This window comes from Salarias fasciatus, chromosome 18, assembly GCF_902148845.1.
Source record: "Salarias fasciatus chromosome 18, fSalaFa1.1, whole genome shotgun sequence".
Taxonomy (NCBI): Eukaryota; Metazoa; Chordata; class Actinopteri; order Blenniiformes; family Blenniidae; genus Salarias; species Salarias fasciatus.
This window is the reverse complement of record NC_043762.1, coordinates 6,018,519-6,089,976: the sequence shown is the minus strand read 5'-3', so window position 1 is coordinate 6,089,976 and position 71,458 is coordinate 6,018,519. Positions and strand designations below refer to the sequence as shown.

The 71,458-nt window shown below is 46.9% G+C and overlaps 2 protein-coding genes across 2 annotated transcripts in view; one reads left to right on the top strand and one right to left on the bottom strand.

Moving 5' to 3' along the window:
* esyt2a (extended synaptotagmin-like protein 2a) overlaps positions 1–23,831 on the bottom strand; it is a 30,129-nt gene extending 6,298 nt beyond the window's left edge. The window contains exons 1-16 of the mRNA XM_030115053.1: positions 23,682–23,831; positions 22,483–22,865; positions 16,695–16,736; positions 14,852–14,986; positions 14,513–14,589; positions 14,342–14,414; positions 11,980–12,069; positions 8,907–8,962; positions 5,562–5,682; positions 5,302–5,478; positions 4,886–4,968; positions 4,358–4,406; positions 4,074–4,163; positions 3,885–3,980; positions 2,139–2,201; positions 1,043–1,117 (exon numbers count right to left, since the gene is read on the bottom strand). Of these exons, the coding sequence (XP_029970913.1) occupies positions 1,043–1,117; positions 2,139–2,201; positions 3,885–3,980; positions 4,074–4,163; positions 4,358–4,406; positions 4,886–4,968; positions 5,302–5,478; positions 5,562–5,682; positions 8,907–8,962; positions 11,980–12,069; positions 14,342–14,414; positions 14,513–14,589; positions 14,852–14,986; positions 16,695–16,736; positions 22,483–22,845 (1,590 nt within the window). The 5' untranslated portion in view covers positions 22,846–22,865; positions 23,682–23,831. The remainder of the gene's footprint in view (positions 1–1,042; positions 1,118–2,138; positions 2,202–3,884; positions 3,981–4,073; positions 4,164–4,357; positions 4,407–4,885; positions 4,969–5,301; positions 5,479–5,561; positions 5,683–8,906; positions 8,963–11,979; positions 12,070–14,341; positions 14,415–14,512; positions 14,590–14,851; positions 14,987–16,694; positions 16,737–22,482; positions 22,866–23,681) is intronic.
* A 6,749-nt stretch (positions 23,832–30,580) lies between these two features.
* On the top strand, positions 30,581–65,697 carry vipr2 (vasoactive intestinal peptide receptor 2). The gene is made up of 13 exons (XM_030115024.1): positions 30,581–30,637; positions 47,417–47,522; positions 51,419–51,532; positions 52,801–52,892; positions 55,244–55,341; positions 58,427–58,559; positions 61,275–61,425; positions 61,999–62,059; positions 62,373–62,442; positions 63,383–63,474; positions 64,246–64,375; positions 64,454–64,495; positions 65,527–65,697. Exons 1-13 carry the CDS (start codon positions 30,587–30,589, stop codon positions 65,695–65,697), a joined length of 1,311 nt encoding a protein of 436 aa, XP_029970884.1. The 5' UTR covers positions 30,581–30,586.
* Positions 65,698–71,458: the final 5,761 nt, after the last annotated feature.

Sequence of the window (71,458 nt, the reverse complement as noted above, 5' to 3'; positions counted from 1 at the left end):
CGTTCACGTCACACGGAGAAGACGGCTCCCCTGAGCCCCCCTCCTGCAGGCCCTCGGCAATCAGCGTTGCTGCTTTTTTCTAACTCTGATTACGGAGATAAACTTTAACCATCGTCTGAAAGCAACAATCAAGCAAGAGCAAGAGTCTGAAGGGTCTGAAGGGTCTGCGCTTGGTGAGTTTCTAACAGGAAAAGACGTTTTCGCGTGTATTTCCGTGTAGAGAAGCTAGAGCTAAAGAGCTAAAGCTAACCCTTAGAGACGCTAACTAAGCGCTGATTGGTTGAAGTTCGCTGTCAGTCAAAGTCCACAGGGGGAGAGGCGGGATTTTCAGTGAAACAGAGCGTTTTCTCTTCCGGGTTTCAGAATTAGCCCCAGAAAATCTTTTATTTCACACAAAATTACTTTTCCTTAGCGCCAAAAATAAACTATTACCATGTTAATGCCATTTCTAGGGTTTGGACTAGCTCAAAAAGCATGATACAGCCCCTTTAAATGAAGTGGAATGAGGCATTTTCACTAAATGCAAGTCTGAAGAACTTGGGAAGCTTTCAAGTTGTTGTAGTGTAGCTGTTGCATTCTGGATGTTTTTCCAAACTGCCTCTGATAGCATGGCTTCGAGGCTAATGCTAGTTAGCTAGCTTTCATGTTAGCATCACCGAGATCTCCGCTCAGCTCTCACTGTAGCTTCACCACTGTGAAGGAATTTATCAAAAAGTCAGTATTTTTATTTTTACCATTTCCTCTGTAGTTTGGCCGGATTGGAGCCTCCTGTGGGCCAGTTTTGGCCCGCAGGCCTTTTGTTTGCCGCTCATGTAGACTCGGGTGTTGGGTGTTCATATTCGGACTCAAAGATCCTGAGAGGCTGAGCCAGAAACAGAGCGCCGCCTCTGGGAATTCCCAGGTTTATCAGTGAATTGTCCTTCAACTGAATATGAAAAGTCTTAGTCTCTATCTCACACACACACACACACACACACACACACACACACACACACACACACACACACACACACACACAGTGTACAGTGTAAAGTGCTCTCACCTTGCTCTCGAAGGATTTGTGTCCCACCGTGAACTGGACGAATGGGTTCGGATCGCTGGTCACTTTTTTACCGGACTGCAGCAGAAAAACAAGTTTCACCGACAGAAGGAAAACCTGACGCGTCTTTTATTCTGTCCTCTGAGTCCAGTTCCAATCAACATGCAGCTCACGGACTCAAAGGGAACGATGCAGTGATGGAGTGAAAACTGCTTCAGCAGCTGTTCACTTCGCTCAAATCAAGACTACAAGGACAAAACTCTGCTGGGTGGATTACACGTCGTGATGAGACGAAAAATCAGAAGAAGACTCTGAAGTCCCAGAAGCACTGATCACCGACACCAGACCAGTTCACAGAGATCACCACAGACAGCAATGCTGTTAATCACAACAGGGTGAGACAGTCTGAGTGGAGGTTAGTCAATGGAGCGGCTCATCGGTGCTGCGGCGGCGCCCCCCGGTGGAAGCACGGAGAAACTTCACCGGGTTTCTATTAAGAAAATTCGATCCAAGAATATGAAATACGACCTTTAACTTACTAATTAGCGAATTTTAAGTCTTTTAAAGTTGAGCAGATGATAATTTTGGGGTGAAACGCGATGAAAAAGGACTAAAGACGCTCAAAAGTCTCTTCATGGATCCACTGAGTGGAAATCATTTGCAATCTAAATCGTTTTCACTTCCTTTCTCCAAACAAAAAAAGTTGAATATAGAAGAATCGGTGGAGGACATTCTAAGTTTTTGGAGTTAATTGAACATTTACTTCACACTGACTGCACCGGTGACAGAAACTCTTTTCATCATCTCTCTATCTTCTGATTGGAACATTTATTTTCTGCTTTCAATCCAACCAGAGAAGAAGGTTTGAAAGCGACAGTGAGAGAAACTCATTCGAAAGCCGTCCAGCCTTTAGTCTCTCTTGAACTTAACTAGTCGTCGTCATGTAAATCGAAGCTGTTGACCTGCTGAGTGTGAATCTGAGAAACGTCCGTCTGTTTGGTGTGTGACTTTGTCCTGGAGCCTGTTGAAGAGTGTGTGTGAGAGCGAGACTGACGGTGTGCGTCTCTTCGGCGTGTGTCAGCCGGACGGCGGCCGTTACCTTGATGGCTTTACTGATCGAGGTCTTCTTCAAACCCGCCTGGTTGATCTCTAACGGATTGCGCTTTGATTTCCCCAGAAGAGAGAAAACCAGACACAGACACACACACACACACACCAGCAGGTTATTGAGAAAGAGGAGCATGCAGGGTGGAGGAGGAGCACACCAACACCGCCAGCGTCACGGACAAGATGAGTTATTACATGTTAATCAACCTCATTCCCTGATTCGACAGACTGGATTCCCGCCAACAGCCGGTCCAGAGACTGTTGGGGAAAATCCAGTCGGGCAGATGAGAGAAAACGAGCCAACGAAGCATGGAGATGGAAGAAGATCAGACACCGATTAACGTGAGCAAACATGTGAAAGGAACTTCAGGAGGGATGGAATCAGCTGATGAGTGGATGAAGTGAACCTGCTGGAACCGGCTGGAACCGGCTGGACTGCTGTCAGTCTGCTATCTGTCACATCAGGACACGAGGAACCGAAAGCGACGACATGAGATGACCGTTCAAAACCCGACATGTCACAGTCCGTGTGTGTTTGTATGTGTGTGAGTCTTCAGTTATACTTGGTTCAGTCGATCTGTCACATTCTGCTTTAACACAATAACAGAGATTTGTGTGAGCTAACACACACACACGCACCTCTGTTTAGCTCCTGCACGTCGCCCCCTGGTGGCAGAGTTGTGTAAAGCGTAAACCACCTGCTTCCTGATCAGCAGCTTCTCCTCCGAGGAGACGGCGGCCGATCAGAAGGCGGAAGATCAGATAATCTGATGATCATCAGAACGGGGCGTCTCGGATCATGTTCACCAGCTTCGGGATCAGATGTCCGGGGGGGGGGTGGGGGGGTGGGCGGTTGGGGGGGGGTCTGGCTCATGCGGGAGTCATGCTCAAACCAAACCTCTGCTCTAACGTTCTGAAGGAACCGTGGAACCAGCGGGACTCACAAACACACTGCGGTACAGAGACGCCGTGTTCTCACAGAACACCAGACCGGCGGCACGGCGCTCCTTCAAATATCCACAACAACCCAGGGAGCCCTCGAACACACTCTACAGAGGGGGAGCAGAGAGGAGGAAGAGGAGCAGAGAGGAGGAAGAAGAGGAGCAGAGAGGAGGAAGAAGAGGAGCAGTAGAAGAAGGAGCTGAAAATCGAAAGTTTCCTGAAACATTTCATTCAAATTTAATTCTCCAAAGTAATTTATTTACTGTAGATCAAGAAGTGAAGGAACTTCATGAAGTCAATGCAGTTAACTCTGTAGTTAATTAATCACATTTTAATGAGCTGTCAGGAATCTACTCATCAGAACAGACTCAGCTTTTATTGGTTCCTCATCGTTTAATCCAAAAATCAATTTAACTGAAAGAAAAAAAAAAAATGCAAATGAGAAAATGATTTTAATTTTCTCGGTGCAGAAATGAACTCTAACGTCACGTCAGGAGACGAGACCAGGAGGCTGAAGAGTCTCTAATCTGAGATCCTACTGGAGAAAAACTACTTTTCACAGTCAGCAGAGGAACGAAAGAAACGCAGACGAAGAAAAGCTGAATCGTCAGGTGAGAAGAAAGAAAAGAAAGAATGAAAACAGTCTGAAAGTCTATCAGTGACCGAGGGGGAAACTCCTGAACACACCTATAAATAACGTCTTTCCTTCTAAAGTGACAACAGGAGGCCAACGGGGTCAGGTCGGGTCGGGTCGGATCGGGTCGGGTCGGGTCGGGTCGGGGTGGATCGGACTCACCGGGAGGTTTCGAGCCGAGTCCAGGAAAACCACGAGAAGAGCGGAAGACAAACCGTCGTTAGCGTGACCGCGGTCGGCTTTGATACTGCTGAGAACCTGAAGGAAGCAATCAGAGGAGGAACCGTCTGAGAGAGGAGGAGGAGGAGGAGGAGGAGGAGGAGGAGGAAGATGATGATGAGGAGACTCTACCTGGTCCAGCCTCTCGGGTGTTTTCATCAGAGACAGCCACTCCAGTTTGAGGTGAAGTTTCCCAGTAGCCACGTCTTCCATCGTAAACCACTGACGGAGAAACACACAAAGTTCACGTCAAACACTGCGGAACGCAAAAACACTGTGGAACTTAAAGATTGAAGAACGAAATTAAGGAAAACATCCAAAAACAGAGCAAGGCGAAACGTAAACAACCTGAAGAAAACCACAAAAAACACAAAACAAGAAGTGAATCAGCGACAATCTGAGGAGAAGAAAGTCACCTCGTCCACTTTGTGTTCTTTCTGCAGCTCAGCCAGATCCACCGTCAGACTGGAAACACACACACACACACACACACACACACACACACACACACACACACACACACACACACACACACACACACACACACACACCACACACACACACACACACACACACACACACACACACACACACACACACACACACACACACACACACACACACACACACACACACACACGCACACACAGTTTATTTTTTTAACCACGCCTTAGAAAATAAATCAGACATTGAAAAGCAGAAGAAGCTTTGGTCGAATTTTTTTTTTTTTTTTTTTTTGTGATAAAAATCAGTTCAGATGAAACGAGTTCCTCTGTTAAAGCAGAACAATCAAACTGAATCGCAAACTTCACTGGAACAACAGCAGATAACACCGAAACTCGACCGTTCAAGCTTCAGTGAGAAAACATTAGGACAACATGATGAAGTAGAAAATAATCAACTGCACTGATCTCGTATTTAAGCAGCACTGACGAGCAGCTCACCAGCCCAGGAAGTCGTCTTTATCGGTGTCTTCGTCAAACAGCTCGATGCTCAGATTCTGACCGGAGTGGTCATAAACCAGAGCCTGAACACACACACGCACACACACACGCACACACACACACACACACACACACACACACACACACACACACACACACACACACGCACACACACACACACACACACACACAGGAGAGGGTTAAAACATTGATTATACACAGAGAAGATTTTTAATTTACTAAATAACAAAACAATATTTTCTGAAATTCAACATTCTGTCTCCACAGCGCTGAATCCATCCTGACATTCTGACCTGATCCATAAAACACAGCAGGTCTGAAAGACAAACTGTGCTCAGAGAGAACCTGATAAAGGTTGTAGGTCGACACGTTGTGGGGTTCTGGGACTGGATTACCTCGAAGACCTCGTTCCACTTGGGGTGGACGGTCTCGTGGATGACTCGGCTCTGGAACAGCTCGGTTCCCACCTGGATCACTCCGTACGGGTCCGACTTGCCTTTGATCAGGCCCCCCAGGAACTTGTCCTTCCCCAGAAGCTCCTGGGCCTCGATGAAGTGGATCCTCAGGACTCCCTGGACGGAGAACGTCAACAGCCGTCACTCTAGGTACCCCACGGTTCTCTGTGGAGCAGCAGAGTCCAGGTGGCATGTTCTACCTTGGGCACGGGGAACCGGAGCTGAGCCAGCTGGGCCTCTCCCACCAGCGGGATGGTGATCCGGTTTGGGAGAACCAGGTAGCTGTAGATGATGTCCTGAAGCATGTTGTCACACAAACCGCTGAGAGGAAGCAGAACGAGAGGAGGAACAAGTCAGGAGGCTGGAACCTGATCCTCCTGCAGGCGGAACCCAGGACCACTCCGAGGATCCATCACACGATCCATCAGAGGATCAAACAGAGGATCCATCAGAGGATCCATCACACGATCCATCAGAGGATCAATCACATGATCAATCAGAGGATCCATAAATGATCAATCCCACAATCCATCAGAGGATCCATCACATGTTCCATCAGAGGATCAAACAGAGGATCCATCAGAGGATCCATCACACGATCCATCAGAGGATCAATCACATGATCAATCAGAGGATCCATCACACGATCCATCAGAGGATCCATCAGAGGATCAATCACACGATCCATCAGAGGATCAATCAGAGGATCCATCACATGATCCATCAGAGGATCAATCAGAGGATCTATCACATGATCCATCACACGATCCATCAGAGGATCGATCACACGATCCATCAAAGGATCCATCACATGTTCCATCAGAGTATCAATCAGAGGATCTATCACACGATCCATCGGAAGATCCATAAATGGTCAATCACATAATCCATCAGAGGATCCATCACATGATCCATAAAGGATCAATATCATGATCCATCAGAGGATCGATCATACGATCCATCATACAATCCACGAGAGGATCAATCAGTGGATCAATATCATGATCCATCAGAGGATCGATCAAACAATCCATCGGAGGATCCATCAGAGGATCAGAGGATCAATCACATGATCCATATAATGATTAATCAGAGGGTCGATCACATGACCCACCAGAGGATCAATTACATTATTCATCGGAGGATCAATCAGATGATCGATCACATGATCCATTGAAGTATCAGTCCCTGTATGTGTGTGTGTGTGTGTGTTGACCTCCACCTGTTCATTTGCATTCTACACTAAATCATTGAACCTTTTCAGCTTCCTGCATTTAACTGAAGTAATTCTAATGTAAATCTAAGTTTCTCCAACCATGAATTGACCTTTGACCCCGTCGAACATGAAGGATTAAACATCAGAAGCTTCACGTCTGTCCTGAAAACAATGAAACGCTGAAGAACCCCGACCTGACAGTTCACCTCTGACCCTCCAGGTGGCAGCAGCGAGCTGCGTCTGAGCGCACGCACACACGCACGCACTCACACACTCACACGCACTCACTCACTCACACACTCACACACTTACACACTCACACAAACAGAGGAAAAGCAGGGTGTGGCCATCACAGGTTTGTAGCCGATCACAACACACACACACACACATACTCATACACACTCTCACACACACTCACACACTCTAACTGGTCTGACGAGGAGAGCTGCATTTCCAGGGTGGAGTCTCTCAGAGTGTTTGAAGCGAACAGTGAAACTCGGTTAAGCTTCAGTCCTCCAGCTCAGGTTTAAACCTCCAGAAACAGCAGAACGCCCGGAGGTCGGAACATCAGACAGAACCGATTAAAAACACACGGAACATCATGAGCCGCTCATCTGAAGTGCGCATGTTGTTGAAAATCACTGTTCACAGTCAACGCTGTAAAACATGTTGCATAATGCACGAAGGGGCGAATCAGAGACGCTCAGAAGGTTCTGCAGCCTTTACACATTCCAACAACAAATCAAAGACCAGAAATGAAAAGCAGAATTTAGAGACTCTGGATCAAACAGAATAAAGGTTTTAGAGTTTTGCTCCACTTTAATCACTCCTATGTTCCAAGTTTCATTAATGTTCAGAATGTAAAGTCACTTCCTGCTTTTAAATCTGTAAATAAAGTAAGGAAGAGAAAGACAATAAATATTAAACACATTTAAATTCCTCCTGTTTTTGCTCAAAAAACTTTTATGACTGTGATCGTTGCTAGCGGTGTTCGGACCTGCCTCCTTGATCACAGAACCCAGTCCTGGTCAGAGAACAGGATTCTGGGTTTTAAGGAATTTATTTCTGATTTTTTTTGCTCAAGACAAGCTGTGACTCTCCTAGATCTACATTTCATTTATCTAGAACAAAGCGTAACGTTCTGAAGCTCTGGATTTTTATTAAACTCGCCTTTTCATTCTCCCCATTACTGATGTTTTATTAAATTTCTTCTCATCTCATTAAATTACAGGATCAAAATCATTTTAACATAAATTAACTTCAGTTATTAGGTTCTATACATATAACTGAATGTTATTTTGAAACAATTTTTGAACTATTTGTCAGAAAGTTTATTTTTTCCTGTTTTAAAGCTGGGGTTGGCGATCTTCAAAAACTAGCGTTAGCATGTAGCATCTCCCCAAGGCTCCGCCTAGCGAGCTCCGCCCAGCTCCCACCCCATTGGAGGAGCTCCCGTTGGGAGCGGGGACGTTCGCGGCACTTCCGCGTCCAGTGCGTTCCTGGCGTAACCTGTCCTCAGCGCTTCGTTTCTTTGTTTTTCTTTATTTGCACAACGCCAAGGTATGGCGCACTGAACGGTGAGTGAACCCCCAAACATTCGTCTCCGCCGTTCTGCAACGACGCGCGCACTGAACCAGGGTCAGTGCACGCGTACATGTACGCGCAGGGGGCAGGTCGAACGGCGAAGGGATTTGATTGGTTTAAAAAAAGGTGTCCCCTCAAGACTATTGGTTGCTGTTTGTCCCGTTTTACTCCTGCTGTAGATAGCGGATATTTTCCAAACTACTTTAAAAACACGCTATGAATTGTTTCCCATCGGGTCATAAAGATCATTTTAACCAGTATTTAAAAAAATGTGTCTCATTCAAATCGCCAACCCTATAGCTTTAAATGCAGATTTATCTCATTTTAACAACAAATCTAAAATGTATTTTTATTAATTAGCTTTTAAATAATAAAACATTTTATGAATCAGGACACCTGAGGTCGCTGTGCACATTTAAACTGTAAATAAATAATGTAGAAAAACAGTAACCCGTTAAAAGAAGTCTGTGAATCCAGGTGTCTTTCAGTTCAATAATCCCTTTTTTTAACCTTTTTAGTCTTTTTCCTTCGTTGTATTTACCTTCACTGCTTCCTTGTTTTGTCTTATTACTAATATTTAAATCTCCATGAGTCTGAATCCAAACAGGATTTTCCCTTTAATATAAAACAACCAGAGGAATCCCTGAATATTATTACTCAACAGGCACCAGAGTTCAAACAGCCTTGTTCCCTGTGAGGAGGGTCTGAACACTGAGAAGGTCAAAGGTCGTCTCCAGCCACTCACTTCACTCCGGGGATGTCCAGCATGTTGGTGAGTCCCGACCAGTTGATGTCCAGCAGCTGGAAAACAGAGACGGCGGAGACAGAGTGAGGAGGACGTCTGAGCAGAAGGCTCCGGTTCCACGAGCGGCGCTAGAGTGAAGCATTCTGGGTTTCTATCGAGACGTGACGTTCCTCCGGTCCGTTTTAAAATGAAAACTGGCGTTTGAGAAGTTCCCCGTTTAGAAAATACGTAGTTCTCATGCCGAGCCACTAGAGGGCGCAGCAGGTGGATTCTTGGATGAAATCAACAGAAAACGACAAGTTAAAAACACCAGAAATGAGTCGTGTTGCATTTTCTGTCGCGACTTTGTCGCATTAACAGACGCTCGAAATACTGAATGTTTAGCAAGTTTCACTTGAAACCTTTATTTTGAAAACATGGACATAATCTGATGCTAAAATCAGTAAATTAAAGAAACATTTACTGAACTTTTCTCTTGCGCTTCATTAAACAGCAGGTAGAAAAAATGAAAGAATAACTGATGAAGTTCCTCCAGCAAAGGAAGCATCTGGAACTGTGCAGCTAAGGGGGTCAAACACGTGGCCTGGGCCAGAGTTTTACATTCAAAACTCTGAATCGGCGTTCAGTTTTACTTTGAAAAATGCTTCACTTCCACCAGCGCACATTTCTTTCATTCAATTCTCTCATTGTGAATGTTCGACCGTATGCTTCTCTGTGTTCTCAGTATTTCTGTTTAACCAGAATCTGGTCAAATCAAAGCTGAACCATCTTTGGTGTTTTAATGATTCTCGGATTCAGTTTCAGTTCCAGGACTTCATGTTCTTCTCCGAGGTTCCCTCAGTTCAGTATGGAACGTGTCTCGGTTTGATTTGATCCACTCACTCCTCGTCTTCATGTTTTCACCAACCTCAGCAGATTTTCCTCCTCGGCTTCGCTTCAAACCATCTGACATGTTAAGCCTCTTTCACGGCCTTTTTCAGCTTCGCAGTTAATCTGAGACACACGCACACACGCGTGCATGCACGTGCGCGCGCACGCGTGTGCGCGCGCACACACGCACACCATTTGTCCCCGTCATGACTCACATCAGTGTGTAATCAGGCTTAAATCTTCCATCAGTATGAAAACAGCCACTCCCTCAGACCGTCAGCCGGCCCAGGTCCAGGTCCAGATCCAGGTCCAGATCCAGATCCAGGTCCAGAACCAGATCCAGGTCCAGAACCAGATCCTGACCCATCTAATGCTGAACTGAACGGTGGATCCGTTCTGCAGTTCAGAGAACCCATCCTCCGTTTCACCAGATCCCTTGAAATTCAAGTTTCATCTGGACACAAGCACTTTGAAATGAGACGCTTTATTTTGAAAATCCACTGGTTTGGCCTGAGGTGTTTGATGCTCCTGACTCACAGTGAGAAGGTCACAGGTTCAAACACCCCCACAGTCCGACGACGGTGCGACAGTCGTCCATTTCTTCACTACAGTCTGACGCTTCAGAAACTCGCCGGCTGTTACACCAGAGACGCTCCTGGACTCTGTTCAGCTCAGATCGTCAGTCCCAGAGTCCTCTGGATTCAACGCGTCCTCTGTCCTCCGTCCTCGCTGTAGCATTCTGGGAGTTTTTCAAAACGCAGGTAGCTAGCTTCACGTTAGCATGAAGGAACGTGTTCAGAAATCACTTTTCTTTGACGCGTCGGCCGTTTTGCTTGGTGGATTGACGGGCCGGACTGGAGACCGTCTGGGCCCACGGGCCTCATGTTTGACACCTCTGATGTCACACACATGCATTCTGGCTGGCGTCCCCTGACCGCTCCACTTCCTGGATGGTTCGGGTCTCCCAGAACCCTCCCGCCGATCCGGTTCTCCGTGTGACCCGGTTTACGTCCCAGTATAGAGCAGCAGCCTCTGAAGTGGGTCAGAGAACCAGGTCGGAGAACCAGGCCGAGCGCCGCCGCCCCGCTGGGTGGAGGAAGCTGCAGCGTCGGGTCTCAGCAGAACCCCGTTAAAGCAGCCGGTTCTCTGTTCAGGACATTGGACCGATGTGTTCTCTCCAGGGAGACCCTGCCGTCGCTGGTCAGTTCAACCTGTTAATAATAATAATAGAAGCTTTCCTGAGTCTTTCCGCTGGAGCAGATCGAACTGAAGAACTTGGACCTTGATGTGGTTCAGCTGAGAGAACGCTGCCGTGGAAGCTTTGCCCGCCTGCCTCTTCCTGCTGAGGCCAACCTGTGGTTGATGCTGACAAGACGCCAAGCAGACGTTTCCTCTGTGAAAGTGAAAAAGCTGCGACGCCTCTGCAGCTCGGCCCGAGGCTGAACGGAGGATTTCAGTCCAGCAGATGATTCACGGAGGGAAAACGGAGCGTCTGACCTTTGACCCCCGCGTTTTCTTCAACTCGCCTCCAGAAGTGTTTCTGACACTGAAGAGCCGAGGCGTTGATCAGATGAAGGTCTGAGGCTGAAGGCTTCGCCCTGAGCTTCAGCAGCGCTTCACTTCCTGTGTGAGGCAGGAAGTCACCAAACCAAGAGCGTGCCCGAGAGGAAGGAGAAACCACGGCGCCCGTGCTGCAGGGCAAAACCCGCAGCGGGATGGCGCTTGCTCGAGGGCACCGCAGAAGCGGGAGATGTGTTTCTGTCACCTGATTGGTGGAGCTCCACACAGAACAAGAAAAACAGACTTCTTCCTGTTTCCTGTCTGAACTCTCCTCCAGGACTTTCAAAATAAAGGCACAGAACAAACAGGGAGCGTCCTCCTCTGGGGGCTGATATCTGAAGCTCAGGAAGGAAGGCGGAGCTCAGACAGGCGAGATAACAGAGCAGGGATCACAGCAGGAACGCCTCGTCCAAACTCATCACTGCACCCCTCCAGTGGATCCGTGAGGCAGCGCAGCGGAACGCTCTGATAAGCAGAGGGAAACGTTCCTGATATGATCTGAATCCAAACAGCCGGAGCCCGGCGTCTGGAGGAGCGTCTCCACTTTGCCGTCGACGCGCTGCGTTCCTGACCGTTACTGGAGGAAGAACCGAGCAGAACGTCACACCTGAGCGTCAGCGGCGGGTTCCCGTCGGGTACTCACCGGCTTCTTCAGGAAGAAGATGGACAGCGCTCCGACCAGAGGCATGTCCCCGAGCAGCGGCTCCATCACCACCCGCATCACGCCGTGGAGCTACACCCAGACACACAAACACACGCGCCGGTCAGTCTCTACAGCGTTTGTCTGAGGTCGCGTCAGTCTGTCCGCCTCTCAGCAGCAACGTTTCCACCGTTTCCATGGAAACAGACATTGTTTTCAAGACGTTGTAAAGTGAACGAGAAACGTTTCTGAAATGTGGACGCAGAAACATTCAGCTAACATCTGTTAACGGCTGTCAGGCGTCTCTGAATGGGCCCCAGACCTCAGGTTGGGAACCGAACCATTCCAACCCAGCATGAGAACCCGGACCGAACTGAAAACCCGGCGAGTTTCCCCCTCAGCGCTCCGGCCCGCCGTTTCCTCTGAAGCTGCGGTGACTCAGGCCTCAGATATGCTAACTGCCCTCCTGCAGCACCAAATTTGGTGGCGACCGGCTCCGAGCAGTGAAATCCCAGCATGCAGCTGGTCTGATTGGAGATAGCCTCTTGTTTATCGCCGCCGCGCTCTGGGAGGAGACGTCGTCTCATCAAAGGCCTCTGCTCACAAACGATTCACTCAACAGTGAAACGGGATTTTCCAGCAGCTTCGAGGTCGACTTGGCGTCAGACGGGTTCCAAAGGGTTAAAAAAAGATCAATGGCCGACGGAGAATCGGCTGTCGGTTCAACAACTCAGAGAGCAGAAACGTGCTATTCTGAAAGACTTCTACGATCATGGAAAACAGAGAGAACCAGGGGAGCGGGGGGAATGTTTCAGGCTGGCGTGGGTTGAAGAGCTCAGACTGTCAAAGAGCAACGAGCTCCGGAATCGAACCGCCGATTCCTGACCTGCGAGCTGAGCCACAGCTGAAAAATCACGAGAGCCTCGATCAGAGCGAGCTTCTGTCTTCAAACCGCAGCCCTTCAATCTGAGCTCGGCACAAACGGTAAATATTGACGGTGTCGGACGGCGCTGATCCCCGTAAGTCTCCCGCCGACGTCCCTTCCCTCCCCTCTGATCTCTGCACGGTCAACATGGTCCGATCTCACGCCAGCGGCTGAGAGGATAACGGCTCCCTTATCAGCTCTGTGTCAACACGTTACGTAAAGCAGCCTCTTGCGGGGGGTCGCGGGGTCAACGCGGAGGTCGGGATCGGAGTGACGGAGCATGAAGTCCTTCGATCCATCAGGCACGCTTCAGACGTTTTCAATCAGCACATTAATCACTACGTTTACATGCAGCCAATAACCCTTTTCAAACCCTTTTCAAACTCGAATGTTGGCAATAACCCAATAGTGTGTGGCCATGTAAACACCCGCCAAAACCCGGAAAAGCTCATTTTCAAGATTTGTAAAACCCGATAAAGACCGCTGGGTTACTCCTTTTCAAACTCGAAAGTGCCGCCATGTAAACAGATATCGAGTTAAGGGACATTGTTTGTGGCTCTGCGCATGCTCCCATCCGCAATGAATCATGGTCTTTTGAGTCCAGCAACGAGTAGGCGCGAAACTCACCACACTTTCGTCCGTGTCAGGCTTCCGTAACACACGATATGAACTGTTATTCTGAGCGCGCACATGGCACATGCTTCCTTCTGAAAGTCGGCGATTTGTACGGCCTGCAGAAAAATCATGAGCAACAGAACAACCGTTCTGTCTGCGTTCCGTCTACAGAATGGAGTCACCGCAGCAGCGTCAGCCTCTGCAGTTCAGTGGAGGAGGTTGCCAGATCTGTCGATCGAGGCCGTAAAAAAATCTGAAACTCGTAGAAAGCAGCCCAAACCTCCTCCTCGGTTGAAAATGCACGTTAAAACCGTATTTGTATGATAAATAAAACACGTCATAAACACAATCATTTAAATCAACCCATCCAACATGTTCAAAAAAGAAGCTTGTTTTTGCGGAAATCCCACCCAACCTGGCAACACAAAGCCGCTCCGGCCAGAGCTGTTTTGTTTTGAGAACAGCATGACGTGCGCCGTGGTTTGGAAAGGGATATCCCGATTGAATGCGCTGACTTGTAAACGGGGTAACTCTCTGTCTGTTAAAGCATGTAAACGGGGTTTTCCTAATGTTTCAGAAACCCAGATATTGACCTGAACCCGAATTTTAGCTGCATGTAAACGTAGTCAATGAGAGCTCAACGGTCCTGACAGGCACAGGGCCGTTCGCTGGCTTTTTATTACGCAGTGAGGCGTTTAGGGACACTTCAGAATGTGGGTCAAATGCATTTCAGCAGCAGCAGTCACATGTCAACCTGCAGCAGCAGTGCTGAAGAACGTTCAGTCGGTCAGATCTTGCAGTGTGAAGTCGGTTTCTCATTGGTACCTGGATGCTTTTGATTCCCGCCCTGCAGTAGTACTTCTTGATGTCCACGTCGATCTCTGTGTTCCCCACAAAGCTAAGAGGGAAGGAGCAGGAGAGACGGATTAGCGTTTGCAGCTTACAGCCGCTGATCCTTCGGGGTGAAGAAGCGACGACGAGACGCGAGATGTTCACCTGATCTGCATGTCCATGATGACCTGCCGCTTGTCCACGTTCTCCGTGTAAACTTTGACCCCGTTGACTCTCAGAGGCTGCAGAGAGAGACAGGCAGAGGGCGGGGAGAGGGCAGGTTGAGACAGAGAGGGGCGATCCTGCCGCGGCACGTCTGTGACCAGAAAACGCAGATCTGCACCAAACAGTGTTTTCTGATCAACGCCGAATCGGCGCCAGAGCTGTGGCCAAAACACCCACACCCCTCATTTCCTGGATTTTAGCACATCTAACCACCAAGTCTCTGTAAAAAGGATGAGGGCGACCGGATGAGGTCAGGGGTCAGCGGGGTTTCTCCGTCACCTTGTCGCCCATGTCGATCTTGGTGAAGCAGAAGGAGCCCAGGTGGGGGTTGGCGCCCTTCACCGCCGGCTCGATGGTGTCTCTGAACAGCTTGTCCACAAACTGGCAGATGAACGGCCACATCTGTCTCACCGTCTGCAGGAGGACACGGAGCGGACGGACGGTTAGAGGAACCAAACAACCTGCCTGTGTGTCTGAGACAGGGTTATTATAGTTAACTGAAACTAACGAAAAAACGAAAACTAAAATTGAAAAAACATTTTCGTTAACGAAAACTAAATAAAAACTAAAAAGCAAACAAAAAACGATAACTAACTAAAACTGCATTGTGAGTTTACAAAACTAACTAAAACTAACTGAAATTATAGACAAAATGCCCTTCGTTTCCGTTTTTCAGAATGTGTTTGTGCATGAGCCTTTCGGGTTTAAAAATGAGTTCAATTCATTTCCCCGTCTAGTTTTACGACAGTCGGCAGGCACGTACGGCACCATGCACGGCCTGACGTAAACAGTTTATATGCTGCAGTTATCTGTCTGGAAAGTTGGGAGAAAGCGACACAGTCCGGTATGGGATGCATTCCAATATGACCCAGAGAAAGAGAGAAACAAATGCTTAATAGTTTCTGGTGCTAAGGACGTGCACATGGTTGCCTGCAAAATGTGTGAAATGCTTGCCTGCAAACTTTTTTGCACTTTGTGTTCTTGTTTTTCTATTTATTTATTTTTGTTTGCGACTGTGGTACTTCTTCTTTGGGCTGCTGTAACAGTGAAATTTCCCCATCGTGTCATCAATAAAGTCTTATCTTATCTTATCTTATCTTAGTTGAGACGGGCGGCAAAATGTGCGGAGCCCTTCTCAAGGGAAGAAATCCAACAAACCTGAAAGTCCACCGGAGAAGTGTCCATAAAAAAGGTATACAGTGAATCCCTCGAAAGGACGGCCGCTCTGAGCGCCGTAGACAAACAAACAAATACCACTACCTCGCCAGTCAGCACGAGGACGAACAGAACCGAGTTCTGTGGATCATTGGATGGTTGATTGTCCATCAGTAATTGAATATATATTTAAAAACGGTATTATTTGTTGAGTTTTTATTACACAATACCTACCCTGACCTTTTTTTTAAAATCCTACACGTGAAAAATATGAAAAAAAAACTAAAACTAATAAAAACTAAACTAAAAGTAAATGTTTTATCAAAAATAAAAACTAATAAAAACTAGAAAACCCGCATTAAAAACTAACTAAAACTAACTAAATTGGGGGGAAAAAAGTCAAAACTAACTAAAACTAAACTACAATGAAAAATCCAAAACTATTATAACCCTAGGTCTGAGACCAGGCGAAGCAGCGGCGGATCTCCAGAACCAGATTACTGCAGACAAACGCAGACGAGTCCCGACAACGATCTAATAGAGAAGACTGACGCTCGCTTCTGCCGCTGCGTTCAGACTGGATTCAGTGTGTAGGTGGAAAAGAAGACTCTGGCTGACTGGAGCCGTGATGGAGAGAATCTGATCTTACAGGTGATCTTGTTACAGGCGAAACGGCTGTATTCTGTAGGACGGCGGTGACTCACTCTCCTCATTCTCTACGTCTGTTTCCGATTCTCCTCCTCCTCTGCTGGCTTCACCTGCCAACACTCTGTTTTCCTGCCTCTACAGACGTGCACCGTACAGACATCCTGACTCTGCACACATTAAAATGTTTTCTTCTGAAACGAGCTTCCATTAGCTTTTTACTGGAAGTGTTTTGAAGCCTCTCTGGTGATCGATGCCCCCCCCCCCCCCCCCCCCCCCCCAACCCCACCCGATGTGTGTACAGCAGATAAATCAAACGCACCTTATTCAGCCACTCCACTCTCTCCACATCTGGATAATGGACCTGGAACAGACAGAAGGCAGGAGCAGGAAGTCAGAGCGCAGCTCCAGAACGACACGCCATCTAAAGAGCCTCTCAGTTTCAGGGTTTTCTGCTTCGTGTTAACTTGTGATCATCAAAACGACTGTTTTCAGTCCGTGTTCTGATCCGACTCCGGCCTGCAGGACCGACGGCTCCAAGCTCTTCGCTGCAGACCGGAATCTAAACGAAAGAGCAGCCGATGGTCGTTTGTGGCGCTGGAAGCAGCCGAGTCCCGGCTGCTCGCCACATCTGTCGAATATAAAACCAAACGGGCTGGGAGCAGAAAGAGAGAGGAAGAGATGACTCATCTGGCCAATAAAACGCACCACGGCGCACGGCGGGACACTTTTCCTCCGTTTCCAGAACAAACAACCAAGAAGTAAAGAAATCTGAAGTGAGGCAAAGAAGAAAGATGAGGAGGAGGAGGGGAAGAAACGTGGGTTTGTGTGACAGACGGACGGGAACAAGGACTCCGGTGAAATGACTCAGCAAACAGGACAACAAATCGCACACCGAGCCAAGAGCGAGGCCCAGAGGACAGGCCTGACGAGCAGTCTCCAAACACCGCGGTATCCCTGTGTAGGTGCTGCGTTCAGGTCGAGCAGCGACAAAGCCAGGAAGCTGACTCACTTCCTCAGAAAACCGGGAATCAAACCGTCGCCTTCAGTGGAAAGATGGAGAGAAACGTATGAGATGAAGTCCGTTACACCAGCGCGATGCAGGTTACAGCGTCAGGACCGGAAATCTGCAGGATTATCGAGGAACCTCCGTCTTTTCCGCTCCGGCAGCGGTGGTTCAGGTGCTAGAACTGGACTCCTGGTTACTACTGCCTTGCTCATGAGCAGCATTTATCAAGATGTAGAAGGAATCAAAGCTTCTCTATACTATTTTAAAACAGAGAGAAATGTCTGTATTAAAGAGAAAAACACTGAATTTGTGAGAAACATCAAAACAATTGTAAAACCGAAGAACTGCATCGTAGTTTATTTTGAAATAGATTTAATAGAAATGTAATAATCCACAGCTCCTTCCTAATAACCAATCTACCACAAAAATCAAGAACAAAATGTTAACTAATTCAGGAGTGTCCCTCGTCTGAAGTTTTGAAAAGCTTTCAGGTTTAAATTCAGGCAAACGAAGAAAGAACCTAAAATGAAAGCTGCTTCTGTGGTCTGGTGTGTCAGCCAGCGGCGACTCACTGCTCAACTATGTAACAGCTGTTTGAAATCCTAACGCTCCTCCCTGACCACACCCCCAGCACAAGGCGTGTGTGTCTGTGTGTGTGTGTGTGTGTGTCTGTATTCATGTAAAACATCCTAAACATCCGCTGACGACTGTTTGTACTACAGGAAGGAAGTGAAGCGGCTAGAAACCTGATCGATCCCTTCAAACAGTCCAGAAAACTGGGGGGGGGCATTCCAGGACAGATTGGACGGGTTCATTGGTCACAGGAGGTTTTTCATTTCAGAGTTTCTGTTTTCTCCTTCCTGTTTACATGTTTACAATAATTGTGAATAAAGGTTTAAATGGAAAACGCCTTTATTCTCCTTTATTTAACTCCTTTTCAGATCCCGAGCTTTTGAAGGTTCTGATTGGACAGCAGGAGGAAGTGACATCATTATGTCTACAGGAAGTAAACAGACTCCACTTCCTGTTTCTTTTCTTTCTTGATGAACTTTGACACTGCAGTTTTAAAAAGGTCCACATGTTCATGCTTCCATCCATCCGCTCTGTTCATTTCATCATTTCTACTATGAATGAATCGTCTCCGTTGGAGTCCAACTCTGGCTCTGGGCGGCCATCTTGGAATATGAGCGTCATGGCGACAGGAGAAGAGAAGGAGCAGAGCGACTGGAATCAAAGGTTTACATGATGGAGGAATGATTTCATTCAACTTTAAACTCAGGATGAAGCAGAGGTTGTGTTCAGGTTTAAGTTTAATTTGGAATTAAGCCTCTCATGTAAACGTAGCCATTGAGAGAAGCTGAAAAAAAGAAAAATGATCAATTGATCAGTTTGACCGATCAATACAGTTGGCTGATATGGTTCTTTCTTTACGGTCGGTCGATGCAGTGAGGAGATAAGTTGACCAATAAGTGGGTCAACAGGCAGTCTGACAGCGTATCTCTGGAAACGACGGACGGGAGGAGGAGAGAGAAAGTGATGAGTCGATACTTAAAGTATAAAACAAACTGAGACAACAAAAATTACTGTATTATTACTCACAGTAGCATTATGTCAGACTTTATTGAACTTAACTTCATTTATTAAAGAGACTTAAGGCAAGATTTGTGAAAAACTACACAAGCATTTCCAGTTTATTCAATGCTAATGGGCCGTGAAGCATTAAAAACCTAAAATAACAGGCCGATCCGCGCATCTGTCTGTTGCCTTATACAGGCTGTGTGCCACAGAACTGGCTGCAGTTCAGCGTCCAAATTTCCCGCGCAGTCGTGGGGATGTGACGTAAATTGACGCAGCATGCGCGTTGCCGACAGCTCTGGAACAGGAAGAACATGGCCGCCGTGGACGCGGACTCAAACACTGCTGGGATACAAATGGATTCTTCAGCAGCCATCAAACGACCTGCATCCACTCAAAGCCCACAAAAAAGTGCCACCACGAAGAAAAAAAAGGACTTTATCAGCGTTATCTCGTGAGTCAAAAAAAAAAAAAATGACCGAAGCCGGGCAGGCACCTGAATAAATGTTGGATATACGTTTGATTCATGGAGGGGATGCTGACACGGCCCATGTCACTGGAACATCTGGTGCAGTGCTGTGAAGATGAACAGTCTGTAAAGGGTTTGTGCGCGCTCCCGTGCCGCCTTGGCTGGTGGCTGCAGTTCCCCACAGCGCCTGTCGCGGCAGCACTGAGGTAAATTTTGTAAAGTTGCCTTAAGTCCCTTTGAGCAAAAATAGGAAAATCTTTTTTCCTGACATTTAAAGTATAGATTCACACGAAACATATGAAAACTATCTTTTCAAACCAAATTATCACTCATGATGGTTCAAACTCAATGAGTTCTACAGAGTAAATATATTGTACTCTGTACAGTAAAACTGGTACAATCGGATCACTACGTGAAGAACCCAGAGTGATCCGGCCGACGGGATGAGTTTTCCTCAAGGACTCGTCAACTCGTCTGGATGCATTCAAATGGAAAACAAATGCGTGCCCTCATTGAATCCTGGTCACACCTTTAAAGCTACAGACGCAGTGAACAAGCAGCAATCGACAGCAACCACCCAAACCGTCCACAGCAACCACCAACTCCAACCATCGGCAGCAACAATCCACAGCAACCATTGACAGAAACTGACAGCAACCACTGACTGCAACCATCTGAAGCAACCACGCACAAGAACCATCGACAGCAACTCCAGACCTGTCACGGTGTTCTGACTGATTGGGAGGTGAAGCGAACAGATCGTGGGTCGTCTGAAGTACAGAACAGCCGCCAGACGTCTCTCCTCCTCTACACCCAAAGGTTTCTGCAACAAAGAGGATTAGTGGTTTGCACTGTCCTCTCACATCCAGAGGGTTGTGGGTTCGAGTCTGGACAGGGCCTTTCTGTGTGTTTACATGTCATCCTTATGTGTTCATGGAGTTTCCTCTGGTTTCCTCCAACAGCTGAAGTCATGGACCGCTGGTTACCAGCTGATGATAATCACCTGCAGGCGTGACGGAGTGCTTTCCCTGAGACGTACAGGTTGATCCTGATTTTAACGATTGTTGGACCGTTTTTCTAACCTTCATCAACCCGCCTGAGTTCAGTCAGCAGTGCTCTGTTCTGTTTGCTCGTGAAATGTTTTGACTGCTGCCTTCATTCAGCTGCGTCACGTTTACAGACGGGAAGCTACGAAGTGAGCGAGGCCTTTCAGGCCCTCCACATTGTTTCCATTCCGCGTTGCAGAGCTCAGCTCCGCCTGCTGCAGACTGGGAATCTCCACCCATCCCCGGTCACCCGAGTCCACTGACGGAGGAGGAGTGGGAGGAGGGAAAGCTGCAGAGCGGCTACAAGGCTGGACCAGGACACGTCCAGCACGCCTGGACTTTCCCACCAAATCCAGCAAGAGCATCAGCGAGCCGAACTCATGTGACTCAACCGTGCTGCTGCGTCAGACAGTCGGCAGACAACAACCGAAGAATTCAGAAATCTGATTTAGAGACGTGACACTGGTCCAGAGACATGAAGGGAAGGTTTAGAAAAAGATGCTCTCAAGTGGAAGAAAAACAAACAAAAACTTTGTTTCTGTTTTGGATCTCAGACTCTGAAAAAACAACTTTCTGAAAACAGATCCTACAGTGGAACTTTTATAAAACATTCCAACTCTGTCTCCACGGAAACAAAGTTTTCACTACTTTTCCAAATCTCTGGTCCTGGTCAAGGTTCTGATCCTGGTCCTGCGGTCCTCAGCCGTAGTAAACACAACCATCAACATCATTTTCAGAACGTTGCTATTTAAATGTAAATCTTCTTCAAGACAAAAACAATCTGTTTTCAAAAGTTGTGCGTCCCAGTTTCCAGTGTCTAGGAGCACTGTTGTCATGGAAACAATCCCAGAACGATAACTGCTCGATTTGAAAACGCTGTCATGTAAACGGGGTCGAAGAACAGTTTTTACAGTGGAAGTTTGATTTATTTTTCACATTTCATCAACATGTGATTGTTGAAACTCTCAAAGAAACATTTCTTTTGAACCGAACTCTCCTCCAGCAGCATCTGTTGTTTTAAATCTGTTTCACAGCATTCAGACTGAGTGTGAATGGATTAAACGACTCGCAAAGCCTTGAAGGCCGTCTCACTCTGCTCGTCATGGATTTCTCCTTTCATCTGGACTGATCGGACGCTTTAGAGACGCCGTTCCGGATGAAGAGCGAGGAGGACGAGCTGCTCTCGGACGTCTGCTTCATGGAGACGTTGTGTAACGCTAAAGATGGAAACCACGTCGAGGTCGAAGGAACGACGGACGTTTCACTTCGTCTCACATTGGATCAATAAATTAAAATCTGACTCTGATCGTCCTGCTGTGGTAACCTGTCAGCTGTGGGATTCAAACCTGTGAACCTTCCATCCATGACTTTACACAGTGAATTAACACTACAATGAGAATCCACACTGTACAGATTTAATCTTAACAGAGAGTAGTGCTAAAAGCCCTTTACACAGCATCAGCACTGTGCTGCTCTTTAACACTACAGCAGTGTGTATGAGTGGCTGTTTAGCTCTTTTAACACTGCTGAATTTACTGAGCACGTTCCAACATGGACAACAAACTCTAAAAGTATAACAGTACAGATGTGACCCCCTGAATCTGGGACATTAAGAATAAATCAAGATGTGACAGCAGGTCTTCTGAATGAACTGCGTCTATTCACACTTCAGTACAAACTCAGCTCTGATCTGCATTCTCAACCGGCGAGGAGCCGCCAGCGTCGGCCAGATCACACACCAGGAATGACAGCTATGCTTAAGGCGCGTGGCCAGAGGGCCTCCTCCTCCTCCTCAGTCTAACTCTGTAACAGGAACCACACCAAAAGCCACGGAAACGAGCCCACAGGGGGAAAACTGAGGTCTATTATGAGTGATTCCCCAATGACTGAAGTGACTTTGAATGATTCGGTCCTGGACTTGTTCAAGGACACTTCGACACGCGGACAGACGGGGAATCAAACCTGCAACATGACGTTGGAAGCGAACAAACGCTTCAGTGTGCAGACTTACCCAGGGCGGCAGCTCGGTCGTGGGCACGACTTGCTTGACGACTCTCTCCCGGTGCTCCAGGAAAGCCAGGGCCCGGTTGATCCGGTAGTCCTGCCCGCCGTAGTTCTTCCTCCAGTAGAGGAGCGCCGCCAGGCCGACCAGGACCCAGCTGAAGCTGAACTCAAAGTAGCCCAACACGTAGATGGGGAAGATGATGGCGAAGGTCTTGCCGAATTTAATCCACATCTGGGTGACGTCGGTCAGGGACGACTGCTGCTCGTCCTCCAGCTCGTCTGGAGACAGCGGCGGGCCGAGCGAGGAGTCGCCCGGGTTTCTGGGCGCCGCCACCGGCCCGTTTGCCCTCGCTCCCATCGAATCCTCCATCCTGGTGTTTAAATCCCCCTCTGGAAGGACACGTTTTGACAAGACAAAGGTCAAACACTTCAATCCTTGAAGCCCAAACATCATAAGAAAGGATCCTCAGTGAAGACCCCCTGAGCTATTTCTGGCAATCCAAACCTTAAGTATAATTTTGTGTAAAAAGGTTGTAAACATACAGAACAGATGCCATAAAAATACAACTGAAACCCTGGTGCTACCAAAGCACTCATTAAATTTATTTTGTAAACCAAAACACATGCTAATGTCTGGATTTCCATAGCTTACACATGCAAACTGGGCTGTCACTCCAATGACTGCTTACTTGAGGAAACAGCATACGAAACTAGCTTGCAAAAACGTCCACTTTCTGTCACATGCAGATCAAAGACGGCATCGAGTTAAAATAAGGAAATTGTTGAGTGTGCAACGAAACTATGACATGCTATGGATAAACCGGCATTGATTTTTTTACACATACGCACATGTTAAACGTAGTTTGTTAACTTTCAATAGTCCCTCACCTGAAATCTTCAGCTACCTTAACGCAGGTTAACAAGCGGCAACTGAAAACGTGAAGCAGTCTCTAAAGTACATTTTCACTGAGAAAGATGTTGTTTTATATCAGCCGAATAGAAGACCATCGACTATAAATGTGTGAATGTGGTCCAGCTGTTCGGTATGAAGAGCACAAGTTGATCAGAGAGCAGAGTAACAGTTATTCGGCTGGTTTTTTGAACGGAGTCCGTCATGACGCCACAAAGTGACACGTATCCGGGCGAACTTCAGCAGCGCCGAAAAACAACACAACTCCTTTCTTCCTCTCCTCCGTCCGAACGTACCGTGAAGCTGCAGCGCCTCTCCGCCGCCTCTCTCCTCGGATCAGGCTCGAAATCACAGCTCCAGCCCGCTCCGCGGCATGCCGACCAGACAGACCCGTCCCGTCTTCAGCTCATCCTCCGGAGAAGTGCAGCGGACAGCCCGTCTGAGCTCAGCCGGCAGGAAGCTGTCATGGCGAGGGAGAGGTCAGCTGCCCGTCGGAGGGAGCTTCAAACCGGGAGCAGCTCCGCGGAGCACAGCCGACATCTGGCGGCGACGGGGAGACACGCACCGAGTCAAGCACTGAAACAGCTCCGCGAGAAACGGAGCTTGAATTCGTTTACCGTGGGATTCGAACCGACAACCTTTACATCTCGAGTCTACCTCACCAGCTCATTACTGTACGTCTCACCACGGCAGCAGTATAACCACTCATAAAGGATCTATTTAAAAAAAAAAACAATTGATCACACAAAAAAGAAAGGATCTGAAATTTGTAATTTCTTGATCACACTGCACATTTTATCAGTTCAACTTAGCATGAAATATATGTGTTTACCATTCATTATCTATGCATGTCTGAAAAGTGTAAGGCAGAATTAAAACGTTTTCAATAACCCTCTGTCCAGTATTCCAAAATAAAATCTCTTTCCTGATTACTATGTATTAAGCGTAGTATTGAAGAATGTCATCCAATAAATATAGATTTGTTTTTTGGTTTTGTTTGGAAATAATAGTGTTGATTGAGACAGTTCTCCATTCTGAAGTCTGCATAAGCTACTTTCCTCCACCAGGTGTCACAGGAGGGCTTTGATCTAAACAGGAACGTTTCAGAAGTTTGATGAATAGTTTTAATTATTCTTAACAGAAAATGTCAATAAGAACCATAAATACAATGAAAACTGGTGAAGAGGAAGAGGGAGTTAACAAAACCTCTCCAGTCAGTGTGCATCCTGTGATTTATTTCATTAATCACTCCGTCAAAGTACCGACTGATGAGGTTGATCTGCTGTCTTCATTGAGAGACGGTCAAGGTGGAATGTTTAGTCAGGACGAGACAATACTGTTATCTATTGAATACAGTAAAACCAAAACCAGAGCTAGAACCAGAGAAAACCAAACAGAACCACAGCCAGAGTCAGAACCAGAGATGATCCAGAATCAGAGCCACAGCCACAACCCGAACCAGAACCAAAACCAGAACCAAAACTAGAGTCGGTCCAGAAACAGGACTAGAAGTAGAACTGGAACCTGAGCCTGAGTCAAAAACAGAGTCAGACTCAGAACCAGAACCAGCAGCTCCTTTCTGGTGAGTGAACGAGTGAACAGGAGAGTGAGCAGGAGACAGCGGCCGAACTCAGAGAGGAAGGAGGAGAGTGTAGGAGTGTGTGTAGAAGTGTGTAGGAGTGTGTGTAGAAGTGTGTGGGACAGCTCCCTCAGTCGCTTCAATGTGTTTCCAGAAGGTTTCACCAGCTCATGTTTAACAGTCATATTTATATACAAGCCATAAAGCAGAGAGCGGCTGGGAGACTGCTTTATGTCCTCCGGGTGACACCGTCTGCCGCGCTGTTGATGTTTTCGCCGGCGGTGAGGCGGCTGGCGCTCCCTGGCTCCGTGAAGAATGTCCCGCTTCGCCCTCTGACAGCACGAAGCCGAAGACTCTGATCTGTAACGGGAAGGACGTGTTCTGGGATTCCAGCCATGCCGGTCTCACTGAATCAATGTTTGAGTTTATTTTCAGGCTTTTAATTTGTAAAAAAAAAAAAAAAAAAAACCTTCTAAAATGAATCCAAACAGCAGGAACAAAGTGAACCCTGGTACTGAAAGTGAAGACTGAGACTCAACACACCACCTAGTGTCTTTCAGCAGTATTACAACACGACCCAATGCTCAGTTTAGTCAGTATTTTAAAAAAAAGGAAATAATGCCACATAGAATGTTTCTTGACACGGGTTTACTTTGTTTCAGACATTTTTAAAGGAATAATCTTGAACAATGTACCTGGTCTTTTATTTTATTGATTAATCACAGCAAGTCTGAGACTTCTTTTTTTTTTTTTTTAACCACAATGCACTTCCTGGCATGGCTGGGATTCGAAATCTGGTCCCCATTCTCCAGTCCTGCTGTAACCCAAGCATTATGGTCATTTCACCCTGTTCACTGAGGGACATTCACTTCGATTGGTTTGACCATGACTGTTTGTCCTCTTTTTAAAGGTGAAAACATTGAGGTGTCCACTGTTTAACGTCTCTAATGTTCGAGTCTCACACACACACACACACACACACACACACACACACACACACACACAGACCCATTAACCTCGAGGACCTTCGGGAACAGGCTGATTGTATAGAAGGAAGCAGCAGTCAGAGCCACATGTGTCGGAGCCATTGTCAGTTTTAAAATAAGAAGCTCGGAATGGTGGGAAAGAGAGAAGAATTCAATGTTAAAGTAATAAAATCTCCTTTTTTTAACTTATTATCTTCTGCTCTCGGCAGCTGTCGGTGGAATGAAGCTGTACTGTGGCAGCACACGGGAACAAGAGCGTCAAAACGCAGTTTGCATCGATCCAGTCAAACCAGCGGTGAAGCTGAAGTGCCTCATGAGCTGTTCCATCACGTCTTTAACGTCCGTCGACGTTCATCTTACAGGACGTTTCAGTGTCGTGAGCTCGTCCAGACACACACCGCCGGGGGGTTGAGTGAGATGCTGGATGAAATCCCCTCTGGAAGAGAGGAGGGACTGAGACGCAGACAGACTCCATCAGTCGGCGGAAAGTCTTTTGTGGTGCTGAAGAGGGTCGGACTCGGCGGCTGACGCACGCCTGACGACTCCCGGGTAAACAGATCCGGAGGTGATGAGACACAGCCGGAAACACTTCGCGAGTGATAAGAGTTACTGAGTCAGCCACAACGCCAAGGCATCACATAAATCTGAACAAACAGACACCAGAACCCCAAACCTGGACTGAGCTGGAGCTGGAGGGCAGCTGATCCATCGCTGGGCAGCCCCACCCTAGCTAAAACCTCAATATCCATTTTTGAGGTTTTTTTACTTGAATTTTTTTTTTTTGTGAGCAATTACTTTTATTTTGAAGGAGTTTTTTGTCTTTTGTTTTGAAAGGCTTGAATTGCTAACAGCTAAACTTATATTTAAAAGCTTTTAAAGCAACACTAAGGAACTTTTAGTTTTCGTTGATTTTGGCGGCACCAGTGGACACAAGCGGTAGTGTTTTGCCTGAACGAATACTACAGTTCCCATGAAGACTAGCACGTGGCGTCGTAAAATGCTGCTCCCAGTGGCATGCTGTCGGACTGAACTCGCCTACATTTGTTTCCAGTGGCTGTGTGAAGGACGGATAACGACGAGGAAATGAATCTAATGGTGGCTAAACAATGTTCTATCATGATGTGACGCATGCCGTAAAGCAGTCCGCACATTTGGGCCCAATCCCAATTCTCTGCTTAATCCTCACTCCTCAACCTTGATCCTCAATCTCAAATTAAGTGCCTCCTCAAAACAAGTGTTAAGGAATGTAAAGTCACTTGGAAATGGGACAACCCTTAAAGACAGTTACGTCCTTGGACCACAGGGGGCAGCACTGCGCAAGAGGGTAGAAGAAAGCTGGAAGTGCAGTGTTTCCTGCAGGAAAAAAGCTTTGGGGGGGTTTCGGACCGTCGGGAGGGTGCTAGGGGCTAGCGCGACGCTTCTTTGGACCGTCCGAAGGAGAGAGAGAGCGCACACGCGTGGAGCGTTGTTTTTTTTTTTTTTTCTCTCTCCGCAATAATTTTGTAATAATTAGGTCAATGATCCATAACAACGTCCTTTATAACTGTAAGTAATGCGCCCTGCATTAGAAATGTTTAACATTTTGCATGTGTGACCTTGTTAATAAATGCATTCAAATGAATTTTCTTGATTTCTTTCTAACAGCCTTTGTAAATATTATCTGTGATAGAAACTTAATACAATTACTCCCAAAGTAATATACAAGATTTTTTATTAACAAAATAACAGCAAAACGAACTATTTAACAAGCATTCTGGATTCTCCTTAACTCCAAGGTAGGTCTCGTAGAATCTCAAAATTAAGGGAGATAACGCTCCTTAGTCTCGCTCCTTTCCTCAACTTGTTAAGGAATGGGACACCACTTAACTTCACGGGAGCACGCATTTTGAGGAATGAGGAGTAAGATTGAGGATTAAGCAGAGAATTGGGATTCGCCCTTGGATTTTTTTAGTGTGCAGGGTTCCTACCACCCTCCTCACAGCTGCTTAGTCCAAGTGAAAGCAATACTGACGCCCTCAGCCCGTGACAGAGGGGTCATTCAACTAGTTGTAAGTCGATGTATCATCACAAAAGATATTAAAATGTTTTATTAAGGTTGAAAAGTTCCTTAGTGTTGCTTTAAATATTGGTTTTAGCAAAGTCAGAGTTTGTCTGACAGCTGCTCTCAGCTGATGATGTCATCACTCTTAGTGCTGTCATGCCATCAAAAAAAATTATCTAATTAATTACAGGATTTGTAATTAATTAATCAAATTAATCACATTGTAATCTCATATCTACTTTAGGTCCCCAAGTGAAGAATTCAAATTCAGGGACGTTACAGAATTGTAGTGCATGACTCATCAAATGAATACACTGAGAAGAGAAGATTTGAAATCCACATTTTTGTTAATATGGAGTCCGGACGTCTTGTCCAAAAAAAATTCTAAGCCCAATCAGGCAACTTAAATAACACTTTCAGTGTGTTTCATTAAAGAAATTCTAAAGAAGAAAAAGTTTAAGTAATTAATCTTAAATTAATTTTTTTAGTGCACTAATTTGAGGTGTAATTAATTAATCTAATTAATACACTAAAGTGACAGCCCTAATCACGCTATGTCCATATATGGTCATGAGGGTCACATGACTCGAGAGTGGGCATCAGCAGAAGAAAATCTTCTCTTTGGGAGAACACTGCTCCCTGATCCATTAATTTTGGGAAAATGTTGGAAAAAATATGAATTCTGATTGGGAAATAGGTTATCTTTCAGTCGATGTGGTTTTTAGAACATTCAGACTTTTATTTCAGACTGGAGAAGCCTCAGTCTGTGAAAAACACGAGACGCGTTCGCTTGTCAAAGATCTCCATCGGACTAGAGACCGCGACAATGGACCAGCTTACATTGGTGTTTTTTCAATCCGATTGAAAACAATCATGTTAAATGCATCTGTACACATGGACGACATAAAAAGCGATCCACGATCAATCGTCGTTTACAAGGACCCTGGGTGGAACGGGTCATACAGCGTCCTGGGACATGTGCACAAAGTCTCTCACGGAATTTTTAGGTCTTTAGCTTTGCAGCAGCAGTCCTCAGCGCCGAGCAGAGAGTTTTTATCTGCTGGATCTCTGCTCAAATGAAGTTCCACCATCTCCATGATACGCTGCTCAAAGAGCGAGCGCTCCCCTGGCAGGAGTCCCGCCCCGCCGAGCAGCACATCCCGGTGTGTGCACCGGGGCTCTGCTCCGCCATGTTTCCAGTTAACGTGTCCATCTTAACTTGTGACCATCGGTTGAAATACCGACTGAAACTTGTAGTCGCTCCAGCGAACGTCGGTGATCTGCAGTTACAGTAAATTTATACGCTTAGAGCCTTTTGTGAGTCTTACTTTAACATCTGCTGTTAGCAGCTTGTGTTTACACAGAATTCCAACACTTGTTAACATGGGAATAAGTTCATCAATAACACCAGCCGGGGGGGGGGGGGGGGGGGGGGGGGGGAGCAACCTGAAGGGGAAGTTCAGAAACAAGGACTGCGACACGCCTGAGTACCTGGAGGAAAATGAGAGACTCTGTGCAAAGCTTGTCAGCTGGCTGACAAAAAAGAAAGTCTGGATCTCCTGAGAGAAGAAGAATATAGGGGGAGGCACTGAGCTCTGGAGGAGAAGGTGGAGCAGGAGATGGAGCGGAGGAAGAGGGTGGAGGATGAGAAGGACGCCCTGTTGATAGTTCAGAAGACCCTCCGGATGAGAGGAAGACCCTCCAGACTGAGAGGAAGAACCTCCTGGTTGAAAATAAGACCGTCCTGGTTGAGATGACCAGGTTAAATGAGGCCAACAGATTCTTACAGGAGACTCTCAAGACCAAGGAAGAGAAGAAAAGACGCTTGTGGTGGTTATTGGCCAAAAACCGAGGCAACAGAGAGAAGAAGGCCAGGAGAGCAGTGAAAGAAGCCAAGACACCGTTAAGATGAAAACCCAACACTCACCAACACATGGTGGGTGCAGTGTGGAGAAAATTTACCACTGATACAATGTTGAATAAAGACACTTTGGTTTGATTCAATTATTCAGGCTTTATGGCGTGTTCAGATTATGTTTTAGTAAAGTGAGTAAAGTGATTATTCGTCACTGATTACCTTTGAAAAGAGGTTATCAATAAAGTAACTTGATTACCCTCGTGGTCAGTAGTCAGTAGTTACTATTTCAGGTAATTTCATCAATATCTTAAAATTCCAGGTATTTCTGTTAAAAACATTGAATAAAAGTATTTTAGTTAAATAATCAATAATCCTACTGGAGTTATGTATTAGTCCAGCCCTTATCTTTACTATTAATGACTATTCGAAACAGAATTGGGCTTTACTTTTAAGTCCTGAACCGGAAATGGCACTTGACGCCCTTTAGGATGAAAGGCCTGAGCCGGAAGTGGTGCTTTTATTACGTGGAACTTGACGTGAGCGCGCATTGAGCTGAGCGCGAGCGAGCCGTGCGGACGCAGAGCGCGCCGTCCTCCCTCATCCCTCCATCCTCTCGCTCTCTTCTGGATTAACGGCGGGTTTTATTCTCATTATGATCTGAAAGGTCTCATTCCGGGACCGGAAGCGCCGAATCTGGACTTTAAATGAAGAGTTGGACCTGAGTGTCTCACCTGAGGATGAAAAGTTTGATCTTCATCATCTGCTGTCTCTCCACGTGTCCTCTCACGGTCAGTGTATTTCAACTCATTCATCTGAACCCATCCATATTCTCTAACATTTAAATACCTGTACTGTTTATGTTCGTCCTCACGTTTTTTTTTTATTGAAAATATCTTTTGTTTCATTTATTTCCATTTAATGAAGCAAAAGTTTTCAGTTTGATCCATTTTCAGTTTCTAGTCTCATTAGTTGATGGATTTAACTTTATATTTAAAGTCTCATTTAAACTGTTTTCCACTAATATTCAACATTGAATGTCTTTTTGGTACAAAGTTTTTGAGTAAATTGACTCATCTTGTGTTAATTGAGTCTATTTTTTTAAAATAAATAAGATGCATCATCAATAAATCTAATCTTTTTTAGTTTTTAACCTAAAATCACCAGTAAACCATATGCAAAGCATTTTTTTGAATGAAAAAAACGTTTTCCTGTTATTTTGTGACAGTAAAACTTTTAAAAGAAATGCAAGCTAAAAGTGAGCTTTAACACAAAAAAAGTCTTTCTTCCTTGAAATCCGAGATCCATTCAGAGCATTTTTAATCCTGGAGGGTGACATGTGTGTGAGTTGGTCTGCATCACCCGTTCACTAGTCTGGCGGGAGTTTCTCCTCAGACACACACATCCGGTGTGTTTTCTGAAAGAAGCCTTGAGGCTGAGGACGGCCTGCTGCTGGCTGAGAGAACAAACAGAACAGACAGAACAGCTCTCATCCATTCATGCCTTCATCCATTCATCTGTCCACCTCTCAGCTGGTCTCAGTGGCTCCATCTTCAGGACAGAACACAGACTGCACCTACTGATGGAACGCTGAATAACAGAAACAAGGGCTGTGTTTTGGCGACGGCCTGCAATCACGACACTCGGGTTGCGATACGATGGTTTTGCGATGTATCATGATGTTCTATATGGTTAAACATTAAAAATACCACAAGATAATACAATTTTTTTTGTTTTGTTTTTTTTTCACACTCCTGGTACAGACTAGAGACAGACTGATGTTTTTTTCAGGGCCGATACTGATTATCGGCGGTGAAGGAGGCCGATAACCAATACTTAGAGCTGATATTCATGTGCAGTAAAAGTGAAAATGCTGATGTCAACATTTTGAACAGTTCAAAGCCTGCTTGGCTTCCATACTTCCTGTTTGTGTTTTGTAGGCTAGCAGCAGAGTTTTCAGAGTTTTTCATTATTGTTCGTCTTTTTCTGAGTGAAGGAAATATCTGCCTGTTAGTGTTGTAATAATTAACGTTTATGTTTTGTATTTAGTCAGTGAAATGCTTCTCACTTTAATTTGTTCCGAGTTCCATGACTGTTGTGCTAACTGTTAGCATGTCAATGGGTTTTCCCATACAAGTTAGCATTAAGCGAGCAAGACTTTTTTCATAATGCATGTTGTGATTTACTGTGTTTTACGGCGTCACGTCCACGTGGAAAGCAGAACTCAGCCTTTACATGATTATTCTGGCAGTCAGGAGACAAATCTCTTCTCTGCAGAGCTTATTTCACTGACAAAGCTTCCTCGCTCCTCCGTGTTCGTGTACCAGTGGCTCTGCAGACACTGTGCTGATTGGCTGCTGGCCTTGCTGGCTTTGACTGTGACCAATCGGATGGTGCTGTGGGCGGGACAATGCTGGAGGCAGGCTAGGCTCCAGACAGAGAGTTGCGGCTGAATCCGAGCCAAAGTAATCCTGTTTTATATTGATCTCTTATCAGCCGTGGATTAAAAAAAAAGGGCCGATGCGCTTCAAAATGCTGAATATCGATGCCGATGATCGGTCAGTGCTGAGTACTGACCGAGTGGCTCAGGTGGATTTTGGGGTCTGGTGTGATAACATGAGTCACAGAGAACTAACACATGCAAACAGAAGCCATTCTGAGCCCAGAAGGTGAATTTCCACTCCAGCGTCGTCACTTCCAGCTCATTCCTGTTGAACGTCGACTGTCACCTCCTGTCATCTGCTGGATTCTTTGTGTTTCTGCTTTTCACTTTAAATGTAAATGCACAGGCAGAGCTGCTCCCTTTGTGGCTGGATGATTGAATTGCGTTGAGTCTTCAGGAGGGGATGTGGACTCCCCGCCGTGTGACTGACACACAGTCTGAAGGGCAACATTCACCATCCCTGGTTTCCACTCAGGGACGAGCTCCTAGTTCCACTTCAGGACGTGGCGGTGAAGCTTCTCAGCATGAGTGATTAGCACACGGGAGGAAGTTATTCAACCATGAAAGAGAGACTCGGAGTCGGTCCTGGAAACGTTTCTGTGCTGCTTCAGCTCTGAGCCAGAACACCGGAGGAGGCCGGGCTGGAGTCCTGATGTTACGGTGTCTGCTGTACGCAGACCACCGACCACCGGGCCGACAGACCGACGGACTGACCGAACTGCTGCCAGTGACGATAAGGAGCCTGTCTTCCACCGCCGACTCCAGACTCTACATTTTCCAGATCTGACTCCAGCCTGGCCGGGGATAAAGAGAAATGAACAGAGTTAAGCGTTTCGGCCTGATTGACGCCTTCGCCGATGGAGCGTGAAGAATCTGACATTCATCAGAAGCCGCGGGCGCCGGCGTGCGCAGCGTTCAATTTCACGCCTTTCATTGGTTTCGTGTACAGTCAGACGCCCCTTAAAGGAAATCAGAGAAAAGAAAAAAACAAAGCAACAAACAGCAGCGAGGATTCTACCCTTTGTTTTGGAGAACAATGGTAGAATCGATCAGGTTTCAATCGAACATGGAGATGAGAGGAGGATGAGGAGGATGAGGAAGGCTCTCGCGGAGGAGAGGCCTCTTGCTGAGTGCTGATGGAGACGGTCAGATTGGTCGCCTGTGATCAGCGAGGGGAAAGACTCGGAGGGTCTCTGAGCAGGTTGAAATTTGAAATCCGATGGAGGGCTTCCTGCTGGAACACACCGCCATACGCCGTGGTACTGCTCCACGACCGACCGCATTTTAGAAGCAGTCTTGGTTTTGGTTCTTTCTGTGGACTCACTGTGGTCAGGTACCATCAATGCTCCATGTTCGGCTGAATCAACATCAGGAGGAGCTGTTTTGGTTGTAAAAGTGTGTTTTCAGCATCGTCCTCCTTTGCGGCACGTCTGGAATAGACATGTTGTTGCTGCCGTGGCGTCATTAGTTGAATGCTCCTGGCAGGTTTCTTTTTGAGGCTTTTGTCAGTTTGTGCCTCCATATTTCCTGTACTCTCCTTCTCTGGTTTCCTGCGGGATGTAAGCAGTGAGCGATATCGCCCCCAGCACTTCCTGTGGTGAACTGCAGTGACAGATGAGCGCCAAGCAGCCGCTGTGTGATTCTATCATTGACAACAATAACAACATAACGCCAGTTGAAACTTAAAGGTGCCGTAAGCGGTCAGGTAAACTCATCACTTTATCTGATGGGTTTTCTGCGGTCGGAGCAGTTGTGTAAAGACCAGATCAGACTGACGGAGCAAACTGGTTTTGACTTTTTCCACAAGATCCTAAAAAAGCCTCAGCTGCTTCATGACAAGAGGAACTTTACTGTCTGAAAATCACACTTGAATTCATCTTCCAGCTGAAGATGAAATGAGAAGCCGGTCCCAGCTGGCCCGGACTGGTCTTCGGTCCGTCACACACCCTCGTCTCGGGGCTTTCACCCTGTCAGTGTTTCTCCGGGTCTGATAGTTTCTGCTCTGGACAGTCATCATGTGTTCTGTGGCGTTAGGACTCTCAAAGCAGTGATGAAGAATTGAAACTCCATATGTCCTTTTTACCACAAATCCAGTTCCAGGCCAGGAACAGTGAGAGGAAACCTGGAGGAAGCGCTGCGTCCCACCAGAGACTCGGCGCTCTGGAGGGTCTGCAGGCCGGAGTCTCTTGAAACTAATATTTTAATGCAATAAGCCAAATCAGTATGCTGTTTTTCCCATTTCAAACTTCAGGAACATGTCGACGTGTCTGTAACGTTTCTCCAGCTGTCATAAGCAGGGTCAGGGTCCTGACTTCCTGGCTGTGAGAAGTTAATGGCAGAACGGTCAGCTGTGGTGCTGTGCGGGAGGCGAAGCAGTGGAACGTGGGAGTTCTGCAGCTCCCAGTGACCTGAACCTGGAGAAACCCTGAACGCAGGATGGTTTGTCTGTCCGGGGCCTGTTGATATGAACAAAAGCCGACAGGTTGATCAAAGCGTCTGAACGCCGCCGCCAGAGGATGAACCGGGTCTAATCTGACCTGATCACAGCCTCTAATCTGCTTCGGTTTGATTGAAGACCTAGAAATAGCAGAGAATGTGAAATCCGCCATCTTCATTTCACAGCTCAGATCGTGTTTCCCCGGCCGTTATGTGAACGGACCGGTTCTCCGTGGCTCCGTCACCAGCCGCTCCACTGAAGCAGCCGGAACAGATTCACCTCGCAGCGAGGAGAACAAACAGCTTTGAGACAACTGATCCGGATCAGGCTTGTCTGACACGGACGGCGAGCCGGGCGAGCCGGGCGCGCCGCGGACGCTCGCGGCACAGAGGCAGCCGAGGAACGGCGGCACAGCGCTGCTCTCGCTCATTACGGTTCTGGAGGAGCACAAACTGCTTCGCAACACGGACTGGAAAGAGAAATCACACGTTCTCAAAGCTCAACATAACCCAGTTAATGGATTCACTGTCAAACTCAGGAGGCTGCTGATCGGGAGCTCTTCTCTGCAGTTCCCTTTTGAAGTATTTAAGATGACGAGCAAGTTACTGATTCACAATTAAACCAAGCGTTGAATGATTTAATCATCTTCATCTGGGTCCAGTCCAGATTCTCCCAGATTTGGTAGTTTTAGAGTTGACATTCACCATAACAATCCACCTTGGTGTTCTTTCCATATGAATGTCTGTGTTTAGAGTGTATTGTTCTTCGTGTTCTCCATTGTTACATTTCCTTTAAGAGAAAACAGGAATCTTCAAATCGTCGCCATGTGAACAGGAAACTTTTCTGAAAGGAAAACACCAAAATGATGAGTTTCCTCTGGAAAAGGGTCAGCTGGGTGTTTCCACAGGCTGTTGAATCCAAACAGAGGGAATCCTCCTCCAGGCAGCGGGCGGTGATGAGGATGATGATGATGAAGACGAGCCCCCAGAGCAGCGTGGTCACATTAGCTGAGTGCGTCCAATCAGCGCCCGGCGGAGCTGTTTTCTTCCTGGAGTGCTGACTTTAAATTGCTCCTGCGTGTGAATCAGAGCGGCTGAGAATCCGCTCTGTCGCAGAGTCAAGTGGACTTTCTGGAAGTTTTGAAACCGTTCACTTCATCAGTTCTCACAGGCCGCAGAGGGGAAAAGGTTTATTTTCCCTCAGGCTTCAACACGGACGGCTTCTTTAATTCCTCTCTCAAATCACTCGAGTCTCCTCCGGGGAGGATTTGAACATCGCTCTGCATGAATGGCCGTTCTCCTCCACATGTAGAAAGAAGGCTTCTGCAGTCCTGGAGGAGGGGTGGGCTGGCCGAGACCAGCGCCGGGGGGGCCGCACTGGCAGCTGGAGTGTGAAGAAGCTGTGGCTCGACTTTCTGCTCAGATCAGGGACGGCTGTCTCAACCTGGCAGCCATCAGTCTCCCTGCAGCTGCAGGCTGTGGAGAGCTTCACTCATCTTCCAAAAGGCCCGGCTCGGATCAGCCCGGCTCGGCCCGGCCCGGCCCGGCTCGGATCGGCCCGGCTCGGATCGGCCCGGCTCGTTTAGCTGGTTTAAAGATTTTGATTCTCACAGTCTGCCTCTCTTAGTTCCAATTTTGCTTTCTTGCTTTTTAACCACTCTGCAGTGAAGCAGGGGATTCCTGCTGCTTCACACTCCCACAACAATCTCACATATGTTTACACGTGTGTGTGTGTGTGTGTGTGTGTGTGTGTGTGTGTGTGTGTGTGTGGGAGAGAGACTTACATGACGGCGTTTTGCTGAAGAGTAACACAATTTGATCAAATACAAATTCAGCAAATAGATTCAGCAGTGTCTGAGAAGGATTGAGATTTTTTTGAGATGTATCTACAGTCCACTGTTATATTCTATCTATAATTTAAATTGATCTATAGTCTATCTAATCTATATATAGTATATAATCTATAGTCTATAATATGTCTAGAATCTGTTGGTAGTCTATAGACCATCTGAAGTATGTCCATCTGTATATCTATCTATAGTCTTATCTGTCAATACTATATCTCTGTATATCATCTATCCTTTGTCTATTTTCTACCTATAGTATACCCATCTGTATATCTATAGTCCATCTACAGTATATCTATAGTATAACGTCTAATAAAGTCTATCGTCTATCTATATTCTGTCTGTAGTCTACGTATAATGTATCTATATCATATGTATAGTTCCTATAATGTGTATCTGTAGTCTAGTCTATGTAGTCTATATCTATAGCCTGTAGCATGTTCAGTGGCTTCTGATCGGTTGTTTCTGTGGATTTAGAGACAATTTGCTGATAATTAGGACTACAGAATGTCCTTTGTTTGTTTTTTAAGGGGACATGTGTAAATCTATTTGTGATGGGTTCGGTGTTGGTCTGGTTGAGGCCATGAAGCCCTCATTAAAGACGTGAGAAGCTGGAGGCCCAGCTGTCGGCACAGACATTCTGGGCTTTAATCTCCACAACAATACGGCGCCGAGTTGAACGTGCCGCATGCGGGATTACTGCACCACTATTTTTAAAAGCTGACAACTGAGCAGCAGATTAGTACAATGGAGGAACGAGTCGACTGCGGCTCAGAAGGGAACAAAGGGAGAGAAGTGCTTCAGTCGGACACAGCGCTCCCGTCCTCATCTTCCCTCTGGGTTTTAGACGAAAGAACCGTCCAGTTCTCGATCAGAGTAGATCAGTCCTGTGTTTGCACCAGGAGCGTGGAGCGCACTGCACCAGGAACCTCCTGAGGAACCTCGCCGGTCCAGTCGGTTACGATTCAGGAGCTATGACCAGACTATGCAGCCATGATCAGGACTTTGAAGCATCTTTTCTTCTCCTCACTTTCTGGCTCCTGCATACTGTGAAACAAGGAACAGTTGTTTCTCACTTTACATCGACCAAAGGAATCAAACCAGCGTTCTCCAACCCTGTTCCTGGGGAGAACCCCTGTCCAGCTGGTTCTCACTCCCTCCCTGCTTCAACACACTGAGCACCAGTCAAAGCCCAGTATCGATCCAGTCATTGCTGGTTTCTGCTGGAGAACTGCTTGATGAAGAGTTCTGATCGATGTTTCCATGTTCCATTCCTTTTTTGTTTTTTTTTTTTGTTTTTTTTTTACTGTTGCAGCATGATAATAATTTATTTGACATGTTTTCACGAACCCCTAAAGTATGGCTCATGGACTCCTGGTGTTACTGTGTGTTTGTTGTTGGACTGTTAAAAAAAAAAAAAAAAAAATCAAATAGACGCCCTCCTTTCGAAACATTGTTTTTAAATGTGAAACTTTTCTTAAACATAAAAATGAAGCGTTTTCACCTGAGACGGGGTCTTGGTGCATCTTGTTTTCTGGCTCCTCTCTCGGTGCTTCACTGACCCGGAGCTCCTCATAACCGACCCGTTATTCAAAGCGCCAGATGGCGGAGAAAGCGTAATGTCGTCTTCCGTCCCTTTGAGCATGTCGCCGGGCTCCCTGCAGGACGGGGTCAAACCCGCTCAAGAGGAAGATGCTGCACATCGGGGGCTGGAGCCTCGCTTCTCCAAACGACGTGTGTTGACAGGAAGAGGCTTCACTGAGCAGACGGGGGCGAGCGGCGTGGCTCGGGTTCCTCCGGCGATCCCTGCAGGCTGATCGCTCCACCGAGAAAAATCACAGCCACAGTCTCCATTATCTGTGATCTGATGAGCCGTTTGAACTGCCTCTTAATAGGCTTTGTTACACACACATACACACACTGATAAGGACTCTGCTCTGCAGATCCTTTGTACAGACACGTTCTCCTGTTTGTTGGCCTCGGCTCTCACACTCTGGGGTTATGAGTCGGTGATCTGACTGGTCCTCGTCCTGCAGAAGGTGGTCTCCATCAACTTGAAGCTGTCAGTGAAGGACGTCGTGAAGTGGTCCACATGAGACAGGGTTAGCGTGTGTCTTCATGGTTCGGATGTGACCGTCTTCCTGCCGCCGGCGTTAGTTCTCGATCTCATCAGGAACCGGAGGAACATGCTGGATGTGAACCACAGACAGTCCAGATCATTCTGGGCCAGACCAGGAGACATTACAGGGGCCCATGTTCAGATGAAGAGATTCCTGTTGACTCTGTTTCCACGGAAACCGGATAAACAGAACTTAAGGCCTCATCCACATGAAGACGAATCCAGGCCAAAACTCAAAAATATTTGATCAATTCACCCTGTCATCCACACGAATTCAGCATTCCGTGGATCTGAAACCGAACATTTTTTAAACCAGGTCCCAGGGTGAACAGAACTGTTGAATCCATGGCTCCATAATTACTCCTATTTTGGAGCGTTTCCTGATACGCTTGCGTCATCGTGCTACGTCGTAAAAAATGCGCAGAACACTGTAAACAACAATAACAATGGCGCTGTGCAGTGTGGCAGACGTCCTGCTGAAGACTGAGAGCCTTTTGCCGCTTTTACAGCAGAATATTTCACTCCTTCAGCACCACCGGATACAACAAATCAACATGGAGAACGCCATGCTTCATGTAACCTTTTAAATTGTAAGTATACACGTACATGGCAAACATAATGCCAGGGGTACACAATAAGCCATCAGTTTCTTTCTAACGGTTTAAATTTCTCACAGATACTGATAGTTTTTACAGATGTTTTCAGAGTCCTTTATTATTTTTATTCAAGAGAGTACAACATTTTTGAAGAGGGTAAATGACGGCTTCTGCCTGCTGTATTTGCATTTATGAATAAAGAATTTTGATTTTCGGATTAGTAAATTGATGATAAAAAAATCCGTCCTTTTCCTGTTTTCTGAAGAAACAAAAAAACACATTTTTCCACCTCAAAGTAAAGTCCACCAAAGCAACAAAATCCTTCCAAAAGATCTTGAAGTCATCACGTCCAAAAGAGGTGTTGAGTTGTTTCAGGGTGATTTCCGCAGAAAGAACAGTTCACATCAATGTCCCTTTTATATTTAGTCATGAAGTGGTCAGCAGGACGCTTCATGTAATGTTGGATCGACCACCAAAAAGATCACAAAGGGCTACCAGGCGGAGGCGCTATGATATTGCCATGTATTTCCGGCGGTTGTCAATGAAGCGCCACCTAACGGCCTGCCATGTTATTGCAACGTTTCCGCCGTTTTGAAATCAGTCATGTGGACGGTCATAAGTATTGAATCAACTCCGTCTTTACGGGCAAACGTTTTTGGAACTATGAGCGTTTTGGCTTCGTGCGGATGGGGCCTAAGAAACCACTGACCCTGCTCCTGGTCCTGGTCCGAGTCCAGATTCTCATGGACTTGGTAGTTTTAGGGTTGGCAGTCACCATAACAACAATCCGACTGGTGTTCTGTCCATATGACCGTCTGTGTTCTCCATCGTTCTTGTTTAGAGTGTGTTGTTCTCCGTGTTCTCTATGTTGTGGAACTCTGGTCTTGGACAGTCCTGGTGCTTGTTGTTGCGAAGCGGTCGCTCCAGACGCCGCGGGTGAAGCATGATGGGAACGCTCGTCTCTTTGACACGGCACACGTAACAAAGCCGCCGCCGCCGCCGCTGCTCGCCGTTCTCAGGGTCTACGCTGAGCGGCGGCATGAAGTGGCCCATTGTGTGACCTTGCTTTCTGCATGGCGTGACATATAGCTCATTAGTCCACGTATATCATCCCGCCGTGGCCGCTCAGCCGTTGAGGAACTCCTCAGCTCATGTTCGTTTCCCCGATGGAGCCTCGGATGCCTGAACACAGCACAACAACACGGACCCCTCCGCCCGCTGACGGTGTCAACAGGAGCCTCTCAGCAGCTCCGTGGTGTTCGCTGTCAAGTGGGGTGAGGCCTTGTTGACAGAGGCCAGGAGGAGGGACTGATGGGGGACTGTGACGGCTCTCCGCCTGGTGGAGCAGCATGGAGGACGGTAGCCTGATCGGAGTTTCAGTCATTTAAGTGGGTTTGCAAACATAAAACCAGAAGTAGACGGCCTGGAGAGCCTCCCAGGAAGAACCAGACTCCGGCCTGCCTGACTGCTCCTCCACCAGAACCAAACGGTCACATCCGGAACCCAGACACTGATCAATCCTTCAAACACTATTCTGTGACCTCCTGATCGATCAGCTCCTCTTCCGGTGGAGGAAAGTGTTAAAGAACAGTGGTGAAGGATGGAGGAGAAGGGCTCCTGATGGAGGAATCTGTTAAAGAACAGTCTGCTTCATGTTTTGTTGGATTTGCACGTTCTCCCTTTGTTCTCCGGAGACATGTTGGTCCCTGTCAGACGGTTCAATAACACTTGTGTTTCTGCGATGTCACGTCGATGAGCGGCCGTCTCGGCGCGTCCTGCTCTTCACCTGGCATTAGCTGGAATAGCTTTGACCCCTCCATGGCCTCAGCTTCAACAAGTGCTAATACAACGTGGCCGATCGACCACGACTGCAATTTCATGGGTGTTTTTCCAACATTAGCGCTGCAGTGCTGCTGAAAGGACATAATTAGGGGTCAAAGGTCAAGCTGGGGAAACATCAAGACAACGCAGAGGTTTGCTGGAAAACACACACACACACACACACACACACGCGCGCGCACTGATCCATCCATCCAGCTGGTGTAATGGGTGAAGCCAGACAGACCCGTCGTGTTTTTCTGCTCAGACTCTTGGATCAAAGCCGAAGCTCGTTTCCGTCTCTCTGCACACCGGGAGACGGTGGAGGTGTGCGTTTCCAGCCGCCTCAGGCCGTTGCTCCTGTGTTTTGATCTCAAACTGGGATGAGACGGAGGAGGTCCAACAGACGCCGAGCCGCTCGATGGAAATCGCCACGGAGAGAACTCCAAGGAAACCCAGTCTCATGTTTACACTGCAACTTTTATAACACGACGTCCGTTTCCATCGAAACGAGAGAAACGCTGAGAACAATGTTGTTTTCATGTTGACTTACCAGTTGGCGCTGTTTGTTTTTCTCATGAAACCACACACACACACACACACACACACACGCACACACACACACACACCTTTCTGAGCTCCCATATCAGCTTCATGAAGGAGGTCTGAGTGGTCAATCTGCTCACCGATCTTTTTTCACACGTGGAAGCTGATGAAAGCAAACCGAGATGGAGGGTTTTTTTTCAGGTCGTTTCCTGTTTGTAACAGATTTCTATGTGTGTGTGTTTGTGTGTGTGTGTTTAACCTTGTCACCTCAGATTTCTTCTCCCTCCAGGTTGTTACTGTAAATAGCAGCGTTGGGTTTTAGTCATACCGCCTGATGAATATCAGGAAACACTTGTGCCGTCTGCACGTTGGGTGGAGGCAGCGGCAGCTAGGCGTAGCTAATCCGCTCCGACAGGCGGTGTCCGAAGACAGGCGGTGTCTGCCAGAGACAAGACGTCCACCAGAGACAGGCGACATCCGGAGACAGGCGACGTCCGGAGACAGGCGGTGTCTGCCAGAGACAAGACGTCCACCAGAGACAGGTGACGTCCGGAGACAGGCGGTGTCTGCCAGAGACAGGTGACGTCCGAATACAGGCGGCGTCTGCCAAAGACAGCCGTCTACCAGAGATAGGTGGTGGCCAAAGACAGGCAGCGTCCAAAGACAGGCGGTGTCCGACAAAGACAGTCAGCGTCGAAGACAGGCGACGTTCCATAAAGACAGGCGTCCACCAGAGATAGGCGGTGGCCGGAAACAGACGGCATTCGCCAAAGACAGGCGACGTCCACCAAAGACAGGTGACGTCCGAGGACAGGTGACGTCCGCCAAAGACAGGCGACGTTCCCCAAAGACAGGCGTCCACCAGAGATAGGCGACGGCCAGCAACAGACAGCGTCCGGCAAAGACAGGTGCCATCTGAAGGCAGGCAGTGGCCGAAGTCCTGCGGACGCCAAAGACAGACGATGTCCGCCAAAGACCAGCAGCGTCCGAAGACAGGCGGCGGCTGAAGACAGGCGGCAGCTGAAGACAGGTGATGTCTGAAGACAGGCGGCAGCCGAAGACAGGCGGCAGCCGAAGACAGGCATCATCTGAAGACAGGCGGAACCGACAGGTGGCATCTGCCAAAGACAGGCAGCAGCCAAAGACAGTCGAAGTCCACCAAAGACAGGTGACGTCCATCAAAGACAGACGGCTTCTGAAGACAGGTGGCGTCCAAAGATATGCAGTGGCCAAAGAAGGCACCAGCTGAAGACATTCGGAGTCCAAAGGCAGGTGATGGCCAAAGACAGGCGATGTCCACCAAAGACAGGCGGCGGTCGAAGACAGGTGGCCACCCTCTGCGCTCCACGCTCCACAATCATCCTGCTGCCGGAGGACATTGAGCAGCATTCTGTCTGCCAGGATGTTCCGAGCTGTTCTCCGTTCTCTCATGTGACAGAACGGTGGAACGTTCCTCCACTGAAGCAGCTGCTGATCGCAGCGACACGTCTGGACGTCTTCATCCAGTTCAGGCTCATGAAACGCCACAGTGATGAGGAACCTGCATGTTTCTCAACTAGAACATCGGAGACGCAAGAGGAAATAAAACCCTCCGGGACGTGGAGCCACAGGCCTCGTCACGGATGTTTCATAGAGAAAAAGCTTCATTTTTCCACTTTCATTTCACAAATGTTCTGCAATTATATAGTTTCCATGGAAACAGCTGAAACACTGAAAACGATGTAGTTTCCATGTTGGTCCATTAGTGGGTGCTGTTGGTTTCTGTAATGAAACCAGAGAGAACGATACACTCTAAACATTAACAATGGAGAAGACAGACATTCATATAGGGATGTCCCGATCCGATACTCAGTATCGATATCGGACCCGATACGCCTATTTTCGGAAACTCGGGTGGTATCGGCTTTTGTCAAGGTATCGATCCGATCTCGTTTTCAGCGCTGTCACACTTTACGGCAGTCGCAAATCAAAGCGTGCATCCAGCATGTCCGCTGTTTGGGAATATTTCTCCATTCAAACCAACGGCAGTCCAACAGCTTCTTGCAATGTTTGCAAAAAGGAAATTTCTCGAGGAGGCACCAGCAGGGCGCAACTTTAACACAACAAATATGATCAGACATTTACAAAGAAGTCACCCCACGGAGTTCGGGATATATAAGGAAAAGACAGCAAAGCCACAGCAGCAAACTTTGGCGGAGGTGTTTCAAAGAAGAGAAAAGCTACCTCGAAACAGTGAGAAGTCCAGGAAATTAACACAAAAGATCGTCGAATTCATAGCTTTGGACGGCCAACCTCTTTCCGTGGTGGAAAACCAAGGATTTCGTCGCCTGATGGACTTTGTAGAGCCAAGATACGAACTCCCATCTTGGCACTATTTGACGGATGCGGCATTACCGGAGCTACACGAGAGGGTTTGTGAACGCATTCGATCCCTCATAGCTGATGCAAGCAGCATTTCCTTTACAACAGACATTTGGGGCGCTGATGTGTGCCCAATGTCTTTGTTCAGTCTTACTGCACACTGGATTGACGCCTCTTTTAACCTCGTTAATGTTGTGCTACATGCTAACGAGTTCCGTGGCTCACACACGGCTGAACATGTGAAAGAGGTGATTGAGGAAATGATGAAAGGATGGCAAATACGGAAAGAATGAGTGCATGTGATTTTAAGAGACAACGCCAGCAACATACGCAAAGCAATGGATGAGATGGGGGTGCGAAGCCTGGGCTGTGTTGCACACACGCTGCACCTCATCGTGCACGAGGGCTTACTGTCACAGCGCAGCGTGAGTGACACTTTGGTCATTGCCAGGAAAATCGTGGGTCATTTCAAGCATTCACCCCCAGCCTACTCACGCCTGGAAGACATTCAGACTGACCTTAAAATGCCCACAAAACGTCTGCAGCAGGATGTGCAAGTGAGATGGAACAGCACTCTGCACATGCTGCAAAGCCTCCTTGAGCAAAAACGTCCCCTCAGTGTCTCTGCAGGCGAGCACAGCCTACCCTCTACTCTTACTCCAAATCAAGGGTGTTAGCAGAGAAGACTGCAACTGTCCTGGCCCCATTTGATGAGGTTACAAAGTCAGTGAGTGCAGAGACAGCAACATGCGCTGATATGATACTTGCCATAACAGTGCTGAAGCGAGTTCTGTCTCGAGAAGACGAAAGTGATGCAGGAATCAAAACCATGAAGAGCACTCTCCTCGAGGCTGTAAACAGGCGCTTCTCCCATGTTGAGACGGAGCCACTGTACTACATCGCCACTTTGGTGGATCCAAGATACAAAGACAGGCAAGTCTTTTAACATTTATTTTGCCAAAATGATTTAATTACCAAGGGTATATTGTGTGTGAGTTAATGATTATCTGTAATATTTCTAGGTATTTCACAAGTGCAGCCAACCTGAAAAGTGCCAAAGCCTCACTCCTGGAGACTGTGGAGAAGGTCTGCAAAGTCAGCAGTGAGCCAGCGAGTCCAGCCCCACGTGCAAGACCAGCGGAGGAAAGCAACAAACTGGGAAGCGTGTTTGATGAAATTTTGGAAGAAAGTGAGGTTGAAACGAGAAGTGCCACTTCATCTTCAGTTGTCACTGAACTGCACAGCTATTTCTCTGAGCAAACCATCCCCAGGTCAGTCAGTCCACTGGAATACTGGAGGGCACATGCTACACAAAAACCCTCTCTGGCTGCTGTTGCCACCAAGTTCCTCTCTGCCCCTTGCACAAGTGTGGACAGTGAGAGACTTTTCAGTGCTACTTCAAATGTTCTGGATGAGAAGCGAAGCCGTTTATCGGCAGACTTGACAGAGAAGCTTGTCTGCATTAGGAAAAACTTTCACCTCATTATTGATGGTTAGACAGCTAAACTAAGCCCTGTTCACCCTAACAGAATGTAAGACAGGGTTTACAGTTTGTTCAAAAGTATTGTTTTACTCCCTGCATTCTGCACTTTTTTTTCAGTATTTGTGTGCAAGTTGAGCACCAGCACTTTTAAAAAGACTCATTTTATTTTTCTTAATGCAAGAATCTGTGCATTTGTACAACTACATTTTATAGCGTAGACGTTTACAGTTACTGCTCATATGAGTTCTCACTTGTTTTGCTCCCGATGTTCTTCTTATGACTGTAAAACCTTTTGGGTGAAATTCAGCATCCGCACTGGAAAAAAGAGAAACTATTTTATTTTTGCATTGAATATTAAGCTCAGCTAGCTACTGGGTTATTTATTTTTCCATTTCTAACAATCTATTTTTGTGTAAAAGGACAGTTTTAGTTTTATGACTTTTGAAGTTGAAGTATTCTGCAGACATGGTTTGAAACCATTTTTTCTATTATGAGATTTTGAAAAAGAGGTTTTTAATCTCAATGGGACCTACCTGGTTAAATAAAGGTTAAATAAAATAAAAAAATTTTTTTGCATTGTTCTTTATCAAGCAAAATAAAATTTATCTGTAATTTTGATACTGCTGAATTATTTTTAATGCTCTGAGAATGAAGGTATCGGATTGGGTTGGCATCGGCAAAACACATCACTAAAAAAATCGGATCGGATCGGAAGTCAAAAAATCTGTATCGGAACATCCCTACATTCATATGGACAGAACACCAAGTTGGATTGTTGTTACGATGACTGTCAACTCTAAAACTACCAAGTCTGAGAGAATCTGGACTGGGAGTCTGACTCTCTGGAGGAAAACATTGTTCTTATTCTTTATCTACTGAGCAGAACTACTGCTTACTACATCCGTGGAGCTCAGGCCCAGGAGCTGGAGATTATAGACCAAGACCATGATCAGAGTTTGAGAAAAGTTGCATCTTCCCCTTCCCCACGGAGACAGATTTAAACATTTTCTAAATGTTCCACCGTGGGAGCCTTTTTCAAAAGGCTTCCGTCTTCATTTTAAAAACTGAAGGATGGAGAAAAGTTTCACCTCAATATCCTTCAAGAAAGGAAAGTCTAAAAAGTCGAAGCACAGAGATTCCTGTTTAATCTGCTCCGAGACAGAATCCTGCAGGAAGTACAGTAATTCAGACCCCCCCGCCACACACACACACACACACACACACACACACACACACACACAGGTAAAGCCAGGAGTGTTGGCTGGTCGCTTTAAGCAGCTTATCTTCGTGTGTCAGTCAGAGCCTCGGCTCTCGCTCCATATCAGGACACTTCACCTGACACGAAAGAAAAATACACACAAAGAAGCAAAGGAGGAAGCAGAACAGCACAAGTCACACAGTGGTGTAGTGGTTTGCACTGCGCCTCTGGTTCGAGTCCAGACTAAGTCCAGCTGCAGCGTTCTGTTCAGTGAGGATGGGCTGTGGTTCTGTCCACAGTTCAGTTACCTGTGTGTGTGTGTGTGTGTGTGTGTGTGTGTGTGTGTGTGTGTGTGTGTGTGTGTGTGTGTGTGTGTGTGTGTGTGTGTGTGTGTGTCCTGTAATGCGTTTCTCACTTCCTCAGGTGTGCAGAGCATCAATGCAGCCAGCTGATCCCAGTTGATATAATCACAGATAAGAAGCTAGCAATCAGAACGGACCGGTTTCATTTCTCCAAACTCCACCTGTCAGCTGAAGTTAATCCCTCCAGGCTATTTCAGTTGCAGCTGGGAACCTGGAACGTTACCAGCTGGGAAACTCCAAATCCCCAGCTGGGACTGTTCCCACAGCCAGAGTCAACCTCCATGGAAATCCTCCATGACCTCCTCACTACGTTTTCAGACTGTCAGGATGTCAAACTGGTGATACTCTGCCTCTGCTTCAGGTCGCCGGCCGTCACCCCACCTGTAACTTCCTGCTGGAGGTGGAGCGGGACCAGGCGGAGTGTGTGAAGAAGCTGGAGGAGCAGGACGCTGCCGACGGCTCCAACGGTCAGAATCACTGCAAACCTTCTGTCTGTGGAAGCAAGTGGAGTGGAGCTCCGTGTGTCTCGGTTACCAGGAGATGGGGGAGAACGGGTCTGTCAGGGGGGCGAGTCCACATGGCCTGAGTGGTCCTGTGGACCTGGTTCTGTCCCGAATGGTGGGACTGCAGCTACCAGCCAGATTATAGACCATCTTCCTCCCCTAGCATCCAGATTATGGAGGATCTTCTACCGATGCTCCATACCTCACATTCACCTTTTGGAAATTTTCAGCTCCGTTTGGTTGAATTTAACTTGAATTGTTCTATAAATCAGAATAATGTAGCCTCTTCTTATTGGACAAAATCTGTTCAATCCAGCCAGATTATGCCTAAACTAAATCTGGATCCGAGTCAGACTGAGTAGATTATTTTCTGTGTTTAAAAATGAAATTAAAGTGAAAACCGTTGCCCCAGTCACTTCCTCCTCTCTCCTCTTATCTCTGATGCAGACCTTCCTTCGCTGCAGACGTGAACATTTTCCTGCCGCTCCTGCTCCTGTGTTGTGGTCTGGACTCGGCTCTCAGTGGAAGTTCTCTGTTTCGGATGTGCGGTCATCCAGAAACAGTGACGCTGCTGCCAGGGCCAGAAGTGTGTGTGTGACAGAGTTTACGTCTGTTTGTGTTTAAACGTCTGAGCCGCAGCTTCCACAGAAACAGTTCACTGCTGTAAATCTGCTGATGTGCTACAGTCTTCTGTTGACTGCCAGGAAATCATTACGATGCTGTGTCGAACTCTCAAACACTGACTGTAGCTTTCTCAAATGTGATAAAGATTTATTAGACTGGCCTTTAAATAGACCTCAAACACTTCATAAGACCTTCATTATATTTCTATCCTACCATCCAACCATCCATCCATCCATCAATTATCAAAAGCTTATCCAGGACCGGGTCGTGGGGGCAGCAGTCTAAGGCCCAATCCCATTTCTCTTTCTAGCCCTCCCCCTTGGCCCTACCCCTTTGAAACGGAGCGCTAAGGGGTAGGGCTGAAAGTAAACCCCTCCGAATTGGAACGCCCCTTCGACAATCGCGTACGTCATCAGTAGTCGCCGCTGCCGATGATGTAGGCAGATTCGACAATTGTTTGCTGAAGAAGAATGTTTTTCTTACATTTTTAACTATTAATTGACAAAATACTTACATTTATGACCTTCTTTCATTGCGGACGCCGCCATCTTGCCGATCTTGGAAGGCTTTCTGGGAAATCTGTCATCCAGTGGCAGCCGGTGGCAAGGGGCGCTTGTTTTGTCCGCCTACACCGCAACTGGTGGGCGGGGTTAGTTCACTTCCGCATTGGCGGGATCGTCCTTTCCCACCCGCGCATTCCAGGTGGGCGGTGTTGAAGAAACCAGTTTATTGAAAATAATCGTCTATCTGTTGTGTTTGGAATGCGCCTGGAATGCCCGGGTGTGGAAACAATCGCTCCCGCCAATGCGGAAGTGAACTAACCCCCCCGCCAGTTGCGGTGTAGGCGGACAAAACAAGCGCCCCTCGCCACCAGCCACCACTGGATCATACCCCTCCGTTTCGAGTGTGCCTTGGGAGAATCTCCTTTTGGAGGGGTGAATAGCCCTCCCCCTTGGCCCTACCCCTACGTCAAAATGACAATTGGGACACCCCTACCCCTCCACGTCAACGCGCAAAACGGAGGGGTCGGGCCAAGGGGGAGGGCTAAGGGGTGAAATGGGATTCAGCCTAAGTATTGATGCTCAGACTTCCTGTCCCCAGACTCTTGCTCCAGCTCTTCCTGGAGGATGCTGAGGTGTTCCCAGATTAGCCCAGAGACATAAGGCCCTTTCCCTCCAGCCCTGTGAAATCCAGACTTTAGACCAAATCAGGACTTTCTGGAAAAATTGTCATCATTTATGAATGTTTGTACACTCCCCTGAACTCAGATCTGGATCTTTCAGGTGACCCCTTGATCCCCAGGATCGGTGGGTCTCGATACGGATCTACAGACTATCCAACAGCTGCAGTGGGAGGACGTCATGTGGAGCTCAATGTATTTGAATAGCAGAATGAACAAAACCAACGGCACCGGTCAGAAGAAGCAGACATACAAAGAAAGAGTTAAAAACTGTCAGGAGGTCACAGGTCAGACATGGAGTGGTGAGGAAGTGCAGACGCTCATTAATAGATGGTTAATAGACTATAAGTCAGGACTGTTTGTGGTTAGCCGTTAGCCTCTAACCGCTAGCCGGTGGATAGGGCAGGACTTCCAGTTTTGGTCCGCACCAGTCAGATGAGCCGGATTTCTTCTGTTGTCTGTGTGGTCAGTGTTCATTTCGACTGACAGCACCCCCCAATCGAGCAGTTGCTATAATTGCATGACATTTTCCATGTGTTTGGTCCGTCAATGGTCCACTCTCAGAAGTGCAGTGTGCAGCAAGTCAACCCAAAGGAAGGTGTGATATTTCTTGTCCCCCACACCTACCCAGGAGAGCCCAGTCCTGTCCTGGTATGAAAGCAGCCCTAGTCCCTTCATCCTGTCCTGGGTCTTCCCCGGGGCCTCCTCCCAGTGGGACATACCCTGAACTCCTCCCCAGGGAGGCGTCCATCCTAAACAGATGCACGGTCCACCTCAGCTGGCTCCTCTGGATATGGAGGAGTAGCGACACTACTCCGAGCTTCTCCCTGACGTGGCATCGGATCCAGACGTTTGACGTGGTATTGGATCCAGACGTGGTATCAGGTCCAGATGGGTGATGTGGTGTCAGGTCCAGACATGGTATCTGGTCCAGACATGGTATCAGGTCCAGACGGGTGACCTGGTCCAAACATCTTTTATCCTTAAACCTGTTTCCATGTCAAATAGTCAAACTATTCTTTCATCGATTTCAGATAAATCCACCTCCTACAAGCGTAAAAACTTGTTTGTGAATTTTTGGCCTTTTTACAACTTCTAACATTTCCATTCATGTTTATTTTTGCTATTTTTGAAAATTGGAATCAGAATAGATGGATGGAAACCCTGTTAGCGACTCACTGGAGAGGAAAACTCTCCCCGTTTGTGCTTTTTCTGTCTGATTGTCAGTGGACGGTCCTGAAAGCTCCCAGAGTGGGGACGGCTCACTTAGCAGGTTTTCCTCTTCATGCTTTAATGAGTCTGACTGAGCCTGAAGACATATGTCCCTCCACCCATCCTCCACCCTTTGTCCCAGCCTGCCCTCTCTCTTTCACCCAGAAACAGACTTCTGATGGAGTCTGTTTGCAGCAGCTGCATTAGATATTCAGCAGGAAACCGCTGGGACACATTTTTCCATGTTCTCTAACCTTTTTACGCTGATGACATTCAGATATTCCAACAATGGAGGAGCTGAAGCATTTTAGAGGAAGAGACGGTTCAACACAGGGCAGGTGAAAGGAGGGGGAAAATGAAGACACTGCCAGTAAACTCAGGAACATACCAGGGCTGGCAGGTTTTATCACAACATTCCTGATTAATAATGTACTAGATTACACTTTTAATCACCATTAATCACAGAATTAGGATTAGGACGCCAACGTCCCCAGTCTCCTCTCACAAACATGTATTGATCCTGTCATTGATCATCCTGGAGGGAGGTTTTTCCCTACACACTTTAAACATTGAAGGTCCGTTTCCATGACAACAGTCTGAAAATGCTACTTTTTGGTCATGGTTCTCAAGGTGGAACTTTGAGAACGCACTCGGGCTCCACCTCCGTGGAAACAGCAGAAACGTTGCTCATGGTCCTGCTGGTCCTACTGGTCTTGCTAAACATAAAACTTTTGTGAAATCACACCTTCAAAACGATGTTTCACTCTCTCAGCGTCGACATGGTAACGGGGTGGAAAACTTCCTGAAAGCAGAGCTTGTTTATTTCTGTCCTCGACTCTCACAGGTTCTGGATGTAAAGGGACGTGGGACAACATCGCCTGCTGGGAGCGGGCGGAGTTTGGAGAAACCGTCACCATCAGCTGTCCTCGAGTCCTCAAGATCGTGTTTGGAAGAAACGGTGAGACGTTCCGACAACTTGTTCAACGTTCTCGAGTGTTCTGGTGAGATCAGGTCAGGAACATCTCAATCCAGATGCAGTTCATAAAACTGACCCACGTTCCAGTTCCCACTCTGTCCTCACTCAGTGGTACCGTGGAAAACAGCCCTGAAAGTCCTCCCCGTTTCCCATCATTCCCTCTGCTTGACTTCCTCTCTGTGGTCAGTGGATTCCCTCCTGAATCCATATGGTGGTTTCTGTTCCCGCCGTGATTTACATCGACGATGATGAACAGTTCCTCCCACAGTTCCTGTGCTGGAACCGAACCCCACAAACCCCCCACCGTCCACCGGAACAGTGGAAACTCATCGTTCAGTAGAACTTCAGTGTCGTTTGAGAATGTTTGAAGACATTCTAGAATCCTCACTAAAAGCTAGAATACTTTTTCTGATCACACACTTTAGACGTCATCTTAGAACTCTCCCGCACTGCAGAACCTGAATCGTTTTAGAACTACCATAAATTCTAGAACTCAGGCATTTTAGAACTGACACATGATAGAACCTCATGCACTCTAGAACCCGGACATATTCAAGAACTCTCATAAATTTCAGAACTCCCTCGAATTCCTGACCCCTCACATTCCAGAACTCCCTCATACTCTGACCTGACCCTGAAACTGCGGAACCTTTGAGAACTGTCATTATTCACAAAGTCGAAAACGCTTTACATTCAAGAACCTCACACACATTCTGTTCCACCGGCATACAATCTAGAACTCACACTAATTCTAGACCTGACACATGACAGAACCTCACACACTCTAGAACACAGATCCATGTCAGAAAAGTTGTACTTTCTACAACTCCCATAAATTCCAGACCTCACAGATTCTAGAACTCACAAATATCTAAACTTCGTCACTCCATACTCTGACCTGGAAGCTGAGCAATCCTGTAGAGATGTCAGTAAATCAGAACTCACAAAGTGTAAAATGTTCAGTCAAGAACCTCACACACATTTAAGAACTCAGACGTTAGAGGACAGTTGCATAAAAGAACCTCACACACTCTCGAGCCGAGATCCATTCTCGAACTCTCATAACTTTTAGAACTCCCAGATTCTAGAACTCTCCTCGACCGTCAGACCTGGACCTCTGAAACCTTCTCGAACTGTCATTAATTCAGAACCCACAAAGTTGAAAACTCCTCTCACAGTTCTGGAACTCTGACACATGGCAGAATTTTTTTTACAGGAACGTTTTCAGGAACTGTGACTGTTCTTCACAGGGAACATCAGCAGGAACTGCACGTCGTCCGGATGGTCGGACGTCTTCCCCAACATAAGCAGCGTGTGCGGCTCGGACACCAGCCAGGACAAGGTACTGTACACATCTGCCATTCCACTTCCTGGCTGTCCCAAATGTCACCTAATTTCACCTCTAATGACTTCTGACTGTGCAGCGGGAAAAGAACCTGCAGCAGAACGCGGAACATTAGTGGCCTGGAATCGACGACGCCTGCGGGGTGATCGTTAATTAACACCCGTTAGTGGTGAAGGACTGCTGCACCGTTAAAGGTCGATATGCCCAACAGTGCTGTGATGCAGGTCTAAATTGGAGCTGTGTGTGTGTGTGACTTTTAACGAAGAAAGACAGAGGCAGAAAGATCATCAGGTCTTTTCTCACAGAACCAGATTAGTGTTCAAGTTTCCCAGAATGTGTGTATAAATGATTGTGCTTCTGTGTGTGTGCGTGTGCGTGTGTGTGTGTGTGTGTGTGTGTGTGTGTGTGTGTGTGTGTGTGTGTGTGTGTGTGTGTTACTATCGGACATGCAGACGAGTGGGAAGCGTCCTGATTGGCTGTAGCAGTACAGACGGCTTAACGTTTCAGACTGTTTCTGTGATTTAAAGGTGCTGTAGGCAGGATTTTGCTAGTCAATGCTAATTTTTCTGTGTTTTCTTTGTATTAAATGTTAGAGTATCCATTGATAATCCTTTACGAGTATACCATAATTGCACTGCCGCAAGGGCGCAGTGTTTCCGTCTGTCTCTGTTCTGAGCTGAAAAGGAATCTCGACAGCTCCAGGTATCTTTGACCAATCAGAAGAGCCCATGAGGCTCTAAGCGTGATTGGTCGAGGGGCATTCGTCACACGTTCTTGTGGGAGGGGCTTAACTTGCGTGAGGGCGTGATGCCAGAGAAAACAGGACAGGATTGGCTGTGCTGGGTTTCAAATCGCCATCTTAGATGGGTCAAATCGCCATCTTGCTTAGGTAACCCTAAGCAAGATGGCAGAGATGCGGAATCCTGCCTACAGCACCTTTAATTCCTGGATAGTTTTGTGTTTATGTGGAGACATCACGAAAACGATGCCTGTTTCCACGGCAACAGCTGAAACGCTGAAAGTGATGGATGCAGCTTCCGTGGTTTCACGTTGGCCTGGGCAGACTGCGGTTCGATTACCGTGTGTTTTAAACACAGGTCAGATGCTGGGTGAGGCCTTGAATCGGCGTGATTTGATTTCAGAGCGATGTGGGATGGATCAGAAGGTTTGGGGGACCGGGGACGTGCTGGGTCTGGAGACAGTTTGGGGGACCGGGGACATGCTGGATCTGGAGAGCATCTGTCCCACTGGCGTCTCCCCTCCTCTTTCACGGCTCGGGTTCACTTCGGGTCATTTCTATTCTGAATCGCTCTTTGTGCTTGAATACGGTCAACCAGCCTGTCTTCTCATGTTCTCTTGTTCCCTCCACTTCCTCTCCCACTTCGGCCTTTTCTCTGTTTTTTTTTTTTTTTTGTTATCCCATCAGAGTAGTTGAACAGCCCCTCCCCCATCCTGCTGCAAATCAAGATTCATCAGAAAAGAGCTGCATGAGGAGGAGAACACACTTGATGAGTCCTCCAGGACGGACGGGAAAGGATTCATGTGGTTCTGTTCAGAAATCCACACAGGAGAGAGAAAGAGTGGCTTCTGGGAAAAAAAACAAAAAACAAAAAAAAAAAAAACGACCGTTCACCGGTTCCTCCAATGCAACACGCTCACCGGTAGATCACAAAGGTTCCTGCATGATGCTGACAGGAAAGGGAACGCTACAACCAGGTTGAGGCGCGCGCACACACACACACACACACACACACACACGCTTACAGGTAATTGGATTCTAACCCTGCTGCATGTTTGACATCAGTCGTATTTTCTTCTTATCAGACGCCATTTGATTTTCCTCTTGAAGGGAATCAAACATTCATCAGGTTTTTCTGAGGAAGTGAGATAAGAGAAGCTGAAGACACTGAGAGAGACGGGCAGTTTAACCTGTTCGTCGTCTCTAGATTTCAAAGGTTGCCCATCTACATTGAAGCCGCTTCTTTCCACTGTGAGCGCTGCTTTCTGCTGTTGTGTAACTGCAGCTTCCTCCCGTTCACTCGTTCAGCTCGTTTCAGGTCACACAACAGCAAAACTCAGTCGCTCATTGTGCTGACTGTCCCTGTCCTGAAAAGATCTGCAGCCGCAGCCTGGGAATCAATCATGAGATCGACATGCTTTTCTATGAATTTCAATCTTATCTGGAGAATTTCTCACACTCTGTCGAGTTCCTGCTGTGTTCTCATTATAAGACGAAGACCAGACGAAGATGACTCTGTGTGTGTGTGTGTGTGTGTGTGTGTGTGTGTGTGTGTGTGTGTGTGTGTGTGTGTGTGTGTGTGTGTGTGTGTGTGTGTGTGCGCGTGCAGCTGATCTTCTACGTGGTCGTGCAGACGTTGTACACGTTGGGTCACAGCCTGTCGTTGATCGCCCTCACCACTGGGAGCGCCATCCTCTGTCTGTTCCGGTAAGAACAAACTGTTCAGCACACAAACGCTAAACCGGCTCAATGAGGGTTCAGCTGCTTGCATCTTTTTGTAAAGCGTCCTTGAGTGTTTAGAAAGGCGCTGTGAAATAAAATGTATTAGTATTTAAAATGTATTACTATCCAGATCTTGTCGTTTGGGTTCTGACCCAGAGCTCATGGCCATAGGTGAGGGTGGGGCCATAGACTGACCGATAAATCCAGAGCTTCTCCTTTCAGCTCAGCTCCTTCTTCAGCTAGGACAGAGCAGTACGACTTCATCAGTGCAGCCGCTGCACCGATCCGCCTGTCAATCTCACCTCCATCCTTCATCCATTAGTGAACAAAACTCTGAGATATTTAAACTCCTCCACTTGGGCCAGGGTCTCTCCACCGACCCACTGAGGACAGACCTTCTTCTTCTTCTGGTCCAGGACCAAGACCGCAGATTTTGAGGTGCTCATCCTCACCCCTGTTGCTTCACACTCTGCTGCAACTCGCCCCATTGCATGATGGTCCAGGTTCCATGATGCCAACAGGACAACATCATCTGCAAACAGCAGAGACGAAATCCTATGGTCCCCAAACCTGACCCCCACTACGAGCCCCTGGCTGTGCTTAGAAATTCTGTCCATAAACACTCTGAACAGAACGGGTGACAAAGGGCAGCCTGTCGGAGTCCAACATGCACCAGGAAAAGGTCCGACATACTACCGTCAATGTGGACAGGACTCCTACTTCAGTCAGAGATGGGTCCACAAAACACGTGGACTGGTTGGGCGAACTCCTACAAACCCTTGAGCACCCTATGGAGGGTCTAGAGCTGGTCCAGTGTTTCAGGACCAGGACGAAAAGTGCATTGTTCCTCCTGGATCCGAGGTTCGACTATCAGTTGAATCCTCTTCTTCAGTACCCTGAAATTAAGGCTGGGCGATATAGCCAAAATTAAATCTCAATTTCTTTTCTGCTTGAACTCAAGACTATTGGTTGCTGTTTGTCCCGTTTTACTCCTGCTGTAGATAGCGGATATTTTCCAAAGTACTTTAAAAACACGCTATGAATTGCTTCCCATCAGGACATAAAGATCATTTTAACCAGTATTTTAAAAAATGTCTCTTATTCAAATCGCCAACCCTAGCTTTAACTGTATATTTATTACTGAGGTCATTTTAACAAGAACACTTGCTTTGAAATAAATAAATAAATAAAAGGAAAACTGGAGAAAAATAAACAGTTTATAAAAAATCTCACATAGAGCAAATTTAAATGGGTTCAAATCCCATATACAGTAGATCAAAGTTAAGCACCGACAAAACACGCGATTTAAGTTTCATTTTCATTTTTATCATATTTGCGCTCTTTATTCCATTTTGTGCCTTATATCAGCCTTTTCCTTTTTATTTTTCTGATAATTCGGCTGAGTTCGTTATGGCAGAAGATGAGGAACGGACCGTGTTTAATCCCTGGAAGGACCGTGCATTCTCTGTCCCCGGCTGGGGGCTCTTCTCTAACTCTTCTCATTTGTAAGAGAATATTGACTGTGGTCTGTGCTACAGCGCCAGTCCTCCTTGTGTGGCGACTGTGTATATTACACGCGCCCGATCAAAATGGCGGAGGGACAAAAAACATGAAATTCAATATTGAGATTTCACTTTTTTTCACATCTATTGAAAAAGTAAAATCGAATTAATCCAGTTAATTTGATATATCGCCCAGCTCTACCTAGAATAGACTTCCCAATGAGGCTGAGGAGTGTGATCCCCCATAGTTGGAGCACACCCTCTGCTCCCCCTTTTTAAGAAGGGGAACCACCACCCCGGTCTGCCAGTCCAGAGGTACTGTCAAGACCGCCATGCGATGTTACAGAGACGAATCAACCAAGACAGTCCCTGCACATCCCGAGACTGAAGGTACTCAGGGAGAATTCCATCCACCACTGGAGCCTTGCGTGGAGCTTACCAACCACCTCGGTTACTTTAGCTTGGTGACGGATGAGTCCAATTCTGAGACCTCAGAGCTCAGTCCACCTCCGAGACCTCGGCCTCTGCTTCCTCCACAGAAGACGTGGTAACGATATGAGGAGGTCCTCGAAGTATTCCGTCCTGCAACATCCCCAGCGGGGGTCAGCAGCTCCCCTCCTCCACTGCAAACAGTGTTGAGGGAGACCTGCTTTCCCCTCCTAAGGCGCCGGACGGTTTGACAGAATTTTTTCGAGGCTGTAGTCCTCCTCTGTGGTACCTGAACTCCTCCCAGACCCCAGTTTTTCCCTCCACAGCCACTTGGGCTCCAGTCCGCTTGGCCTGCCGATGTTGTGCCGAGTTGTGCATGCCTGCCGAGATCTGCATCCCCTGCTTAACAGCAGTTAAGGGGGGGGATGCATTATTCAGCAGGACACATTTTGTCTGTGCCGAGATTTGCTTCCCCTGGTTTTCTGGGGCCAAATAAGTTCCACGTTTATAGAATTCACATGGTTTGGTGAACGTGAAACTTATTTGCCCCCCTCAAAAAAAAAACAAGCAAAAAAAAAAAAAACAGGAAAAACAAATGTCGGCAGGGACGAAGCGTGTCCTGCCGAACAATGCATCCCCCTCTTAATAAATGTTATTGACATTTTTAGATCAGATACAAAACACGTTACAGATGCGGGTCTTTTAATCAAACCACATGAATTATATAAACGTGGAATAAACTATCCTGTCTTTACTGTAAATAAATGGGCTTCGGACATATTTTTCGGCATTACAGTTTCAATTTCGAATCTGAACTTCAATCAAATGCTTCAACATATCTAACAGACTGTACTGCAAAGAAATCCAAGCTTTCATACAGCATCTTTTCATTATCAAAAAGTACTTTGCCGTAGAAGACAGTTTGGCGTCTCATAGTTTCCGTTTTAGCGGAGCAGACGTGCTCCCGCGACCAGGGGATGCAGATCTCGGCAGGCATGCATAACTCGCCACAACACCGGTACCTGTCAGCAGCTTCAGGAGTCCACCGAGCCAACAAGACTCGATAGGACTCCTTCTTCAGCTTGACAGCAGCCCTTACTTCTGGTGTCCACCACCCACTTCTTTCTTATACCGTACAGGAAGCTGCACTGCACAAGGAACTACATCCACCTCAACCTCTTCTTCTCCTTCATCCTGCGCGCCGTGGCCGTCCTGGTGAAAGACGACATCCTGTTCAGCCGGAGCTCGCAGTGCTCCAGCCAGCCGTCTCTGGTGAGGACTAAATTAAAGGCATGAGATCTAAATCAGCGCCTTGCTTCTGGCGACGTGATGTGAACTGTCAGCAGCCTCCCTGACGCTTCGCTTTTCAGACGTCAAGGTGGAAATTACACATCATCCGTCTGAACGCTGACAGGCTGTGATGTGATGAACTCCTGCTCCCCGGAATCACATCAACGGCTTCTTCTTCTTCTCTTTATTTTCCATCTGGCGACCGAACATTGATAACCATCAGTGTTAGAATACACTTCTGAAATTCCTTCATTAAACTGATTTTAGGAAGTTTCTCTCTGTAGCTACATCTGGTTTTTACAGAAACAACAGGAAACAGAAACAGGCTCTTCTCACAGTGAACGTTTCCTTGTGATCTGGAAGTAATTTCAATCCAAAGCCTTCAATTGCAGGCAGAATACTCTTTGTCATTGTTAAAAAGGCGTCTGTACAGGTGCCGCATTACAGATTTATTAAAGGAGCTAAAAAAAGTTCAGCATCCTTTTAAACAGCCAGCTGTGATCAGCGTCTCTTTAGCTACTGTCCCTGGAATCACACGCTCAAGCTATTGACTCTTCGGACTGCAGTTTTACTAGTAAAGCTTTTTATTCATACTTATATTAATTCACCGTTTTACACGGTGCTCACAGCCACGGAAAACACAGCTGTTTCAGAACTGAGCAGCACCGACATGGAATTTTAGGGAATGCTCGGTCTCCATGGAAACTGAGGGAAACAACGTTGTGATCACACTCAGTCTCCATCGAAACACCAAATTAGCTATTTTTTCTGTTCATGCTCAACAAATACTGATATACTCTGTCTTGTATATCAGTACATACCACTCACGGCCACTAGATGTCTCTGTTCGACCACAGAAAGCTGCTACAGCGCCACAGAAAATCCTCCTTCCTGCTGGATTTAACTGAAGGATCAAGAAAGACAGATTCTTTTTTCCTTTTATTGCGTTATCTTTTAACTCGTGTGACTTTATAGCAGAGTGAATCTGGTTCTTCAGTGTTGAGAAACACGCCTGTTTATTCTTATTTCAGTGACGCAACATTGATAAGAAAAGTGCATCAGTGGAATGAAGGTTGAACCCAAAGCTCCAGATGAAGGTTTGATCATGTCTGGACATGGAATCAGAAATATCTTTGTTTTTTTTCCTCTTCATGATGCATCGTGAAAAACCTGGTGCTTTCTTCCTCTGTCACTCTCTCCTCCATCACTCCTTCTTCCATCGCTTCTTCCTCCGTCACTCTGCTTTCGTGATTGGAGAGGAAATGTGACAGTGATTCAATCTGCATATTCAATAAGACGTGTGTGTGTGTGTGTGTGTGTGTGTGTGTGTGTGTGTGGGAGGAAGATATCTGGATTTCTTTGCTTCTCAAGCTGCTGTCAGATTATTCCTCTCAGGACTGATGAATTAACTGATCTAACTGCTGATGACTGATGATTGAAACCTGCAGTAACAGACCCCCCCCCCCCCCCCCCCCCCCCCCCCCACCTCACCCCACCTCACCCCACCCCCGTTTCCCTCCTCGTGAACACCGTTCCTGTTCGGAGGTCAGAGAAAAGCCTCCACTGCTTTAATCTTCCTCATTTTGACCAGTCCATGTTTAAAATAAATCTTTAAAAGACTGAGTTTAGATCCTGTCTAGATTACTGTCTTTTTCGGATTTGTTTTATTTATTTAAAAGTCTATTTATTCTTTTTCTTTCCCTTTTTTTTTTTTTTGCATGTTCAAAATCAGTAAATCAATCAAATGTACTGTAGATGACAGAAGATTCATTGGTTATAGGTTTTAAATTGCTATAAATCTTTTTGTACTTGCTTTAACGGAATGTGTTTTAAACAATATGTAAAAACTGTTACATTTAGCAGAAAATGAAGCATTTAAAGCACAACATGACTTTTATTCAGCGACAGTAATGAGTTTCCTGGTTCCTCCTGATATGAAGCCTGCAGGTTGACTTCTTCAGCAGATCCTCTGTGCTGGAACCTTTGATCACTGATCAACCGGCTCTGAGCCTGGTGGATTAGGGGAGATGAGACGTCCTGATATTGTCTGAGTCTGGAGGGAAGCAGCGGAGCAGCTAATTGGACAAACGCCGATTCTCTGTTGGCTCCGATGAATCAGAGGCTAGATTTCTGTTTCTGATCACGTGACGGTGGATCCACGGCTTCTCGGCTCGGGAGGAGGGGAATAAACAGGCATATTTCTCAACAGTTAAAAAGGAAAAAAAAAATTGCAGACTTTTGTAAGTTACATTAAAGTGAAAAGAGGAAATTGGTCTGTGTCGACGTTGGTGAATCAGCTGGACTGGAGCTTTTCCTGTGTCTCTGTTCGTGTTGTTGCCATGTAACATGTCTGGTGCTCATTCATCAAGAAACGCATGGTGTGAAGTGTTGGTCTCCATCGGGTTCTGGTGTGTGCACGTTATAAACTCACACACACACACACACACACACACACACACACACACACACACACACACACACACACACACACACACACAGCTCTGACCTTTCCTCTCACTGTAACGAGATGGTACATGGCGACATGCAGATTAAAGCTGGGGGGGGGCGATTGGCCTAATTGGCCTAACTGGCCTAATTGCATGATTAATCCTCACTGAGGCTGCGACGACTCTCCCCGTGGAGGCTGTTTGTTCCGCCGTTCTCACCGTAACAGCCGGCTGTGCTCTGTTCCTGCAGCTGGGCTGTAAAGCCAGCCTGGTGTTCTTCCAGTACTTCATCATGGCCAACTTCTTCTGGCTGCTGGTGGAGGGTCTGTACCTGCACACGCTGCTGGTCGCCATCTTCTCCGAGAACCGCCACTTCCTGGTCTACCTGTTCATCGGCTGGGGTAGGAAGTCCTTCCGCTGCCTGACGTCAGCCCCGTCGGCTGTGAGCGTGTCAGCGTGAACGAGTGTCAGATCGGCTGTTTGTCCTCTGGGTTCGACTCGCCGGGTCTGATCAACCCAAGTGGCCCCATTCAGAGCACAGTGTGTCCAGGTCAAGCGTTTTGGGTGAACATTTGGGGGACATGCAGCTTTTTGAAAGGAGCCGGAGTTTTTTTCTCACAGAATATTTGGTGATTTCCATGTCAACGGTTGTTGTTTCTGATTGTTTCTGACTGTAAGCCAGCTCAGTTCGTCTGCTCAACGTGTTGAGCTGCTTCAGTTCAGGACCGCAGGCTGTCTGAACCGCAGCTCCCTGGAAAGCCCGACGAGTTTTTCACGATCCAGAGTGAACAAACACACCTGTCACATCCTCACACACACTTGAAATGTGCATTTTGTACTCGGTGTCAGCTGTGTTGCTTAAAGATGTTCTGTTAGATTACCGAGTGTAGAGAGGAAAGGGAGACGGAGTGAACTGATGGAGTGTTTATCAGCGGGAACGAGGCGAGTGGCTGAACCGTGGTTTGTGTCTGCAGGGATTCCCACCGTCTTCGTCTCCGCCTGGGTGATGAGCAGGATCTATCTGGAGGACACGGGGTGAGTGACGCTCCTGACTCCTTTATCCTGGACTCAGTCGTTGTCGGACTCATTTCATGAAGTACACTCTGTTTGCAGAGAACCACATGGGATCATGGTTAATGAGTCGCCTGTAAGGGGTTTGCTGTGTTTATTCTGAGCCCAGAGCTGCGTCTCAGCTGACGCCGCATGTCGTGACTGGACGAACTCTAAACTCGTCTGAAAAGACTCGGTGTGATGAATGAATCCCAGCAGGCTCTGTGGCAGCGTCGAACCGCCTCCACGTCTTTATGTGGAGTAAAAACATCCCTTTAACCCTCTATGTTGTTTTCAGATGCTGGGAAAGAAACGAGAACCCCATACCCAACTGGGTGATCAACGGACCGATCGGCTTCTCCATCCTGGTAGGTCAACCTTCATTACCTGGATTCAACTTCAACAATCAACACGAAGGAGCGGCGGTCCGTTTCCATGGCAACGGTGCTCAGAGCCACTGAAAATGAGGCATTTTGAAAATTCTATGTTTCCATGGAGAATTGAAACTTTTCCGAAGCAAAAACCAAAAGCACCACGTTTTCAGTTGAATGTTTGTGGTCTTGATCTGAGACCCTCCTCGGTTCTCTCTGTAGCCTCAGACTGAAGGAACAGTCGGTCTTTTCACTCTCTGCAGATGACTCCCACATTTATCTGCCTCTTAAACTCTTGTCAGGACCGAAAGCAGTTCTGCGGTTTGATTTTCGGTTTCAATTCGCCGCTAAAGCGACGCAGTAACGACGCTGAGCTGTTGAATCAGATAATGAATGAAACCCTGAGACCTGCAGGGAGAAACATGGCCGCCAGCTCCTCTTCCTGACGTGCGTGATCTTTGCTGCGGGAGCGTGATGCTCGGCGAGAGGGATCCACGGGATGTTGGGCATGGCCTCCAGAATCGGCGGCGTGGAGCATGAGCGCCCTGAGTGTGGAGGCATTAGCTTCACAGGGCGCCACGCGGCGCCGCTTCCTGCTTCCCGCTGCGTGAGCTGCAGCAACCTTTGAAGGTCTCAGCGGGAGAATCTGCCTCTGAGCTGGCGGCGGTGCGGAGGCGGGGCCGCCGCTCGGGATGGAGACATACTGCACCGGTCTGTGTCAGCGTTCATAAAATGAGCGATTTTCAGTTATTCTTTTCTCCTTTTTAATTCTCTTCCTCAGCCATATGCAGGAAGTTGGTTGTTGGAGCAAGGCCCTGCTGAGCCGTCGGTGTTTCCCGTCTTTGTGTTGACGGCGTTTTCTTTCTCCCTGTGGGAGTCCGAGCGTCCGACGCAGCAGAATGAAATCCGCCCACTCGGCTTTCTCTCTGTCTCCCAGGTCAACTTCATCCAGTTCATCAGCATCATTCGGATCCTGGTCCAGAAGCTGAGGTGTCCCGACGTGGGCGGAAACGACCAATCACAGTACAGGTACGGCACGGCGCGAGGACGCTCCGGTCCCGGAGGCGGAGCGCCGGCAGGGCGCCGCACCTGCAGTCAGAGGCTGAATCAGAGCAGCAGCTGAATGCCTGTGGCTGGACGTGCGCACGCACACACACACACACACACACACACACACACACACACACACACACACACTCTCATACACTCTCATACACTCACACACACGCTCTGTCGTATCTGCAGAGACAGGACTGAACTATGAACCAGAAACGTTGCCGCCTGTTGAACCGACGGCACGTTGAATCTGCGGCTGCACCGTCTGAGCCGAGCTGGCAGGTGTTCTCGTGTCCGGCGGCGGCGGGAAGGAGGCGGTGAAAGGCCCACGGCCTTTCACCGCCTGTTTGTTGGCCTGTTGGTGGGAGTGGAGAGCTGAGCAGAGTCGACAGCTCCAGGAGGATTTAGCAGCTTCAGAGACACACACACACGCACACACACACACACACACACACACACACACACAGAGCTGAGAACAGTAATTGGAGGAGAATCAGAACAAAGACACTCCACTGAGCAGAACTACGGGTTTACTACAGCTGTGGAGGTCAGGACTAGGATGAGGACCAGGATCAGGATGAGAACTAGGAACAGAGTTTCAGAAAAGTCGCGTTTCCCCCATTTCAGCTTCAGACCTGGTGGGTTCTGAAGCGGCGTCTCTCCCAGAGTATCGACGACATGTTGGAGGTTCCCTACAGGAAGGGAAGCTGTTCACTCCTCACGTTGTGCCTTCTGCTCCTTCAGGAGGCTGGCCAAGTCCACGCTTCTACTCATCCCCCTGTTTGGGATCCACTACGTGGTCTTCGTGTCTCTCAGTGAGTCCATCGCTGAAGACTACAGGATCTTCTTCGACCTGGCCCTCGGCTCCTTCCAGGTAGCGCTGCTCTTCAAGGACGATTGACGGTTTGGTCTGCTGGTCTGACTGGTCTGACTGACGGCTCTTGTCTTCCAGGGTCTGGTGGTGGCCATTCTCTACTGCTTCCTGAACAGCGAGGTGAGTCTTGCTGAGGTAACTGAGTTACAACAACTGTGGACAAGCTGTCACACTGCTGTCACAGTTGGGCAACAGCTGAGAGGTCTCGATGGGTCAGAACCGATCTGAGACCTGGAACATTCAGGTCCTGTGAGGATGACAGCCTGACAGCAGGTCAGATGGTATCATCCCACAACGTTACTGCCGACATGCACAGCCTGAAGGTATCGGTCTGGAGGTATCAGGAAGAGATACAGTCCAGAAACATGCCAACTGTACGCTAAAGCGCCACCTCTCAAAGCAGCAGCTCTCTCAGACGTGCTCCACCTCAGCCTCTCTGTCTGCCATTCAGTTCCAGTCCAGCTTCACGTCGGCCTCATCATGTAGAGCCTTTTCATTAATGTGCTGCGTTGTTGAATTTCAGACCAATTCACTCGTCCGTTTGTTTTATAGAGTAGAAATTAATTAATTATTCAGTCATTAATGTGTTTCAGATAAGATAAATATATAATCCTGTGATTTTTTTTTTTTTTTTTTTTAAATTAAAAATCTCTGCTTCAGCGTCTGGACCTGAAAAAACATGAAATGTTCAATTACTGACTGATTATTAAAGAAGAATTAAAAGTTAAACGGCCTACCTGTAAACGCTGAGTGAAGTTCACGTTGGATTGAAAACGTTTCCTGGTCACTCGGTTCTGATTTGGGTACGTTTCTTAAATTTAAATCTTTTTTCTAAAAATTTAATACTTGGAGACGTTCATGTGTTCACTGAAGAAGAGAGCCAGAAACACTGAAGGAATGTGACGCTCCAAACTGTGATTTTACAGAAGAAAAAAAACAACTTTTCATCAATCAATCACTCAGTTGAACTTTAAACCTGGGTGTGTCGACTGGGAAGCGCTCAGTACTGGGGTGGCTGGGATCTATTGATCCAGTAGTCGTCTCTCAGGAAGGCTGAGACATTAGACCGACCGGTGAAGGAGCTTTAATCATCAGGTGACTGATCTCAATCAGCTGGAGGCTGTGATCAATGGGCTTCTCTGTTCCTGCAGGTTCAAACTGAGCTGAAGAGGAAGTGGAGGAGTCTGGGTCTGAACTGCCGTCTGAGCAGGAACGGGCTCCGCAGCGCGCTGGCCTCCAGGAACGGCTCGGACCACATGGTCAAGTTCCAGCAGCGCTCCAGAGCCCAGTCCATCCTGCAGTCGGAGACCACCGTGCTGTGAGGACCCCGGTGCCGTGCGGCGTCTGCCGCCGCCTCCATTCACTGCGCGCTCATTTGGTTTCTTAGCTTTAACAGGTCCAACAAACCTTCAGGTGTCCCTGCAGCAGAACAGAACCTGAACGCCGCACGTACAGCAGAGTTAATCCAGAACAGAACCTGAACGCCACACGTACAGCAGAGTTAATCCAGAACAGAGGCTTGACGCCACACGTACAGCACAGCGGACTTCATCCTGAACAGAACCTGAACGCCACACGTACAGCACAGCAGAGTTCATCCAGAACAGAACCTGAACGCCACACGTACAGCAGAGTTAACCCAGAACAGAACCTGAACGCCTCACGTACAGCAGAGTTCATACAGAAGAGAACCTGAATGCCACATATACAGCACAGCTGACTTCATCCTGAACAGAACCTGAACGCGACACGCACAGCAGAGTTAATCCAGAACAGAGGCTTAACGCCACACGTACAGCACAGCAAATTCATCCAGAACAGAGCCTGAACGCCACACATACAATACAGCAGAGTTAATCCAGAACGTTCATCCTGAACAGAACCTGAACGCCACACGTACAGCAGAGTTCATACAGAAGAGAACCTGAATGCCACATGCACAGCACAGCTGACTTCATCCTGTACAGAACCTGGATGCCACACGTACAGCACAACAGAATTCATCTGGAACAGAACGTGAATGCCACACGTACAGCAGAGTTCATCCAGAACAGAACCTGAACGCCACACATACAACGCAGCAGAGTTCATTCTGAACAGAACCTGAACGCCACACGTACAGTACATTTCTGACTTTTCTGTTTACCCATATACATCTTAGACCCAGTTCACACAGCAACATTTCCGGTGAAAAGAGAAAACTTTTGTTGTGTTTTGGTGGTCTGTTACCACGGTAATGTTGCTCGGCGTCACTGAAAACGTAACTTTTTTTGCTCAGTCTGTCCAGATGAATGTCTATGAACCCCCATTCTTGATGTTAAGAGTGTGTTATTTTCTGCAGCGCCAGCGTGTGGCCCGGCATGCTCACTACATTGTTTTCAATATTTACATCATTTCCATGGAAAGCAGACATGGTTTTTGCTACGTTGAAGGGTAAATGCGAAGCCTGTGAAATGAAAACGCCACGTTTTCACTGGAGGTCTCGTGTGGACGGGGCCTCATCACTACCAGTTATTCTCAGACATGTTTTGCTCGGCATGCACAGGAAGAACACGCAAAATGGACGCAGCAGTTGCATGATGGTCTGGTGGCTGTTTGTTTGCCTTTTTTCTGTCTTATCTTCGTGGAGCTCGCTGTACATTTCATCCAAGGATAACCAGAAGAAAGAAAAAAAAAAAAGAAGCCTGCGTTTAGTTTTGTGGTCAGTTTTTCTTCAGCGTGCTTGTTGTGTTTGACTCTCAGATCAAAATGTGGTGGCGCTTGACTTAAGGCATGCAGAGTGAGAGTTCACCATCAGGAGCCAAGTCCAACCGTGCCTTAAAACGTGGGTTCCCAACCTGAGGTCCGGGGACCTTGAGGTTGACCGTCAGAGATCACAGAAACGGGTCGAGGTTTTTGTTGTTAAAAAAATTGGAATAGCAGGAGATTTCATAGAATCTCAAATTGTCTGCAGCCGAGGAAATCCTAGAAAATCAAGAATCAACTGAAAGAAAATGGAAATCTGAATCCATATAAAACATGACGGCGTTATTTTGAAGAGACCCAAAAAGGAAATGATCTGTTTGGCTCAATTTCCTGCTGGTATAGATACAGTTGAATATCATCAGCGTAACGTCAAAGATGACCAACAATGAAGTGAACTCGAACCGTCGAGTTTTACACCTTCATATAGTCTGAAAACATTTATTTATTCAGAGTAAACATACTAATAATTCAAGAAAGACTCATTAATTGATCATCTAATTGATTTCAAACAGAAAAGGAAAGTTTAGTCAACACGTTTTAAAAAGATTAATAATTAGTACATTAGTTAGTACTTACTCCATTTTCTAATTTATGTTCTGAGTGGTTTTCAACAATTAATTTTTTTTTCAATTGGATAAACCTTTAATTGATATAATCCTTTAACAATTAATGCTAAAATAATCTATATTAATATGACACTTCTAAAAGCTGGTTACAAAATGTTTCTCAATTTTAAAAAAATAATAGAAAACAGATTAAAAAATCAGGAAAATAAAAATCGTGAAGCCAAAATATCAAGTTAAGATTTAAGAAGTTGGAATTATTTAGTTGGAAGAAGGAATTATTTAGATTTTACAGATCTATGATTGGTCAAAGTTTGCAACAACATTCACATTATGCATGAAGATAACTTCAACTTGAAATACGTTAGTCACTTTGTTAGTTAGTTCTCTGATTTGGAACGTCCTGACAAGTGACATGGTGCTTCAGCCCGTCTGCGATCCGAGTCCTGGAAGTCACTGGAAAGACTCATTAAGACTCAAAGCTCTGCTTTCTGCCTCTTGTTGAGTAGTTTCAGGCTCATAAAGCATCTGGTGAGGAGAAGTAATGCAGTTAAATCATTTTTCAGCAGTGACGACACTTAAAAAACCTGTTTGAACAGCAGCGTTTTGAAAACAGAAAACCTGTGTGGGTTCCTTCATGACACTTCATTACTTTTTGAAAACGACTCCAAATATGAAACTTCATGGAGACACTTCCACCCCAACACCATGGAAATGGGAACACAACTTTTTGAAGACTCTCCTGCTGGTCCCACTGGTCCCACTGGTCCCACTGGTCTCGCTGGTCCTGCTGGTCCTGCTGGTCCTGCTGGTCCTGCTGGTCCTGCTGGTCCTGGACTCTGCTGCTATAAACAAAACAACAATTAACAAATGATGATTTTTCACTTGAAAAGTTTTAAAAACCAGGCTTGAGTTTGACATCACAGCTGTTTGCTGTCAGGGAAGTGTTACCTAAACTCACCCGGACATCAGGATTAACTAAACTCTTCTAGATGTCAGGATGAACTAAACTCATTCAGATTTTAGAATTAAATTTATCCCATTTCATGGTGACTGTCGGCTGTTGGCTGGTCCAGGGTTTCATGGTGAGCGTCGACTGACGTGGTCCGGTGTGTCACGGCGGCTTTTGGCTGTTGGCTGGTCTGGTGTTTTCTCGGTGACAGTCACCTATTGGCTGGTCCGGTATTTCTGGGTGACTGCCGGCTGATGTGGTCCGGTGTTTTAAGGTGACTGCTGGCTGTTGGCTGGTTGAGTGTTTCATGCTGACTGTCAGCTGACGTGGTGCTGTGTTTTATGTTGGCTGTCAGCTGTTGGCTGGTCCAGTGTTACATGATGGTCCAGTGTTTCATGGTGGCTGCTGGCTGATCTGGTGTCTCATGGTAACTGCCGGCTGTTGGCTGGTCTGGTGTTTCACGGTGACTGTTGGCGAACGTGGTCCGGTGTTTCATGTCTTCATTGTTTGTACTGACACACCATGAATGTCATTCTTTAGAAAACGGCTGACTGAAGCTCTTTGTCGGTGTGAATGTAACTGTTCAGAACTCTGGATTTTAGTATTCTTTATTTCTAATTTCAAAGTTGATTTTAAGAACAAGTCTCCTGATTGAAGGTGAACTTCCTCACACTTGTTTGACAAACGTTGGGATCAGCTTGAGATTATTCCTCTTTGTATTTTTCAATTCTACCAAAGTGAAATGAATATTGGTTTGTAATGTGGTTGAATTTCTGGAAAAAAAAAGAATAAATAAAGTCTGTGATGGCCTAAAAACCTGATTTAAATGAGTGAAAGTGTAATTTCATACTTAGTTTCGTTCCTCGCCAGGTCTGCTCTTGGTGGACTGTGATTAACACCGACACACACCAGTCAAATGATTACATCCATTGTATTTAAATGAACTTTTATTCTGATAAGCTACCAGAAACCGTCAGATTTGTGTGTATTTCAAGCTCATCCTCCAAGAACTCCCAGACAGATAAGAGAGAAGTGAACCAGCTGTTGTTGCTGTAACATCTGAAATAGCTTCAAGTGAAAATCCCCCAAAAAGACATTCTCAATAATGAGCAGCAGCATGGAGTGAAACCGAAGAGCTAAAAAGCGTTCTTCCTCCTCCTCCTCCTCCTTCTCTCCGTCCTGACTGCTGAGTGCCGGATGTTCACTCGGCTGCCCTGATGCGAGCTGACAGAGCCGCTCCAGGCGCTGGCGAAGCTAATTGGGACGGAGAAGGCATTGACGTCGGAGTGGGGGTTCGAGCTCGGGGACTGAGCGCCGTGCTTTCCTTTCGCTGGTCGCTGGGCATGGAACAAAAAACTGCCAAGAACACCAGGAACTCCAGAAACGTTTCACACACTCCCATCCATCCTGTGTGTGTGTGAAAACCCACCAGTCCTCAGGGAGAACATGCAAGTGTCACTCAGAAAGGCGACCACGTCTACCTCAGGTTTAAAATGAATTCCACATTAACAAAGATTAAAAATGACCTTTTAAACACCTAATCCTGATTGAAAATTATTCTAACAAATTCAGTCTAAATCTAAACAGTCTAGTCGTTTTCCCGCTCACCATATTCCAAGATGGCTGCCTGGAGTAAGAGTTGGACCCGAACAGTCGATTTATTTAATAGAAGAAATGGATGTAATGGACAGGAATGGACGGAAGAGCCAAAGTTAATTAAGAAAGAATGAAAGAAAAGCAGGGAGTGGAGTTTGTTTACTTCCTGTAGACACAATGAGGTCACTTCCTCCTCCTGTCCAATCACAACCTTTACAACCCCCAGATCCTGGAAGGAGACAAGTAAATTGTTTTCCATATAAACCTCAAATCAGAATGTTAACACGTAAACAGGAAGGGGGAAACTGAATTAAACATCCTATAACTGTGTCCACTTCCTGTCAGGCAGGACGACTAACTACTGCACCACTAAACTACGAGACGGACGCTTCACAAATGTTTGGAACATGTTTTCTTAATGTGAAAGAAAAGTAGCGAACATTCCTGCCGAGCCTGAGATGCAGAGGAGGAGGACGAGGAGTCTTCATCGGCCAGCGTCTGGACCAGAGAACCAGCGGCCTGCAGGGAGAACATTTTAAAAGAAAATTAAAATTTCTATCAAGAAGTTCCACGTCTTGATTTGTACTGAAGAAATCCCAAGAAATCCCATCCTGACCTTCAGGCCCCGTTTCCGCTGCAACATTTGAACATTTTCACGTGGAAACGCTGAAGTCTCACAGCAATTTGGGTCTCGGTTTCCATGACAACGGTGCTTGGTGTCACTGAAGACGCAACTTTTGAAAAACACCGTGACTCCGTCTCTGTGGAAACAGGGAAACGGTGCGACTATATCTCCATGGAAACGGGGAAAATGCTGTGACCATCAGAGGTCAGTGTTTTTAGAGGAGTTAAGTCCACATAGAGCGAAATGACTCATTAATATGAAGACAACATTTTAGCACCAAAAGCTCCTTTTTAGATTTTTTTTTTGTTTTTTCAAGCCTTCCTCTTATTTTTCGCACTCATCTTTTCCAGGGAAGTATTTTTTTTTCTTTCTTCTTTTTGCCTGTTTTTTGTGCAGCTTTTCCTCCGTCTCTGCTGCTCCCTGCTCAGTTCACAGCTTCAGTGCTTCCAGTGGATAAATTCATTCAGTTATTTCTATTGAAAAATGGGCTTTTTGTCTTTTCTTTTGTTTTGTTTCTTCCCAGGGCCCTTATCACGTCTGCGACAGGCCAACTTTGGCCCACGGGCCTGATGTTTGACACCCACAGTGAGAAGATGCCTCCT

What these genes read in the sequence shown, in the direction of transcription:
- vipr2 (XM_030115024.1), top strand. Translation starts at nt 30,587, where the DNA reads ATGAAAAGTTTGATCTTCATCATCTGCTGTCTCTCCACGTGTCCTCTC. An exon ending in TCTCCACGTGTCCTCTCACG is followed by an intron (nt 30,638 to 47,416) that starts GTCAGTGTATTT and finishes CCTCTGCTTCAG; the next exon opens with GTCGCCGGCCGTCACCCCAC. An exon ending in GCTCCAGCCAGCCGTCTCTG is followed by an intron (nt 58,560 to 61,274) that starts GTGAGGACTAAA and finishes CTGTTCCTGCAG; the next exon opens with CTGGGCTGTAAAGCCAGCCT.